This window comes from Oryctolagus cuniculus (assembly GCF_964237555.1).
Source record: "Oryctolagus cuniculus chromosome 16 unlocalized genomic scaffold, mOryCun1.1 SUPER_16_unloc_1, whole genome shotgun sequence".
Lineage (NCBI taxonomy): Eukaryota > Metazoa > Chordata > Mammalia > Lagomorpha > Leporidae > Oryctolagus > Oryctolagus cuniculus.
The window spans coordinates 122,522-193,086 of NW_027208201.1; the positions used below are offsets into that span (position 1 = coordinate 122,522).

Sequence of the window (70,565 nt, forward strand, 5' to 3'; positions counted from 1 at the left end):
GGCTAAGGCCAATAGAGTGAGTGACCACAAATGTTTCGCTTGCGGCCAACCCAGGCATGTAAAAAAGGAATGTAGACAACATAAACCCAACAAACGACAGCCAGGATTATGCCCTAAATGTGGGAAAGGTAATCATTGGGCCAGTGATTGTTATTCTAAGACTGATAGAGCAGGAAACCCCATTCCCCAAGAGTCAAAAAACGGGAGAGGGGCCCCAGCACACCGGGGCCTGAAGCAAAATTGGGTGCGCCAGCAATCAAAAAAGGGGGATCAGGAACAGTAAGCTGTTTCGAATTGCAGCCAACGGAGTCTCAAATATTAACTCCAGCTATGGGTCCTCAAATCATTGATGTAGTCCCTACTAAAAATTCTCTTCCCAATACTGGCTTTGGACTAGTGATTGGACGAGCCACCAGTTTTCAGCACGGACTCCAAATTCAGGCAGCAATAGTAACTTTCCTCACATGCAAACCTAAAGTTATCGTTCAAGCCACCTTAGGTGCAGCTATCGTAGATAATGACAGACCCCTAGCACAACTACTATGCTGGGAAAAAATTAGAGATCAGAGAGCTAAACAAGGAAGTAATTTTGCAACACTCTCCTTATCATTGGAAAACAGACCACTTTGGCCTCTTGTCATTCAGGGAAAAACAATACAAGGCTTGTTAGATACTGGGGCTGATGTAAGTATTATAGCCGCAGATGACTGGCCTCCCTCCTGGCCAACACAAGAGTCAGAGAATACACTGGTAGGGTTGGGTACTACCAATGCTCCACCTAGGAGTGCCAGCATCCTCACTTGGACCGACAATGAAGGCCATTCTGGACAGTTCCAACCATATATCTGTAAGCTGCCAGTTACCCTGTGGGGATGAGACACCCTACAGGAACTAAGACTTACCTTGACTAATGAAAAGGGAAAACAACAAGGATCACAGGCTGCATGGAACATCATGACGCGAATGGGATATAAAGGTGGAGGCCTGGGAGCTAGGGAACAGGGTATTACAACGCCCATTAATCCAAAAGGAGAAAAGGACAGGCATGGACTGGGTTTCCAGGAGGGGCCACCGCACTGCAGCCAATCCCTATAACTTGGCTCTCCTCTAAGCCAGTGTGGATTTTGCAGTGGCCCCTTACAGAAGAAAAATTGGCTGCTGTGAAAACCTTAGTAGAGGAACAATTAGGGGCAGGACATCTTCAGCCATCTACTTCTCCTTGGAATACTCCTATCTTTGTGATTAAAAAGAAATCAGGTAAATATTGCCTACTTCATGATTTAAGAGCTATAAATAAACAAATGCAACCTATGGGGGCCACTCAACCCAGCCTCCCCGTTTTAACCATGCTACCTAGAGAATGGAAACTAATAGTAGTTGATATAAAGGATTGTTTTTTCTCTATCCCCCTAGCCAAGGAAGATAGACAACGTTTTGCCTTTACAATTCCCTCTATAAATCATATAGGACCCAATGCTCGTTTTGAATGGACGGTATTGCCACAAGGAATGACTAATAGTCCCACATTATGTCAAATATATGTTGCTAAGGCTATTGCACCTGTAAGAAAATTATTTCCACAAATGACAATAGTACACTACATGGATGATATTCTATTGGCTGCTCTTAACCAGGAAGAATTAGATAAATCCTTCTTTGCATTAGAGCAATCCCTAAACAATTATAATCTTATCTTATCCCCTGAAAAGATTCAACGAGTTCCTGCAGTACAATATTTAGGACTACGGATTACCCCTACCACAGTAAAGCCTCTTGATTTTAATATCTCCACTCATCATGTTAAAACCTTAAATGACTTACAAAAATTGTGTGGAAATTTAAACTGGATTTGGCCTTATTGTAAAATGACTACTGAAGAAATGCACCCTTTGTTCTGACTTCTGGAAGGCGATGCATGCCTAAATTCACCCAGACAACTTACAAAGGAGGCAAAAGCAGTATTAAAAAATTTTGAACAGCACCTTAAGAGCACCGCTATGCAGCAGTGTGACCCCACTATGCCCCTAAGTATTTTGGTGTTCATACAAAGTCATTATCCTTATGCTTTACTCTGGCAAGAAGGACCATTGTTGTTTATATACCCACATAACCATATGCCCAGATCTATTACCTCCTATGCGGAGGCTATGGGAAATTTAGTTTTACAAGCCATCCACCGAGTGGTAGAAATTGCAGGGAGAAGACCACAGTCCTGCATTCTTCCATTAGAGTCTGTAGTCATTCAGGAGTGGGCTAAGGAAACTTGGCAATGGTCCCACATCACCATCACCCTTGACATAAGTGTAGATAACCATTATCCCAATCATCCCTTTATTAGATTTTGTGACATGGTACCCTTACACTATTTTAAAAGAGTTTATTCTAATCCCATTCCCAAAGCACCCATAGCTTTTACTGATGGAGCAAAAGGAGGTACCGGGGTGGCTATTTTACAAGGTCAGGTGCATCATGCAGTTACTGTATCTCCCTCACCTCAACATGCAGAGCTAGCTGTAGTGGCTAAGTTATTAAATATGGTTGAGGGTCCTCTTAATATCATTTCTGATAGCTTATATGTTGTTAATGTTGTTAAGAGGCTAGGCTCCCCTTCGTTAATATCCAAAAGTTCTACAGTGTTTCCTTATTTTGAGCTTGTTCAGCACTCTTTATTTAGGAGATCAGATTCCATTTTTATCATCCATATTAGAGCACATACCTCCCTGCCAGGTCCTCTCACCGTGGGAAACGCCCTTGCGGATCAACATTCCCGCTTCCTTTTAGCTTGCACTGCCATGGAACAGGCAACAGAATATCACAAACTTTGGCATGTTAATAGTAAGACTTTAAGTATGAGGTTTAATATCCCTATTCGTAAAGCTAAATCTATTGTCCAAAATTGCGAAAAATGTGCTATTCATCAGCCTGTTACTATGCCCACTGGAGCTAATCCCTGGGGCCTTTATCCATGTCACATTTGGCAAATGGATGTAACGCATATCCCTGCCTTTGGCAAGCTATCCTGTGTCCATGTTATGGTGGATACTTACTCAGGAGTAGTTATGGCTACCGCCGCCACCAAAGAGTCCACCTCCCATGTAATGCAACATATGTTACAATGTTTTGCTTCTTGGGGAATTCCTAATATAATAAAAACTGATAATGGACCTGCTTATACTTCTAAGGCTTTTGCTGAGTTTTTAGCAACTTTTCATATCTCTCATTTAACCGGCATCCCATATAACCCTACTGGACAAGCTGTTGTGGAACGCACTAATCTGTATCTGAAAAACTTTGTATTAAAACAAAAAGGGGGAATAGGGGCACTATCCCGTTCCCCTAAAGACATTCTCAACCTCGCCTTACTTACCATAAATTTTTTAAATAAAAAAGCTGATGGTCTCACCCGGCAGAACGTCATGTAATCTTGGAACAGACCCCCAATAGTAATAAACCCCATGAACCGACAGAAGCTCAGCCACACGTTAGAAAAATGATTATGTGGAAAGACCCACAAGATAACAAATGGAAAGGCCCATACCCATTAATAAGAAGGGTACGAGGCGCTGTTTGTTTTCTCCCACAGGAAGAAAAAAATCCAATCTGGACTCCAGAAAGACGGACAAGAACAATAGAGTGGCAAGATGATCATGATCCTACTCCTACTAATAATGATACCACTGTCACCGATGATGGCCAAACTGGATGAGTATTGGGGTCTCTTGAGAGCCCTACCTCTCCCTCTCCCTGTTTCTAACTCTTCTAACCTTCTGCCAGTTGTGTATTTGCATAACTCTACCATAGGTGAAAGATTCGGAGTGCCTTACAACAGTCTTGTCAATTCTTCCCATCAGGGCCAGGTTAACTTATCCATCCACCTTTCGGGAGCACTATGCTTCCATAAGCCTAAGTTTGGTGCAGATCTTTGTGGTTATAATTATACCGGCTTTCCTATGCCATGTATTAATGTGGCCACTTATTCCATGGGAGATGTTATCAACTGGAATGAGTCAGGTAGTTCTTACAGAGCCAATATTACCGGGAAACTTATAGCCTTTTGATCTGAGTCGCTACCTCTCAGGTGCCAGGAGTGTCACAGGCCATTTGCTCCTTACCCTCCTACCAATCCACTTCCTTCTTGCACTCCCCAGGCACCCCCAATTCTCCAGCTGTCTTGATTTGCCTTTTCGTCACCCAACGATCATCCCCTGTTTTTCTTCAGCCTCCCTTCTTTTGGTATCGCTGTAATGCTACTAATAATACTTGCACTACAGGAGTTATTTCCTCATGTGTTAAAGGAAAATTAAGTGAAGCGGAAACACTGGTGGTTGTGTGGATTCCTATTTGGGTTCCTGTACCAGTTGTGGTGTCTGAGAAGGACTTCTCTATGGCTGTTCGACACAGGAGAGACTTTGGAGTCACCGTGGTCGTCGTTGCAATAATTGCAGCGTTATCAGCTGGTTAGGCCGCTATTGGCATGGCCATGAGCCAAACCTCCACACTGTCCACACTTGATAGCATCACAAGATCTACCGCCCAGGCACTTGATGATATACTGCTATTCAGCTGTTAATGAACAGATTTATTGTAAGATTAGGCCTGGTTGGCATACCCTGTGTTATTCGATCTACTGCAGTTTGTGTTACCACCTACCCCTACAACCACTTTTCATTTGCCGCTAATCAGTCCTGTCTTTTGGGTAGCATGTTAAATGGTAGTTGGAATGCAATTAAACAATGGGCCGTTATTATAGGGTTGGCTCTTATTGTGCTTACAACAGGATCAATTATTGTTCAGATCTTGCAAGGGCTGTTAATACACAAATGGTGGTTAAACAAGCCAGCTAGCATTCAATAACCAGTACCCCATGCAAAATGGACAGATTCAGGTGTGGCTGAATCTGCTGGAATGGTAGTCAAAGATGGGTAAGTTCTGAGAGGTCTTCAAGGCAACCTAAGACAGGGCATGAACGCTCCCTCCACACCTCATGTTCATGTGCCAATGATGGGTAAGCCCGATAGATGCTCTTGGTCACCTAAGACAGGCACAGTACCACTCCATTTTGCAAAGAAATAAGGGGGAGATGTCAGGGAATGCGACAGCCTGGCCAGCTGTGCCCCTCCCGAAAAGAAGTTTAGTGCTGGTTTTTTTCCACCATGCCCTTTGCTAATTGCAAGATCCTGTTTTGACTTTAAGCATCCTGTTATTGCATGTTTCCCACACTTACTCTTGCTGAGTTGGTAACATGTTTTCCATGAATCATATATAAAGAGGTGGACAGTGGGCGGGAGATATAAGAGGGTTGGAGGAGGCGAAGACGGCGGGCTTTCGCGACATGTAACGCGAGTCTGCTGAAAAATAAAGTGGAAGCTGAAAAGCCGATAAACGCGTCTGGTGTCTCCGAGGTCTCACCGGCGTTAACCTATCCGGAAGGTGTACGCCTGCATTGTCCAACAAAAACAAAGCTGGAGGCATCACAATACCAGACTTCAGGACATACTACAGGGCAGTTGTAATCAAAACAGCATGGTACTGGTACAGAAACAGATGGATAGACCAATGGAACAGAATTGAAACACCAGAAATCAATCCAAACATCTACAGCCAACTCATATTTGATCAAGGATCCAAAACCAATCCCTGGAGTAAGGACAGTCTATTCAATAAATGGTTCTGGGAAAATTGGATTTCCACGTGCAGAATCATGAATCAAGACCCCTACCTTTCACCATACACAAAAATTCAACCAACATGGATTAAAGATCTAAATCTATGACCCGACACCATCAAATTATTAGAGAGCATTGGAAAAACCCTGCAAGATATAGGTACCGGCAAAGACTTCTTGGAAAATACCCCAGAACCACAGGCAGTAAAAGCCAAAATCGACATTTGGGACTGCATCAAATTGAGAAGTTTCTGTACTTGAAAAGAAACAGGAAAGTGAAGAGGCAACCAACAGAATGGGAAAAAATATTTGCAAACTATGCAACAGATAAAGGGTTGATAACCAGAATCTACAAAGAAATCAAGAAACTCCACAAGATCAAAACAAACAACCCACTTAAGAGATGGGCCAAGGACCTCAATAGACATTTTTCAAAAGAGGAAATCCAAATGGCCAACAGACACATGAAAAAATGTTCAAGGCCACTAGCAATCAGGGAAATGCAAATCAAAACCACAGTGAGGTTTCACCTCACCCCAGTTAGAATGGCTCACATACAGAAATCTACCAACAACAGATGCTGGCGAGGATGTGGGGAAAAAGGGACACTAACCCACTATTGGTGGGAATGCAAACTGGTGAAGCCACTATGGAAGTCAGTCTGGAGATTCCTCAGAAACCTGAAGATAACCCTACCATTCAACCCAGCCATCCCACTCCTTGGAATTTAACCAAAGGAAATGAAATTGGCAAACAAAAACATTGTCTGCACCTTAATGTTTATTGCAGCTCAATTCACAATAGCTAAGACCTGGAACCAACAGAAATGCCCATCAACAGTAGACTGGATAAAGAAATTATGGGACATGTACTCTATAGAATACTATACAGCCCTCAAAAACAAGAAACCCGGTCATTTGCAACAAGATGGAGTAATCTGGAAAACATCATGCTGAGTTAACTAAGCCAGTCCCAAAGGACAAATATCATATGTTCTCCCTGATCGGCCACAACTAACTGAGCACCAAAGGGGAAACTTGTTGAAGTGAAAAGGACACTATGAGAAACAGTGACTTGATCAGCTCTTGTCCTGATGGTTGATGTACAATGTAATACTTTATACCTTTTAGTAAATTTTTTGTCCTAGTACCATTGGTTGAACTCTGTAATTAACACACAATTATTCTTAGGTGTTTAAATTTTAACTGAAAAGTGATCCCTATTAAGAATTTGGAAAACATTATGCTGAGTGAAGAAAGCAAGTCCAAAAGGGACAAATATAATATGTTCTCCCTGATAGGTGAAAACTAACTGAGCACCAAAAAGAAAACCTGTTAAAGTGAAATGAACACTATGAGAAATGGTGGCTTGACCAGCCCTTACCCTTACTGTTGATGAACAACTTAATATGTTATCCTTCTTAGTATTTTGTTTGTTCTACTTAATACTTTTGGTTGGATACTGTAATCAATACACAAGTCTTCTTAAGTGTTGAAACTTAACTGAAAAGTGATCGCTGTTAAATATAAGAGTGTGAATAAGAGAGGGAAGAGATGTGCAATTTGGGACATGCTCAAGCTGACTTGCCCCAAATGGTAGAGTTAGAAACATACCAGGGGATTCCAATTCAATCCCATCAAGGTGGCATGTTCCAATGCCATCTCACTAGTCCCAGTGATCAATTTCTATTCACAGTTGATCATAATGATAGGACTAAGAGTCAAAGGGATCACATAAACAAGACTAGTGTCTGCAAATACTAGCTGATAGAATCAAAAAGGGAGAGAATGATTCAACATGGGAAGTGAGATACACAGCAGAACCATAGAATGGCAGATGTCCTAAACAGCACTCTGGCCTCAGAATCAGCCCTTAAGGCATGCGGATCTGGCTGAAGAGCCCATGAGAGTATTTCAGGCATGGAAAGCCAAGACACTCTGGGGGGAAAAAAAAGTAAATGAAAGATCTCCGCGAGTGAGATTCCAGTGGAAAGAACGGGTCATCAAAGAAGGAGGTAACTTTATCTGAAGGGAGGAGAGAACCTCCACTCTGACTATGACCTTGTCTAAATATGATCAGAGTCGGTGAACTCAAAAGCCTTCCATAGCCTTGGCAACTCATGACAAGAACCTAGGGTGATTACTTAGGTCATAAACAAGAGTGTCAATTTGTAAAGTCAACAACAGGAGTAACTTACTCCTCATGTAGGATCTCTGTCTTTAATGTGCTATACATTGTGATTTAATGCTATAACTAGTACTCAATAGTATTTTTCACTTTATGTTTCTGTGTGGGAGCAAACTCTTGTAATCTTTACTTAATGTATTCTAAAGTGATCTTCTGTATATAAAGAGAATTGAAAATGAACCTTGATGTGAATGGAAGGGGAGAGGGAGCGTGAAAGGGGAGGGTTGCGGGTGGGAGGGAAGTTATGGAGGGGGAAGCCACTGTAATCCATAAGCTGTACTTTGGAAATTTATATTCATTAAATAAAAGTTAAAGAAAAAGAAATTTGTGCAAAACCCTATAACTCATTTGTTTTGGAACCTTCACTGTCAGGCAGCTACATACTCATACTGTGTTTCTCTTCATGTGTGTATGCAAATCTGTGTGAGTTTCTGCTGGACTGAAGTGAATATTCTACTGGTCTTCCTTCTGACTCCTTTCTGTCAAGCCTCCTATCCTTCCCTGGAGTTTGGAAGCTTTTCTTCCCTAGGGCTCTGCAGCTGAGGTCTTATGTCCAGGTGAAAAATACAAGATGGAGAACATTTTTATCCCATCCTTTCCATACCCAGGTGCCTTGATGTCATCAAAGTTTATGGTTAGCAAGAACCCAGAGGAACTTCTGTTAGATTTGATCCAAAAACTTTGCCATTTGGGATGATGCAATTGGATTGCATCACAGTGTGCAATGGGTGAGAATCTGGAAGGGCCATTCTCAGTCAGGAGTTAGCCAAGAGCCTTCAAGCATCAGACTCCCAAAAGGACAAAAGAGGAAGGGGTAGCCCCACACACCCAGTATCCAGGGCAGCCATCGGACTTTTCCTTGTTTCCCACAAAGATCTCATAGCAATCCTGTGCACACAGACACCCACAGATACATGTTCCCCAAGTACTGTGGAACCAGTCATCACTTTCAATTCAGAGATTACTAATCAATACATGAACTTCAATGTATCTTGATGTACATGTATCTATGTGACACCTTTCCCCAATGTTCTAATATCCACACTAATTCCATGAAGATTTACACCTACAACCATGGGTATTTCTCATTTATGCCCTTATGAGGACATGGGACCTAAGTGAGCAAGTCCCCATTTTCACCTGAAAGCAGAGGAATTAGCTGGAAATCATCTCTATTCTCACCACTACAACTACCAAGGGCAGGAGAACCCCCTACAGATATCCATGTCTCTGGAGTGCAAGTGACTTTCAGGACTCCTCTGTAGGATACCATCATGGAGAATACATATCATTACTTCACTGTCAAAACCTGTGGATTGTGCAACAAAAAAAGCAACCCCAAGGTAAACTCAGAACTTTAGGCAAAGTGATGCGTCCCAAGTGGCTCATCAATTCTTCATTTTATCCTACTATCCTATTATCATGAGTTGTTATCAATGGAGGGTAGCTAAAGGAGTTGGAAACATATAAGACAGTTCTAGTATTCTGCTCATATATTTTGTAAATTTCACCTGTTGTAAAACAGAAAGTCTAATAATTTGAGATTTTTCATCCAGTCACCACTGGTGCTTTGTCTTTATTAAGCATCTGAATTGAGACAGTTCAATTGCCTTTATTAAGCATCTGAATTAAAACAGTTCAATTGTCTAAGTTCCTTCAATTTTCTATGAATGTACTCTGGATATGTTGCATACATAGACTAAAATATCACAGTACTAGTAAGTGTTAGTCATAACTATAAAATAACTTAAGAACCTGGAAACATGTGAATTGATTTTCATCTACTGATATCATGGAGGAAATGATTATTCTGTATCTCCATAATGTAATCAAAATGATAATATACATTTACACACACACATACACACATGCACACAATTTTAAAATGCAAGCAATCTTAGACATCAACTGACTTGTATATTAGAAGATGCACACCTGCTAATGGCTACTCATACACAATTGAGTGTGACTCAGCAAGTGTTCCTATGTTCTGAGACAACCACATAAAGTTATGATATCTCCCACCCAAATGCCTCTTAGGCTATAGGAGATGAAGACTCTGTTGGAGGCTTTGGGGAGAAAGCATTAATTCTGTTAGGAACTGTCTACTGTATTGGAGTCAATGGGGACTTGCAAGGCCAAGGCAACTTCAGCTGGCTAAAGAGGTCACAGCAGAAGGTCTGTCTCAGCAAGGCATGAGAATGACAGCTGTGGTCCTCTTGATAGTTTTAGGTTTGTTGGGAATTACACTCTGCATGAGAAAGCTGGAGCTTCCTGGTGTTCCTGCTAATCATTACTGTATTCCTAATTTTAGGGAATAATGCTTAGTCTCATAATCCCCAAAATGTCCTTTGCTTTGTAGAATTTTTTTTTTTTTTGACAGGCAGAGTGGACAGTGAGAGAGAGAGACAGAGAGAGAAAGGTCTTCCTTTGCCGTTGGTTCACCCTCCAATGGCCGCCGCTGCAGCCGGCGCACCGCGCTGATCCTGGCAGGAGCCAGGAGCCAGGTGCTTTTCCTGGTCTCCCATGGGGTGCAGGGCCCAAGCACCTGGGCCATCCTCCACTGCACTCCCTGGCCATAGCAGAGAGCTGGCCTGGAAGAGGGGCAACCGGGACAGAATCCGGCGCCCCAACCGGGACTAGAACCCGGTGTGCCGGCGCCGCAAGGTGGAGGATTAGCCTATTGAGCCACGGCGCCGGCTTGCTTTGTAGAATTTTAATCAAGCAGAATTAGTTAGTGTAGGAGAAGGGGTTAATGCTTTATGCAAAGTTGGTGTGTTTGTGGAAAAGAATTAAAAGGCAATAGGCTCCCCGGTATATACATCCCACTAAATAAAGATAAATGTTATTAAAGCTTTAATTCAATATGTTCTACAAATACAACAATGGTTAGGATGTCAAAACTGTGGAATAGGTCTAAGTGAACCTTTAGGTAAGTACAGTAAAGAATTAAAGTGTTATAGAAAGAACTGCAAAAGAGGGAATACATTTTAAAAAAGGGCCTGCTTTGAACATTTGGAATTCTAGTAAAGATTAGATTAGGAAGGTAATACTCTAGCTTCTGTAATTAATTTCTGCATAGCTTGAAGCACTCAGGCCTTGGCTTCTGTGGGCAGCCCATTTTCTCACATCAGTTTGTAACCTGTGCTCTGAATATGCCCTAGAAAGTCAAAGAAATTGTAACTAGATGTAGACATAGAATCTAGAGGCAGCACAATATGAAAGGTCAATGAACAGACTTTTTATTGTAAAAGAAAGAATCATTATGTGACATGATATGAAAATGAAGTCTGGTGCTTGAGAACAAGAGCCATGCCATCAGCCTTGCTGTGAGTGTGTCTCTCATTTCTCCCTAGGCTGACAACTTCCACTCCTTCAGGAACCCCTGGACCTTCTAGACCTAGAGTCAGGCAGGGAACATTGGCAATTTGTGGGTGGGAGGGAAGTTATGTTGGGGGGGAGACATTGTAATCCATAAGCTGTACTTTGGAAATTTATATTCAGTAAATACAAGTTAAAAAAAGATGCTTCAATTGGGGAAATGGCTTTCAAAAAGTGGTTGAAATTAGCCTAATCTTGTGCTTCTCCACTTATCTTTTAAGAATAACAGAAACTGGGGACCATCACTGTGGCACATTGGATTAAAGCTGTGGCCTGAAGTGCCGGCATCCCATATGGGCACCGGTTCTAGCCCTGGCTGCTCCTCTTCCATTCTAGCTCTTTGCTGTGGCCTGAGATAGCAGTAGAAGATGGCTCAAGTCCTAGGGCCCCTGCACCCATGTGGGAGACCCTGGAGAAGCTCCTGGCTCCTGGATTTGGATTGGCACAGCTCTAGCCATTGCAGCCATCTGGGGAGTGAACCAATGGATGGAAGAGCTCTCTCTCTGGCTCTACCTCTCTCTGTAACTCTGTCTTTCAAATAAATAAAATAAATCTTTAAAAAAAAAGAATAATGGAAACTGGAGCTGTGTTGTGGTGTAGTATGTTAAGTTTCCACCTTGAGTGCTGGCAACCCATAAATCAATGGATCTAGTCCAGGCTGCTTCACATCTGATCCAGTTCCCTGTAAGAGTGAAAGGAACTCAACAACAAAAATCCAAACATCCAGTTAATTTATGGGAAAGGACTTTGACATGCATTTATTAAAAAGAAACTGAAGTGGCCAAAGACACTTGAAAAAATGCTCAGGACCACTAGCCATCAGGGAAATGAAACCATAATCAGGTCCACCTCATCCGTCAGAATGGCTCTCATACAGAAATCTGCAAACAACCTATGTTGGAGAGGATTTGGGGAAGAAGGTACCCTAATCCACAGATGCTGAGAATGTAAACTGATGCAGCACTGTGGAATACAGTATAGAAATCACCAAGAGCTGCAAGTAGATCTGCCATAAGACCCATTCAACTGACTCCTAGGAATTTACCCAAAAAATGAAGTCAGCATGAAAAAGGGTCACCTTTTTCATGTTCATTGAAGCTCAATTCAAAATAGCTACAATATGGAATCAACCCAGACATCCATCTACTGATGACTGGATAAAGAAACCATGCTATATACACTCTAAAAATATTAAGCAGAGGTTTAAAAACAAGAAATCCTTTCTTTAGCAACAACATTGATGCAACTAGAAATCATGATACTTAAAGAAATAAGCCAGTATCAGAAAAGACATGTACCATATGTGTCCCCTTACCTAACAAGTGCTTACAATGTAATGTATTGGAGTGAAATTGACACTTTGAGAATCCATGTTTTAGTCTTTGTCTCTATTTCTGAGGAATAGTGTTGGTTTCTTCCTACAGTTTGTCGAACACTTTACATACGGTAGGGTTAATCTCATGAGCATAAAGTAAACTAGATAAGAGTTCTTTAAAAAATTAAGCATGGGAATAGGAGAGGGAGGATGAAAATGCCTGACAGTGTGGACAGGAGGGAGGGTTAGGAGGGGAGTATCACTATCTTCCTAAATCTGTATATATGAAATTTATGAGACTTGTATACCTCAACTAAAATTGGAAATATAAACACATTGACCAACTTACAAACAACAAAATATATGTTTTAAAAAGCAGATTTAACAACAAAATATAAATAATTCATGAAAAACGGGAATAGGATATGATGAACATTTCTTCACAGGTAAATATATGACTAAGGGCATTACAAAGGATCCTAATCAGCAATAAGTATGGAGAAAACATTACACACCAGAAGGAGACTCCACATCACATCCACTCCATGGCTACAATAAATTATGAAATTTTTCAAGTGATGGAGATGCCATAGGTAACTTGGAACCTTAAAACCATGATAGTGAGAAAGCTACAACACATAATGTATGGAAGACAGTTGTCACCTCCTTAACTAATTCAACATAAAATTCACTTATGACCAAAACATTCCACACCTAATAGTACACACAAAGATCAGAAAATATCAAAAATCTCTTGTACATCAGTGTTTGTCTCCAAACAGCCAAAGATGGAAACAACACACAAGTCAGTATATGGTTAACTGGAGACACAATTATCAGTTTGTCATGAAAAATGTAGACCCTTGCAATAATGTAGATGACCCGTGAAAATGCCATTTAAAATGAAAGGTCACCTAAATCCATGAGTCCAATATTTGATTTATATAAACATTCAGGACCGTTAAATCCATGGAAACAGAAACAGATTGGTGCTTGTGTGACCAGCAAGAGAAGGAACTGAGAGTGACCATTAATGGATAAGGAACTTGATTTCAAGTGATTAAAATATTTTAAAATATATAGAGATAATTGTTGCACAATGGTGTGAATGGCCCAAATACCATTACTGCACTTTAAAATTGTTAATTTTGTTGAATTGTTTTCTGCTCAAGATATAAAAATCACTTTCTAATGTCTGGAACAAGCAAAAGAAAATCTAAAGTCATATTGATAATAAAGAGAAATGAACAGACGGAAAAGAAGTTTGCAGAATCACTTCTATGTATAATGAAAGCTTGGATATGATTATACCTTTATGAAATGATATATAATTAAGGAGCTTCTGAAAATTGCATTATACAGGTTAAGATGATTTAACATGTCTAATGAGTGCACTGAAAATATTCCTACTATATTATAAAGCTGAAATTAATATAGACTTAATGATGTCCTAAACAGCACTCTGGCCTCAGAATCAGTCCTTAAGGCATTCGGATCTGCCTAAAAAGCTCATGAGAGTATTTCAGGCATGGAAAGCCAAGACACTGTGCTAAAAAATGACCTAAATGAAAGATCTCTGTGAGTGAGATCCCAGCGGAAAGAACAAGCCATCCAAAAGGAGGTACCTTTCTCTGAAGGGAGGAGAGAACTTCCACATTGACTATGGCCTTGTCTAAATAAAATCGGAGTTGGCGAATGCAAAAGGCTTCCATAGCTTTAGCAACTCATGACAAGAGCCTAGGGTGATTACTGATGCCATAAACAAGAGTGTCAAATTGTTAAGTCAACAACAGGAGTCACTTACTCCTCATGTAGGATCTCTGTCTTTAATGTGCTGTACATTGTGATTTAATGCTATAACTAATACTCAAATAGTATTTTTCACTTTATGTTTCTGTGTAGGAGCATACTGTTGAAATCTTTACTTAATGTATTCTAAAGTGATCTTCTGTATGTAAAGAGAATTGAAAATGAATCTTGATGTGAATGGAAGGGGAGAGGGAGCGGGAAATGGGAGGGTTGCGAGTTGGAGGGAAGTTATGGGGGGGAAGCCATTGTAATCCAAAAGCTGTACTTTGGAAATTTATATTTATTAAATAAAAGTTAAAAATGAATGAAAAAAGTCAACAAATGTGTAACTCTTTTATTAAAATATGAATATTACAAGGTTGATGAGTTGAAAATGAAAATATAGAAATGAAAAATTTAAGGAGAGCATTTATCTTAGATGGATTTGTGTTTGTGAGCATAAAACCCAGGCTAAGCAATTTGTACACAGTATTATTTTGAAAAGAGGACTCTTGGGGCCAGTGTGGGGGTACAGTGGATATAACCACCACCTGAAACCCCAACATCCCATGTGGGTGCCATTTCCTGTTATGGTTTCTCTATTTGCAGATCACCTCCAGGTTACTGACCCAGAAAAAGCAGGGGAAGATGGCCTATTCTTTCCATCCCTGACACTGACATGGACACTTGAGTTAAGCTCCTTGCATTGGCATGAAACAGTGCTGGAACACTGCAGATATCCTCAGAGTCTCTCACCAGATGGAAGGTTTCTCTGATTATCCCTTCCTTTTCTGTGAATTGGTTCTCCAGAAAAACAACATTTTAAGGGAAGTATAAATTGTTCATGAGGAGGTTACATTGTGCAAGTTGTTTTATAACATCAGAATGCAAAATCGGTTTCATAAATCTTACTCTCCATTGAAAACTGTGAGAGCCTTAAGAGCTACTCTTTAGAACGTCTGTTTCCTTGGAAACTATTCTATCCCTTAATCATCTCAAAGCATTCTTCTCAGGTCTGAAGAGAATAATGTAGCACTTGGGGACAAAGATGCAGCCCAGGAGCCCCACGCTGGAGGCCAAGATGGAGAAGACCTCCACAGCCACCATGACCTTCCCCTTGGTGCTGTGGTAGACAGGCAGGAAGGTCACCCAGACACTGTAAAACACCAGCTTGCTGAACATCAGGAACTTGGCTTCATTGAACGTGTCAGGCAGATTCCTGGCTGGGAAAGCCACAGTGAAACTCAGCAGGCCAAGGAGCCCAGGAAGCCCAGGACACAGTAGAAGGCAGTGCTCCACTTCTTATCCAGCTCTCTGCTATGCCTGGGAAAGCAGAAGAAGATGCCCCTGCAACCACGTGAGAGACTGGCAAGAAGCTCCTGGCTTCTGGCTTCAGATCAGTGCAGATCCTGGGCATTGCAGCCAATTGGGGAGTGAACTATTGGATGAAAGAACTCTTCCACTCTCATTGCATCTCCAGTCTATGTGTAACTCTGATTTGAAATAAACAAATAAACCTTTTTTAAGAATCTTCATTATCCAGAATTCATAAGCAAAACAACTGTTCTGTGTGTTTAATTTTTTTTTTAATTTTTATCACACATTTTCTGCAGAACCTTTAATGTCTCACCACTCTAGTGAAAATCAACAATAGCAGAAGTTATATCTTTTGTTTTTCATTTTTGATTCACTTTATATACAGAAGATCAGTTTAGCATACATTAAGTAAAGATTTCAACAGTTTGCTCCCACACAAATATAAAGTTAAAAATAATAGATGATTTTTTAAATGATGATGAAATTAGATCAGACCTATTGTCATGTTTAATCCCAGTGAGAGTCAAGTTGGGAATTCATAATTTCTATTTCTTCTTCTTCTTCTTCTTCTTCTTCTTCTTCTTCTTCTTCTTCTTTTTTTTTACAGAAGATCAGTTTAGTATACATTAAGTAAAGATTTCAACAGTTTGCACCCACATAGAAACACAAAGTGAAATATACTGTTTGAGTACTCATTATAGCATTAAGTCTCAATGTACAGCACATTAAGGACAGAGATCCTACATGAGGAGTAAGTGCACAGTGACTCCTGTTGTTGACTTTACAAATTGACACTCCTGTTTATGGCATCAGTAATTTCCCTATGCACCAGTCATGAGTTTCCAAGGCTATGGAAGCCTTTTGAGTTCACCAACTCTTATCTTGTTGAGACAAGGTCATATTCAAAGTGGAGGTTCTCTCCTCCCTTCAGAGAAAGGTACCTCCTTCTTTGAAGACCTGTTCTTTCCACTGGGATCTCACTCACAGAGATCTTTCATTTAGGTTTTTTTTTTTTTTTGCCAGTGTGTCTTGGCTTTCCATGCCTGAAATACTCTCATAGGCTTTTCAGCCAGATCCAAATGCCTTTAGGGCTGATTCTGAGGCCAGAGTTCTGTTTAGGACATCTGCCATTCTATGAGTCTGCTGAGTATCTCCCTTCCCATGTTGGATCACTCTCCCCTTTATTTATTCTATCAGTTAGTATTAGCAGGTACTAGACTTGTTTATGTGCTTCCTTTGACTCTTAGTCCTTTCATTATGATCAATTGTGAATAGAAATTGATCACTGGGACTAGTGAGATTGCATTGGTACATGCCACCTTGATGGGATTGAATTGGAATCCCCTGGTATGTTTCTAACTCTACCATTTGGGGCAAGTCAGCTTGAGCATGTCCCAAATTGCACATCTCTTCCCTCTCTTATTCACACTCTTATATTTAACAGTGATCATTTTTCAGTTAAGTTTCAACACTTAAGAATAACTGTGTATTGATTACAGTATTCAACCAAAAGTATTAAGTAGAACAAACAAAAAAAAATACTATGAGGGATAACATATTAAGTTGTTCATCAACAGTAAGGGAAAGGGCTGAACAAGCCACTGTTTCTCATAGTGTTCATTTCACTTTAACAGATTTCCTTTTTGGTGCTCAGTTAGTTTTCACCGATCAGGGAGAACATATAATATTTGTCCCTTTTGGACTTGCTTATTTCACTCAGCATAATGTTTTCCAAATTCCTAACAGGGATCACTTTTCAGTTAAAATTTAAACACCTAAGAATAATTGTGTGTTAATTACAGAGTTCAACAAATAGTACTAGAACAAAAAAATACTTAAAGGTATAAAGTATTACATTGTACATCAACAGTCAGGACAAGAGCTGATCAAGTCACTGTTTCTCACAGTGTCCATTTCACTTCAACAAGTTTCCCCTTTGGTGCTCAGTTAGTTGTCACTGATCAGGGAGAACATATGATATTTGTCCCTTTGGCACTGGCTTAGTTCACTCAGCATGATGTTTTCCAGATTCCTCCATCCGTTGAAAATGACAGGGTTTCATTGTTTTTGACTGCTCTATAGTATTCTATAGAGTACATGTCCTATAATTTCTTTATCCAGTCTACTGTTGATGGGCATTTGGGTTGGTTCCAGGTCTTAGCTATTGTGAATTGAGCTGCAGTAAACATTAATGTGCAGACAGCTTTTTTGTTTGCCAATTTCATTTCCTTTGGGTAAATTCCAAGGAGTGTGGTGGCTGGGTTGTATAGTAGGGTTATCTTCAGGTTTCTGAGGAATCTCCAGGCTGACTTCCATAGTGGCTTAACCAGTTTGCATTACAACTTATATTTTAAAAATATGATGCCATACATGGAAAGACAAGACACTCTGGCAAAATAAAAAAACCTAAATGAAAGATCTCTGTGAGTGAGATCCCTGTGGAAAGAACAGGTCTTCAAAGAAGGAGGTACATTTCTCTGAAGGGAGGAGAGAACTTCCACTTTGACTATGACCTTGTCTAAATAAGAAAAGAGTCAGTGAACTCAAAAGGCTTCCATAGCCTTGGAAATTCATGATGGGAGCATAGGGAGATTACTGATGCCATATACAAGAGTGTCAATTTGTAAAGTCAACAACAGGGGTCACTGTGCACTTACTCCACATGTAGGACCTCTGTCCTTAATGTGCTGTACATTGTGATTTAATGCTATAACTAGTACTCAAATAGTATTTTTCACTTTGTTTCTATGTGGGTGCAAACTGTTGAAATCTTTACTTAATATATACTAATCAGATTTTCTGTATATAAAGAGAATAGAAAATGAATCCTGATGTGAATGGAAGGGGAGAGGGAGTGGGAAAAGGGGAGGGTTGTGGGTGGGAGGGAAGTTATGGGGAGGGCCATTGTAATCTATAAGCTGTACTTTGGGAATTTATATTCATTAAATAAAAGTTAAAATTTACTGATGGAACACTGAAAGCAAATCGGGGACAATCTTCTGGATGTAAAGGTATAGTATAAAAATAATCTTTTAAATCTATCATTGCAGTATAAGAGTCCTTTGGAATTGCAGTAGGCAATGGTAAACCTGGTTGTTAAGCCCCCATAATTTCCACAGTAGCATTAACAGCCTAAGGTCTTGAAGCAATTGCTATCTCCCAGATTTCTTTCTGATAACAAAAATAGGACTATTCCAACGAGAATCAGAAGGAACTGTATGTTCCGTTGTTAATTGTTCTTCCACCTATATCTGTGCAGCATTTATCTTTTCCTGCAGTAAAGGCCACCGATCCAACCCACACGCGATTTTCTGATTTTTATTTTATTTTATTTTATTTTGCATGGGGCACAGGCTGACCAGTAGCCATCAAGGGAAACCCAAGCCTCTCTGGTCATGATTGACAGTTAAAGTAACTGGAGATGTGATGCTTTGTTGTTGTTTGCCTAAACCCTTACCTGGCAAATGACCTTATTGAAGCATGTTAATGGTAACAATCTTTTTTGGACTATGCATTAAGGCCCCCATTTGAGTTAGAATATTATGTCTCCATAGATTAACAAGTAATGCAGCCAAAATATAGGAGCAAGAGGCTCCAGTATTACCTGCTTCATCCTCCCATTGCAGCAATTTGGAACTTTGTGCTAATCTGACTCTGACAAATACTTCGCAATTGAGTCATGGTAATTTCCTTTCTCCAATTTGTGGGCCAGCTTGCTACTGAAATAACAGAGACATCAGCTCCAGTATCTAAAAGACCACTGAATAACTTTTTATTTAATTTTAAGAAAAATTTGGGTCAGTCCTTAGTTATGGGTTGTATGCAATAAGCATCAGAAGATCCAAAACCTTTATTTCCTCTTTTATTTAAAAAGGACTTAGCAATTGAAGAGAAGGGGAGCAGAATCAGTTGAGCAATGCATTGTGCTGTAGTTAAAGTTACATTATTGGCTTGAGCCATAACTTTTATTTCACCAGTAAAGTCAGTGTCTATAACTCCAGGAAAACCCTGTAACCCTTTCATAGTTGTACTACTTCTGCCCAGTAGGAGACCAAAAAACCCAGTTGGCAAAGGACCAAAAATCCCAGTAGGGAGGGCTTGTGGGCCCATCTCAGGGGTCAATACCATATAGGACCTGGCACTGAGGTCCAGTCCTGCACTACCCTCTGTGGCTCTGTGGAGGGAATTGATGGATTTAGGGTGTTCTGTTGAGGAACAAATGTCATGGCCCCAAAAGTTTGTTGGTTTTCTTGGAATGGGGCCAAGAGCCAGCCCCGCTTCTAGTTTTTTGAACTTTATTCTTTTAATGAATTATCTTTTTTTTAATCAGTTTTGGAGTGACATTCATTGGCCCAATGCCTTCCTCTTTTGCACTGGGGGCAAATTCCAGGAGGAGACTTATTTTGATCTTTAACTTTTGGACAATTTTTTCGCAAAGGTACATGCTGCCCACATTTATAGCACCCTCATTTATTGGGCATAGCCCTCCTTGTTGATTTTTGTAATGACATACCAAGCAGAGTGGCAGGTCCTGAATATCTTGTTTTTAAATTAATCCATTTTGTTAATCGCTCATCAAAGGGACTGTCACAGAACACCTCAGCCACAATAGCCAATAGATCCATATCTGCGTTGTACTTATGTTTTGTAGAATTTACAGTACTGTGGGCATTACTAGGCAGTCATCACACAGCACCAGAAAGGGATCCATACTGAGAATCAAACATCAACAGTAATCATTACGGGCACATTTAAAGTTCAGCTTGACTGTGTGTTCTCCTGGGATGAAATAGCAGCAGCAGAGGCTTGCTCCAGCTCCCTCTTAAAGCCCCCAAAGACAAGGGTGGCTCATTGCCAAGATTTTAGGTGAGCAGTGCGTCCCATCCTGGATCTTGGCCAGAGAGCTGAGACACGAAGCATGCCTACCTGTTTATCAGAAACATTCTTTTATCCTCCTCCCTGGGAACTGGCCAGGCTCCCAAGGAGCAGGAGAAGGTCATCTGGCAGACAAGTTACTTGTTTATCAGAGCCAAGCCTAGATAAAAGCCTCTCCATCCCAAAAATCTGTCCTTACATTTGGCCCTAGAGTTGCACCAAGGTATAGGAATAATTAACACATTGTAAGAACACAATAAAAATTTCTCATATAAGTATACATTCAGCAATCAAACACAATAATATTCAATGTGTTTTAAGGATAAATTGAAACATATCTGAGGGGGAATTAGCCTCTTATTATCTGTAATTGTTATATTTTTGCAGGTTTGTGGAATCTTAACTATTTGTGGCATATTTTGATTTACATTTTTTGTGAAGCAAACCAAGCCTAATCTGTCCAAGCATCCCTATCAATAATAGGGGTAGAGTTAATACATAATACAAAAACAGAATGGGTAGTGCGGACACTTTGTCACCACAATTCCTCATTTCACATAATAATATTAACTTCACAACAGGTAACGTTTACTTCAAATGAAATATTTAAATGCAGGGTGAGGGCTGTCCAGTGTACACTGATCTATATTTTTTACTCCCAGTGTTTCTTATCCACAACACCCTCTTCAGCAAACCAGGGACTAATTTTTTCAACAGCACTGATAAATCGCTCTATGGTTTGTTTCTTTAACCCTATTCTCTGCATCTGCAATAAAACTTTCACAGCCTTTGTCACAGCTTGCTTTGCTTCTTTAAATGCACATTTAAATCTTTTCCAAGCAAATCCCAATGTTGTTCATTCACGACTCCTTCTGCGAACCAAGGACTGACTATTCCTATAGCATTAATGAACTGTTCTATGGCTCACCTTTTTAAACCCTTGCTCCTCGTGCCGTGAGTGAGGCTTTTAGCCCTTCTACAAACATTTCTTGCTTAGTGAGTGTTTGTCCCATAATTGTGTTGCTCTTCTTACCTTTGTGGCCTGTGTCGTGGACGGGTCAGGACACGGTGGCCACTATGCAAGTCTTCACTTGCCTTCTTCGGGCCTGTATCACAGATGAATTGTCCATGGTGGCTGTTATGAGACACGGCTGTGACCTAAATGAAATGGCCATCTCTTCCAGCAACCTTCAGCTCAATTCCCATTCCTTGAGCCCCACATTGTGTGCCACTTGCCCCGGCCCGCAGGGTAATCAACTAGGACATGAGGAGGGCAGACCTGAATGGAGAGACAAACCAGACACAAGAAGGGAGACCAAGACAATATTCTGATCAAGGTCTCACTTTATTGGAGAAAGAGGTAGCTTATATAGTACAAGGCAAGGATTGTAACAGTCAAGGGTAAGCAGGGGTCATCTTACAACATAGTTCAAAGGAATAATTTCACAGGAATCAGTATCAATTTGACAAAGGGAGTTACAGCAAGGTTTTACAGCTACCAGACGTGCTTATCAAGGTACAAGAAAGAGCACTGAAGCCAGGTGGCCAAGCACTAACCATATCAGCGAGCTGTACAAATGGAATTTTCTAGTGAATCCTTATGGGAATACAGTTGAAGGTTAATCTAAACAAAGGCCTATACAGGGAAACCAGCACAGTGGCTCCCAAGAGTTTACCATGGCTGTTTCCACTGTCCTGGCCAAAACGATCACTGTGGTTCTGGCCTTCAAGGTCACTGCCCCAGGGAGAAGGATGAGACAGTGGCTGCTATCAGGGGTACTTAACTCCATTATTCCCATCTGCTCCCTGATCCAACTGGCTCTCTGTGCCATCTGGCTTGGGACTTCTCCTCCCTTTATTGACACAGATGCACACTCTGAGCATAGCCACATCATCCTGGTATGCAACAAGGGCTCAGTGACTGCTTTCTACTGTGTCCTGGGCTACCTGGTCTCTTTGGCCCTGCTGAGCTTCACTGTGGCTTTCCTAGCCAGGAATCTGCCTTGCACATTCAGTGAAGCCAAGTTACTGATGTTCAGCATGCTGGTTTTCTGCAGTGTCTGGGTGACCTTCCTGCCTGTCTACCACAGCACCAAAGGGAAGGTCATGGTGGCTGTGGAGGTCTTCTCCATCTTGGCCTCCAGCGTGGGGCTCCTGGGCTGCATCTTTGTCCCCAAGTGCTACATTATACTTTTCAGACCTGAGAAGAATGCTTTGAAAGGATTAAGGGATAGGATAGTTTCCAAGGAAACAGATGTTCTCAGTTGTAAGTCTTAAGGCAATCTCAGTTTTCAATGGTTAAAAACTAAGATTGAAAAACTGAATTTGCACAACCATCAATATGTTTATGTTTCTGTGGATTTCATGGTACTCAGTGTTTTGCATAAATTAAATATTGGACTCTGTGGATTAATTGACCTTTCATTTTTCATGGTGCTTTCAAGGGGCATCCACATTATTGCAAGTGTCTACATTTTAGATGACAAACTGATAAATCCTTGCTGTAATTTTTTGAGTTTTGTGTCTCCAATTAACTATAGACTGATTTGTGTGCTATTTTCAACTTTGGCTGTTTGGATACAAACACGGATTAGAAGATATTTTTGCATATTTTCTAATTTTTGAGTGTATTCTCAGGTGTGGAATGTTTTGGTTATAAATTAATTTTGTGTTGAATTTGCTAAGGAGATGACAACTGCCTTCCATACCATATATGCTGTTACTTTCTATCACATTCGAAGATTCCAAATTCCCTATGTTATCTACATCACTTGAAAAAATTCTCAATTTATTGTACCCATGTAGTGGATGTGAGGTGGAGGCTCCTTCTGGTATAGAATGGTTTCTCCATACTTATTGCTGATTAGGATCCTTTGTAATGACCTCTGGTCATATATTTAACTGTGCAGAAATGTCCATCATATCCTATTCCCATTGTTCATGAATTACTTGTATTTTGTTGTTACTTCTGCCTTTTTTAATTTTTTTATTGTTTGTAAGTTACTCAATGTGCTTATATTTCAAATTTTAGTTCAGGTATACAAATTTCATGAATTTCATATATACAGATTAGGAATGTGGTGATACTTCCCACCTAATCCTCCCTCCTGTCAACATTGTTATGCTTCTTCCCCTCCCTCTCCTATTCCAATTCTTTATTTTTGCAAAGAACTATTTTCTAGTTTACTTTGTACCCATGAGATTAACCCTACCATATGTAAAGTGTTAAACAATGGTAGGAAGAAACCAACAGTATTCCTCAAAAATAGAGACAAAGGCTATAAACAAACATGGAATCTCCAATTGTCAATTTCACTCCAATACATTACTTTTTAGGCACTTGTTATGACAGATAGGAGAACACATACAGTACATGTCTTTTCTGATACTGGCTTATTTCTCTAAGTATCACGGTTTCCAGTTGTATCAATGTTATTGCAAAAGACAGTATTCCTTTTTTTTTTACTGCTGATGAATATTCTTAGAGTATAAACCATGGTTTCTTTATCCAGTCATCAGTTGATGGGTATCTGGGTTGATTCCATACTTAGCTATTTTGAATTGATCTTCAATGAACATGGGGGTACAGATGACCCCTTTTCATGCTGATTTCATTTTGTTCGGGTAAATTCCTAGGAGTTAGCTGACTGGGTCATATGGCAGATACGTTTTCTTTCACAGACATTTCCATACTGTATCCCACAGCGCTGCATCATTTGACATTCCCACCAACTGTGGATTAGGGTACCTTTCTCCCTAGTGCTCTCCAGCAGAGGTTATAAAGTGTGTGCACTCAAGGTGGGAACTTAACATACTGCACCACTGCCCAGCTCCAGGTTCCATTATTCTCAAAGATAAGTGGTGAAGCACCAGATCATGCAGATTCCAACTACCTTTTGAGAGCCTTTTCCCTAACTGAGCCATCTTAAATTAAATGTCCCCATCATCTCCAGCAGAGTCATCAGTTCCTCATAGAATTACTTCTTTCTCCCCAAACCCTCCAACGGTGTCTTTAGCAGCTATAGCCTGAGAAGCACTTGGGTGGGAGGTATCATAACTTTGTGTGGCTGTCTCAGAACATAGCAATACTTCCTGATTCATACTCAATTGTGTATGAATAGCCATTAGCATGTGTGTCTTCAAATATCCAAGTCAATTGGTATCTGAGTCCTTGAGTTTCAAAACAATTTTGTTGTGTATGTATGTGTGTTTGTAAAGGCAAGATCACTGGAACTGAAATTCTATATTTTTGCATGCAAAAACTAAGTCCTGAGTTAATGTGCCAATAATATATCTGATTATAATTTCTATCAATCATAGTTAGATCATATGTTTATGTATTATCTGAATAGTATATTCTATGATGACTTACTTTTCATGACTTGTCTGTTTTATTATAGGCTTGTTTATTTCATTAAAAAGGAAACACATTGGCATTCATTTTTAAATTCAATGTGAAATTGGCCAGTTATCATTTATTGTTCAATAGTATCCTTATGCAAATGAATCTAAGTATTTATAAAGAGAAAAGGAAACCAACTACAATCCCATTGCTCACAGGCAGCTCCTATCTAAATAGTCTTTCAGATTTCCTGTACACATACATGTTTATTTCTGCACAGCCATCTGATGTTCCCATGGAGATCCTTTCCATTATACTTGGATGTTTCAGTTGACCCAGTCTTGATTTGGAGCTGTCTACTGCTCTTATGCCCATGTCTCCCTTCCTTTCAGTCAGGGTCAATACCGCCCTCAGGCACTAGAGGGTGCCTGAGGCAGCATGGATTTGACCTTGCCTGCAAGACTGCAGTAAATGCACCTAAGGGGTAGGGGATGGTTTTATGGGCTCCTGCTTATGGAATCTCTCAGGTCAGCTCCTCAAGAGCGACACCTGAAGTTTGCAGAGATCCACACATCTGCCACAATGAATGCCCCCAAATTGATCTTCAGCCAAAGTCTGGAGCCTCAGCTCTGTGCACACAGTTTTCTCATCAGAAGACAGAGGCAGGAATCCTGTGGTAAGTAGGAGACTCTGCCCAATTCTACTCCCTTGTGTTTTTAGATTTCCCTTCTTCATTTAACAGAAATCAAGGTCTTTCAAAGAGTATGATTTGGATTATTTCCCTAAATTTGCTAGATGAGAAAACCCCAGGAAGAAAGAAATGGATTGCAAACAGTTGAATGTTTTTGCAGACAAAACAACAGACAAAGGCTAAGAGCCATCCTAAAAGGAAAAGATTTATGTGTATTTCACTATGCATCTGGGGCAAATTAATGTGGGAATCCCAGATAAACTCTGAGACAAGAGAGGAAAATGAATTCACTCAACATGGGATTATCGCATGACCAGGAGAAACTCTCATGGTTCTTTTTTTTTAATTTTTTCACGGGCAGAGTGGACAGTGAGAGAGAGATAAACAGAGAGAAAGATCTTCCTTTTGCCATTGTTTTAGCCTCCAATGGTCTCCGCGGCGAGCATGCTGCAGCCGGCGCATCGAGCTGATCCAAAGGCAGGAGCCAGGTGCTTCTCCTGGTCTCCCATGGGGGTGCAGGGCCCAAGCACTTGGGCCATCCTCCACTGCACTCCTGGGCAAAGCGGAGAGTAGGATTGGAAGAGAGGCAACCAGGACATAATCCGGCACCCAGACCAGGACTGGAACCTGGTGTGCCAGCACTGCAAGGCAGAAGATTAGCCTATTGAGCCACGGTACCAGCCTCTCATGGTTCCTAAGTGGAGGAAAAGATTGTCATAAGGACACAGGTATCTCACAAGTGAAAAGTCATGCAAGAAGCACCTTATAAAGTAACCTCATTAGACACGTGAAGGAAAAATAGATGTTTGTTGATGACAGCAGAATAAAAGAATATTAAATTTACAATAAATGCTTTAGCCACTAAATCCCCAACTGTTAGATTTCCCAGTGTCAGAATCTCTTCTTACCACTGATGACCTGTTTGAAGAGATAAAGGATGGAATGATATAGCGTATCCACTTGCAAACTCCCATAAAGCCTCTTTGGCAGTCATCATATACAGCTTTATAGAGAAGAGGAGGAGGAGGAAATGAAAGGGACAGAGCAATTACAGGTAACCTGGAAGAATGACAAAGAAGAGAAGAGAAAGACTAAATACAGATCAGAAAATATATTTTTGCTTAGAATGGCAATTTTCCACTTATCTCACCCAGAAAGCAACATAGATAATAAAGAGATACTTGAAAAGTCAAGTTTACAATTTGTCATGTTGGAAACATATAAAATCCTATGCCCAACAATTGAAAGATACCTCTTCTGGTCAGAACATACGAGCATGTATAAGCCGTCAACATGAAATACACTGTTCATCATGACTGAATACTCAGGACACTTGAAACACAAAGGGCACCTGTGTTCTAACCTTGGGGAAGTTTTGTGTCAGTGGCTGTAGAAATGCACGATGTGTTTCTTTACCTGCAAGTCAAACTGCATGCATGTCTGGAGTTAAGATTCAGAGAATAAGACCTATTTGCAGTTAGAACTGCTACCAATAGTCATTATGTATATGAACATACTTTTCAGATTTCCATAGAAAACTAGATGGCAGCCATTCAGCTTCACTAGGTGCAGTGCCTTTTGATCTACAGTACTTGAAGTACCTCAGTAAGTGATTCTGACATCTTCTAAATGTTCTGCATTTAAGAATCTCCTTCATTCAGGCTTTGAATCTGAATTAGTTTCCTGATTTGGGGTGGGAGCTGATGCCCAGTTTTGAAAAGGAGGAGGCTTAACAGTTATAAATGCCAAGCCTTGTACTCCACCATTCTCCACACTTAGATATCCTGCCTCTGCTAGCCACATAGCCCTCAGATGAGTTATTCTTTCCCAAGACCTTGCACAAATTCATGTTCATGATGATGCTGTTCGAGGAGTCATTTAATGATGTGCTAATATAAATAACCATTTTTGGTCCATGATGGCACATGTGCAAAATTCAGCAAGACTGATTTTTATTTAATTCATTTTGCTTTCCTTTGAAAATCAGTTTCTCTTCCTTGTGGAACATGTAATTTAGATAGAACATTCCAGAGCCTGTTCTGGCATTTGCTACAAATACAAAATCCAAGGACTTGGGAGAGCTGTCTGTTGACACAAATGAGAGTAACTAGTGTTCATCCCAATTTACTTGTTTTGTTAGTCATAACATACCATGACTTTTTGACCTAAGAACAGAAATTTATTTTTCAGAATTGCTGAGGCTGGTAAGACTAGGATCAATATACATGAGGTTGGTGTTTGTCCAGGACACGTTTCCTGCCTCCACTAAAGATAGTTTTCCTTTCCTCTTCTTACAGTCTTCACCTGTTAGAGAGATGTAACAAACTCTCTCTGTAGTCTCATATTGAAAATTGCAAGAAAGCAACTAGGTAAGCCATAAAAAATTGCTATTACCACCCAAAGACCTCACCAACTATAATCATGCTACAGAGCAGTATTTCAACCTCCCCATATTTGCACAAAACATTCATTCTCTAGTAGTTCTAAGTTTGGAGTTGATAATAATCATGGTTGGAGACATTTACCAAAGATCCCTAAGGATCCAAGTCCCTTTCATGGCCAGGGAAAGCAGTGGAAGATGGCCCAAGTCTTTGGTCCTTTGCAGCTATTTGGAAGACCTGAAGAAGCCCCTGGCTCCTATCTTTGGATCAGCTCAGCTCCAGCTGTTGTGATCATTTGGAGAGTGAACCATGGGATGGAAGATATTTTCTCTCTCTCTCTCTTTCTGACTATATCACTCACATTCACTCTCTCAATCTTCCATTCAAACAAAATCTTTAAAACAAAAGTTATTGTAGCCAATCGAGCAGATGTGAGGTGATATCTCAGTGTGATTTTGAATAGTATTACAAGTTTACTAATGTTTAGCACCCTTGGTAAGGCCTTTGGCTCTTCTATTTGTGCAGCAATGTATGTTCAATTCCTCTATGCAGTTTCGATGATATTTGTACTGTCCCTTCTGTTTTTTTTTAATTTGTATGTTGGAAACATGTATCTGGAAGGATATGTAGCCATATTCTCCAATTTTCTCTCAGGCGGTTGATTCTTGAAATCTCTCCCTCCAATTACATAACCAGTGGCTCAGGCACTGCAGTCTGATCTCCCCTCCCTCTCCAACACTGTTGCTTTCTCTGGCTCTTGGCTGCTGGGATTGTCTGTTGTGTCCTTGAACATATTCCATGTCTGCACCTTCCACACTGATCCACAGCATTCTTCTTCCTTCCATAGAATTCCCACTGTGGTTTTCTCTCTAACTATCCCAGGAGAATGTATTTCTTCCACTTTTACTTTTATATCTCCTCCTAGATTATAACAGTATGTCCTTCTCATTCAGCCATCTTGGTCTCTCTTCAGTAATCAGCAGTATTATTCCTAGGTTAGATGGATGATGGTAGAAACAGATTCCTGATGGATTACCAGAAATGGCAAAACTAGCAAAGTGTCATGTTCTGTTATATGCAGAGGAGCTACATCAGATTAAGTATGGCTGGAAGTTGGAGGAATTGGGGATTTTTGTCTGGGACATAATTCAGAATGGTTAAAAATGCCATGTTGTAGACTTTGCATACCAGCATAGCTAATTTGGAGTTACTGAGAATTGATACAGTGAGTTCTTACATGCCAGCTCACCTCTGCATTCCGAATTTTCTTAGTTTCCTTTACTGCTTGCTATGACATTAATGTTACCATGTACTTATAGCAATTTCTACTTTTTTTTCAACACTTAAGAATAACTGTGTATTAATTACAGAATTAAACCAGTCATATTAAGTAGAACAGACAAAAAAAAAAAAACCTACATAATGTATTAAGTTGTTCATTAACAGTCAGGGCTATGCTGATCAAGTCACCGTTTCTCATAGTGTCCACTTCACTTCAACAGGTTTCCTTTTTGGTGTTCAGTCAGTTGTCACCGATCAGGGAGAACATATGGTATTTGTCCCTTTGGGGACAAATGACTGGATTTCGTTGTTTCTTACTGCGGTATAGTATTCTAAAGAGTACATATCCCATAATTTCTTTATCCAGTCTACCGTTGATGGGCATGTAGGTTGGTTCCAGGTCTTGGCTATTGTGAACTGTGCTGCGATAAACATTAGGGTGCCAATTTAAATTCCTTTGGATAAATTCCAAGGAGTGGATGGCTGGGTCGAATGGTAGGGTTATATTCAGGTTTCTGAGGAATCTCCAGACTGACTTCCATAGTGGCTTGACCAGTTTGCATTCCCACCAACAGAAACCCTTCAAGATATTGGCACAGGCAAATAATTTCTGGAAAAGACCCGGGAGGCACAGGCAGTCAAAGCCAAAATCAACTATTGGGATTGCATCAAATTGAGAAGTTTCTGTACTGCAAAAGAAACAGTCAGGAGAGTGAAGAGACAACCGACAGAATGGGAAAAAATATTTGCAAACTATGCAACAGATAAAGGGTTAATAACCAGAATCTACAAAGAGATCAAGAAACTCCACAAAAACAAAACCAACAACCCACTTAAGAGATGGGCCAAGGACCTCAATAGATATTTTTCAAAAGAGGAAATTCAAATGGCCAACAGGCACATGAAAAAATGTTCAAGGTCACTATCAATCAGGGAAATGCAAATCAAAACCACAATGAGGTTTCACCTCACCCTGGTTAGAATGGCTCACATACAGAAATCTACCAACAACAGATGCTGGCGAGGATGTGGGGAAAAAGGGACAATTTCTACTTTTGATTTGAAGTGTATTGAGCCTGAGAAGATAGTCCAGGATAGTCCATTGGAGACAGTGTTCTCGATGTAGAATGAGTGCAAGTTCATGTGTGTGTTCCCTGTACACACAGAGAACTCTGTACCTACCCATTCAAATGTCCACGTATTTTTATTTTTGGAAATTGCTTTGCAATAACCTACATGATATTGGACTTCAATATAAATTATAAAAAGTCTCAAATAGAAAAAATATTATCAACTTTTATGATGTTGTTGCTAAAGTTCAACTTGACATAAATGTATGATTTCAGATTCCATATAAATTTATGCAATTAGAATATATATTTCCCTGAATTAAGTCTGAAGTTCTATAATTGAAGCATTCATCACAAACTATAAAAAATGTCAAATGCAGCATTAAGGATATAGAAGATGAAAATGTTAAATATGAAAAAACACTTAAGCAAAAATATTGAATAAATCTGGGTGCTAATTTTTAAAAAAAATCGTCCATAACTGTTTCATAACACACATTTTCCATGAATTTTCTGAAGCCTCCTCATTGCATGGAATTCATCCTCTCCATTCCCAATTTATTTTCAGTGAATGGAGTGCATTAAGATTGACTCTATTTTTAGTTCCTACACATTAGAGAGAACAATGGATGCTTGCTCTCTGATTTAGATTTATGTTTCTTGTTTAACTGAATAGAAAACAAGCTTCATCAATGTACCAGTAATAAGATTAAATCATCAAGAAATTATATTTTCAATTTTAGACAAGTCACTGAATTCTGTTCGGTATTTTGTTCCTATACTGCATCTCACTTTGCGTGTACCCCTAATCAAAATCTCCCTAATGGCATCAGAGAAGTGGCTAAGCAATGAAAAATGTGTTTTACTTAAAATATTAGCCACCACATTTACAGTAATTTCAGTTTAAAAAACTTTTGAGTGGAAAAATAGAGTTCGCATATATGCCCTTCTTACCCCCCTTATTAGATTTATTCTATTGGCAATACCTCACACAGGTATACAAGCACAAATGATTAGTCAGTGTTGATCCTCATTATTGCCTCATAGGACATGATATCCATTTTGTTCACTCTCGTCTTGTACAGTCTGTGGTTTGGCAAAGGTTTAATGGTACCTAGCTGCCCTGATGGTGTCCTACATAAGCATCCTGAAAGTCACTTGCATTCAAGAAGTACAGGTGTCTGCAGGCATGATCCTGACCTTGGTGTTTGTGGTGGTGGGAATAAAGAGGTGACTTCCAGCTGGTATTGTCTGCTTAGAGTAAAAAAGGTATAAGTACTCAAATAGTCCCAGGTTCTCATGTGAGCACCAACCAAGGTTGTAGGTGCAAAAGCAGATCATCATGGGATTACCATGGTTAACAGCAACATGGAAGTTTTTAATGTTTTACAACTAAAGATGAAGTGATTAGAAATGCAGAATGGACATATCTGAATTCAGGCTGATTACTGGTTTCACAGTGATTGAAAACCACATGTCCTAGTGGGTATCTCTGTAAACAGGATTGGTTTGGGGTCTATGTGCTATCAAAGTGATGTGTGGCTGCCCAGAACACTGGTTGAGGGAGGCTGCCCTGTTGCACTTTGAGTTATTGTAGTGTGTGATACTGGAGATTTCTGGTCTGAAAGCTTACTGAAAGCCTCACCTGATGCCTCCCTTCATGCCCTCTGATGCAATCCTGGTACATAATTTTCAAAAGTTCATGGAGTGGTTTATTGACAAACCCTTGCAACAAATGTAACTATCAGGGGTTTCTTCCTTGAATCTTTGTCTCCATGGACTTGGAGGAAATCCTGGCCCCTAGGTGAAGAGGATGATTCACAAACATGTTTTTCTACTTGTGTTTTTCACCAGGACAGAAGACCTGAACTACAGAGCCTCGGGGCAGAAAAGTATCAGATTCCCCCATGGACGAGTGGACAGCTGGTGGAAAGAGGTCAGATGGAGCAGTATTAAAGTGACTTGTTTCAAGCAGTCACACACACACACACACACACACACACACACACACACTATGTATCCACCTGCATGACCCTGCATGTTCCAGTGCTCTTGTCTCATAGGGTTTTTCACAGATGTTTTCTTTGATTTTTCTCTTGGTCTTTCTGCAGCTGTATCTCCTTGTGACATGTCAGGATGGTCACGACTGCTATTCCCAGATGGAACAGAGTTTTTACAAGGATGAAAATATTGAGATCGCTGCTTTTTTGCACATTTACACATATGATGTTCCCAGAATCGAGAGAAGTTTCATCAAATATCGCAGATTCAGATGGTAAGTTCTCCTTGCCATAACCTTTTTCCATTTATTTACATATTAGCTACTTGTTATTGGGTCTGCAATTCTATAGGCAGATATGTTCTGTATCCCTGCCAGGTCCATCTTCTGTCCCTCCTAAAAACTGCTGGTAATTGATTTGGGGCATGAGGAAGACACTTCTTTCTGCCTGGCACCGTGGATGGCTCAGGGAAATGTTGTCTTATCAGAGGGGGAACCAGAGTCTGGTCGGTATCCTCCTATCCTTCCCTGTCCACTTTCATCAGCTCAGGGGCCTATTGTGCCTCAGTAGTAGATTCTTACAGAACCCATGCACTGAAATGAATGAACTGAATTACATGAGCTCTTCCACATGTGCTCACACTCTTTTCTGCTACGTACTAGATTTGGGGCCATGAGAACACTTCATTTCTTCTACAGTTGTAAAGGAGAAAAGATTCAAAATTTTTTTCTATGTAAAAGTAATCTCAGGGTAACAGCTTTGCACAAATATAATAATTATATTTTACTGATGAATATACCCATAAGAATTTCAATGGTTGTAATTTACTACATTTATAGTGTTTCCCTGATTCTGCCTTTTCTGGGCAAAATAGATTTCTTAAGGGGGATTATTCTGTTTTTGCCCCTCTTGAAGATCCTTTATTTATTACTAAATATAAATATTTCATATACATATATAGCATATATAAATTTCATGCACGCAGAATATAGTATCTTGTAGGACAGCGGAATTGTTTTCTTCAAACCTGTTTATGAGGGTGCCAATTTTCTAATTGTTTTCTACTGTAAGGCTGCAGGAAGTAGGTTGCCTCTGCATAGAACTTTGGTAGAAGGTAGCTATTAGGACATAGATCATTTCAGTATCATTAAAGCCAATGGATTTGAGAAGTATAATTGTTGCCACCAAGGTGATGAAACTGATTCAGTATTTTAGGCATTTGTCCAAATATCTCTGCTGAAAAAAATCTAATGGATACTAGCTTGGTGTAGCAATATTACTCACTTCACATTGATTTTTATAAATTTACCTAACTTAATATGTGTCCATGGGGTCCAATTCATGAAATATTTATTCATTAGTAGTAGAATTCCCCCTGGTTATGCATGCAGCACATCATTTAAGTGTACCCTTAATGATGGAGATGAGGAAATAGTGACTTTCCAGTAGTAGGAAAAGAGGCTATGAATAGAGCCCAAGTTCCTCCAAGATGTATGCCATGCAAACTGGAGATCATAATCAAATCTTAATAAACCCAGGGAAAATATCTGTGTTGATGATACTTGGAAAAACAAGAAATACTTAACTGTCAATAGATTTAGGTGCTATACCTTCCAATGTTAGCTTCACTAACTTTAGAATATACAACAGTTACTGATAAACTGTTTTTAGAGATAAAGAACACAGCATAAAAGAGATAAACTCTTACAAATTCCAGTGTGTCAAAGGGCCATCTAGACATTTTGGTACAAGGCAGCAGCTGGAGAAAGAAATGAGAGGATGCGGAACAATGGAAGTGTCATAGTAATGAGGAGAGAAACAGATATATGAAATACAAAACTGAATTTTATTTGATTCATAGTAATGATTTTCAAATTTCCTCATTCTACAAAGTATGAATGACATATTTGGATAGCAAATATGTATGCAAATTATATATACATAAAAACTATATATATAGCTACTGTGTGCATGGTTATAGTATACCTATGTATAGATATATAGAGAGAATACATATATAATATGCGTACATATATCCATATTATGTTACAGCAAGGACCAAGAACTGAAAAACTGTCACTTCCTCTGGAGCACACAGTAACCCTTAACAAGCAGTGTTCGTGACCTGGTCTATTCCTAAGGAATTAACACACAGGACATCAGAAATAAATACAAGGGGCTCCTCATTTGCATTTTTTGTGAAATGTCAGATCCTAGAAAGTAGAAATGCATCATTTTCTTTGCATGAAAGGCTATTTATATTCAATATTGTAGGAAAAGTTGAGTGAAGAAGGCCTGTTTGCAGTAAATACTGATATCACTCATAATGAAAAGTAGAAATGCATCATTTCCTTCACATGTAAGGCTATTTATATTCAACATTGTAGGAAAACGTGAGTGAAGAAGGCCGGTTTGTAGTAAATACTGGTACTACTCATAATGATTTACTTTCACATATGTTTAGTGTTCTAAATGCATGACTGGCTTAATTGTAAAGCATCAGGTGCCTCATAGCCCAGTGATTCATGTTCAGCCAGGGAGTGTTTCCAGCTTCTCTAAAGTGCTCCTCCCTTTTCACTATTTTCCTTCTTTCAAGCTTTGAATTCGATTTTATTTTCTTGGCTTGTGATGCTTGTTGATGTGTAAGTGTGATGGGGAAGAGATTTTTCAGGATTAATTACAGACTCCCATCTACCATTATCAGTACTGTGACATCATCCCTCTTTTTGAACACATAGCCTTCAATTGAGTTACTCTCTTTTCCCTTTACAACCTGCAGCCTTATGATCGTATGACTGCTATTTCAAGAAGCACTTAATGATGTGGTAAGATGAAGAATCATTGTAGTTTGTGGATGTAGGAAACATTTAGAGGCAGTGCTAAAGATGATGTGACTTTCCTTGTCATGCTTTCTTTGACAACTGGAGTGTACTCCTAGGTGTGCATGAACTTTAGAGAGGGCATTCCAGAGCCTGTTGTAATATTTACTTTAGATATGAAATATAAAAACTTAGAAGAGGTAGCTGTTGCCATAGATGATTAAAATTGATGAGGTTTGCATCCAAAAATAAGATCATGCTCTTTGGCTACATGGAGAACCATGGGATAACATGCCCAAGACATTATGATGTAAAAGCAGATCTAATTTTTCAGAATCATTTAGGCTTGGAAACCAGAAAAAGCTGGTAGCAGCTTTGGTTCTGGTGAGGACATGTGTCCTGCAAATACAACAGTTCACACTCTGTACTCAGCAAATCTACACATATGGATTAGAACATATGAATGTTTGGCCATGACCATTCCACCTCTCACAGTAATCACAGAATTGATGATAATCTGGATTGGAGGCTTTTCCCTTAAAGATCCTTGTGCATTTCATGCAGGTTTCAGTCCAAAAACTACCAGTATGTTCTGGCCTTGGTTTTCGCTATTGAAGAGATCAACAAAAACCCCTATCTTTTACCCAACATGACCTTGGGATTTGGTCTCTATAATGTCATGCACAGTCATATGACTGTGATGGAGAACCCCTTCATCTGGCTTGTGGGACTGGAAAAGCACGTTCCTAATTACACATGTAAGAAACAGAGCAAGTCTGTTGCTGTAATATCAGAAAGCAGCATTGCTGTCCAAATGGGGACACTGCTGGAACTCTACAAAATTCCACAGGTGAGTGTGTAGTGAAAAAGTGGGATAAAGTACATCATCTTAGGTGCCTTACTTAGATCCAAAAATTAAAATGACAGAGACCTTATACATTTGACACAGTATGTGATCTAAAGAGAAGACGTGCAGAGATTTTGTGGATTAGCCACATTTGTTCTGAAGAAGAAGTGTGGGTGAGTAAAAAGGAGAAATGTTTTTGCAACCTGTGAGTCTAATGATTCATGAACTAGGAAGCTTTTATGTACTGGGAAATGATAAAAATTAAATATTCTAAAATCTGACACTTCCGTTATCTGCTTAATTTTTTCAGGAATAATGTTTTACACTATGACAATAACCTTACACAGATTTCTTGCCTTTTCCCTTAGCTGACCCTTGGGCCTTTTGAACCTCTTCTGAGTGACAGTGGTCAGTTTCCTTCCCTCTATCAGTTGGCACCCAAAGACACTTCTCTGGCCCATGGTATGGCCTCCTTGATGCTCCATTTTGGGTGGACCTGGGTGGGTTTGGCCATCTCAGACCTCCCAAAAGGTATTCAGTTTATGTCTGATTTGAAAGTAGAGTTACAGAAGAATGGCATCTGTGTAGACTTTGTGGAATTGATCCCAGCCACTGTAGAGTCACTTTCTTCATTCCAAAGTACGTTTCATATCCAGATCCTAAAATCATCAGCAAATGTGGTGATTCTTTTCTGTGTCACTGAGTCACTCATAGGCACCAGCTTTCAATCATGGGGGCAGTTAATGACATGGAAAGTCTGGGTCACCACTTCACAATGGGATTTTGCCAGTTCTGAGAAACCTTTCCTGCTCAACTCATTCCATGGGACTCTCATTTTTTCACACCAGCATAGTGAGATCTCTGGTTTCAAAAACTTTCTTCAGAGAGCTAACCCTTCCAAGTACCCCGAAGACTCTTACCTCTCCAGATTCTGGTCACTGGCTTTTAATTGCTCAGTTACTGGGACATCCTGTAAAACTTTGCAGAACTGTCCACTGAATGCCTCCTTGGAATCCTTGCCTCCGCATCATTTTGAAATGAGCATGAGTGATGGGAGTTACAACATATACAATGCTGTGTATGCTGTGGCCCACAGCATACATGAGATGCTTCTACAAGAGGTAGAAATGCAGCCAGTGAACAAGGGGGCAAAGGTGGCATTTTCTCCCTGGCAGGTAACTTGGTTTCCATTATTGACATGTACTCCTGAAGTGATCCCCTTAAGAGTTTCTGCAGGTGTTCAATCCAAGTAGCTTGGGAACCTTTCTGCAAAACACAAGATAAAAATGAGCCTCTGCCTGTAATTTGTCATTCGCGAAAGGGCTCCAATGAAAAGTGGGCAGGTCTCTTGGATAAGCATCAGTGCTGTGACTTAAAAATACTCTCCAATTCTGTCAATTTAATTTTGACATGTGAAATACCTAGACTGTGTTATTCCATTTTCAACTTCAGCAGTACAGTAATTATTTCCAGGTCCAAATGTTACTGAGGATGTTCATCTACAATGAACATAAGGGATCTCATATAATTTGCACAGTTCTTTATTCTAGTAACGTTATTACAGATAGTTGTCCAAGGTACACTGAGAAAATGAGTGTTGGTAGCTTGGACTGCACTGTTGGAAATGGTCTGAATCTCACAGCTAGATATTTTTGATTCCACTTGTTTTTGTAGAAAAATGAGTGAAATCATACTTACCTTGATGTAGTTCTCATCAGGTTCATTTTTTTTACTTCAATTCATTGGGTGGTTCTAAACAGGTTCTATCGTTCATTTGTGATTACAGACAAAGAGAGGTTTTCTCTAACCTGGGTTTCATGTGTTATTGCTTGGGCAGTCTTCATGAGAATATGATGCATTTTTTCAGTTGCACCCGTTTCTGAAGAATCTCCAGTTTACCAATCCAGCTGGTGACCTAGTGAATTTGAATCACAGGAAAAATTGGGAAGCTGAATACGACATTCTCAACTTTTGGAATTTTCCATATGGTTTTGGACGTAAGGTTAAAGTAGGATGGTTTTCCCCATACGTTTCACAGAGTGAACAGTTGTCTCTCTCTGAGAATTTGATAGAGTGGGCCACAGGAATTACAGAGGTAAGTTGGACTGATCATAAGGTTCACATGACACATTGTTACCCCCCAACTGCTAAGGGAGTATGTGCAGTATGGCTTATTCAAAAGACACTTAGAGACATTAAACCACTCCCCTTCCAATCCAAATACTTTCTTATGTTTTTAGTGTCTGAGGATGGACAGTACACACACATTTTCCACCACATCTTCTGAATCTATTTAAGAAAATCAAATTGAATGTAGTCATTTTGTCAGAAAGAGATGTTTACAGTTTCAGTGAATAAGTTTGCAGGACTTGAAAACCCTCTACTTGGAACTTAAGTAATAGTCTGAACTATGACCAACACTCATCTGATTTTTCTCAGACTCCACACTCGGTATGCAGTGTGAGTTGCAGCCCTGGATTCAGGAAAACCCCTCTTGAGGGAAAGCCTGTCTGTTGTTTTGTTTGCACACCTTGTCCTGAGAATGAGATTTCCAATCAGACAGGTAAGTCAGTGACTGCCTCTTGGAGAAGTTACCACCTGTTTCTTAAATTATCAACTTATCCATGGAAAGAAAGTATGTGGAATATGACTGCTGAGAACAGTCTTCCCCCCTTCAGGTAGAAATTATTCCTTATAATCAATAATAATCCACAAAAGGATAAAACTTTCCACAATACACTCCCTATATTATTTTTGAAAGCATATAAAAGACTGAATGTCTCTGGAATGCTGACCATGTTGGAGTTCAGGCTGATATACATATGGTAAAAAATGAATAGAAACCAAGATTGGAGAATATTCACCCCATAAAACAGTGTGGCATTTCTAAGATTTATTTCATGAATCAGAACTATGCATCACATGCATCATAAAGATTTTCCAGTTTTTCCTTGTGTTGTATGAGTAGTTATTTGTACCATATATTTAGTATAATTCTAATTTTTTGAAACTTATTGTTGATAATGAAAGGTTTTGGAAACAGAGTACAGTCCATGGGAGTAGTGTGGTGTATGTGCTAATTCAGTATAGGAAAACTCATGTCTGGGTTCCTTGTGCTTATACAGGTAAAACTCCTTTCACCAAATTCAAGTGTAGCATGCTTGGAGTGAGAAAGTGCAACTCTACACAAACTGTGTGTTATGTGAAAAACTATCTTAGAAATCATGCAGTATATCATCCTGAGGATAATACTCATCAAATATCATAAATGGGGCTAATCTTAGCCTTTGACAAAAGTCATTGCTGCTCAAAATATAAATCTTCAAGAACATTCTTATGCTTACATATGTACACACATTTATAAAATTCATATCAAAAGAACTCAACCTGACATACATGGTAATAAGTATGCATAGTGGACCTGGCACTGTGGCGCAGTGGGCTTAAGCCCTGGCCTGAAGCACCAGCATCCCATATGGGTACCAGTTCTAGTCCCAACTGCTCCTCTTCTGATCCAGCTCTCTGCTGTGGCCTGGGATAGCAGTAGAAGATGGTCCAAGTCCTTGGGCCTCTGCACACACATAAGAGGCTCTGAAGAATCTCCTGTCTTCAGATCAGCACAGCCCTGGTTGCTGCAGCCATCTGGGGAGTGAACCAGCAGATGGAAGGCCTCACTCTGTCTCTACCTCCCTTGGTAACTCTGTCTTTAAAAAAAAATAAGTATGCATACCAAGGTAGGTCAATGACTGCAAATTCAGCACAAGCCCTTGAAGGTAAAATGTGGACATTATAAGGAAATTGAAGTAAGTAAAAATTGGAAGAATTTAAAATTGGTGATCATAAACAAGAAAGATTTATGAACCTCAGCAAGATGGAACAGTGCGAACAATAAGATTACTCTGTGTGTGTGTGTGTGTATACACAAAGAGAGCTGAAGAGGTCTATTTAGATATAAAAATACTAATAATAGAGCTTATTAATCATTTAATTCTGATACATTGAAAAATATAGAAGAAATTCAGATATTCTCAGATAGAAATATTATGAAATATGTTGAGCAATATTTGAAAAATCCAAATATCCTCACAGTTATTAAAATAATTCCCAATACTTGAATTGTGATAAACAATTTTCAGATATTTTCTCAACTCCTATGGAGAACAGGAAAAATGTAAAAATTCTGTTTCTTCTATGGGGACATCTCAAGTTGATGGATCAAATACTGCTAGATATTTCAGCAAAATGAAATTGTAAGACGCTGTTATTGAAATAAATTCATACATTTGAAATCTCAAGCAATGTAAATCCAACAGTATTTTTTAAATAAGCTACATCATGCCCAAAGAGTTTCATAAAATCTAATTCAGTTTATAGTACATGAAAAATGCAATATTAATTAGCATAACTGAAGAAAAATAGTTAATAAAATCTAAGTGATCTATGAATTGTAAACAAAGAACAAAACCACTCAAACATGACAAAAAGAAGGATTAGCTTTCAATCCTAAAGAGTATTTTAGAATGCTACAAAACATGGAAATTACAACTGAAGATTGGATACAAAGTTGACAAAAGAATGCAACTTCTACAGAAAATTACACAGGAGGTTTGGCTCCATGCATATTGTCAAAAAAGAATGACATTCAACTTACTAAAAAGGAAGATTTAAAAGTGGCATCATTTAAAGTGATATTGGGATGGTGTATTGAAATCAGTGAATCGGTAATTGAATTAAGTAGTGCTGGTATACCAAATTATACAAAGCAGTTACTTTTCCTTACCAATTCTGGAAAACAAACCTATGAAAGATGGCACTTGTAATGTCTAAAAAGTATGAAATATCCAAAGGAAAGACTAACTAAATATTGGAAGAAATCTGCAAGTTGAGACATGAGTCATCGATGGAACAATATATTGAACATAAGAGGATACAGACAGGGCTGGAGAGAAAATTCATGTTCAAGGATAAAAAGACAGGAAAGTGGAAATATGCAAGTAAGTTTCAAGGTGATCTACAGACTGACTTTGATTATAGGCAGCATCCTAGTGTGTTCTTTGATGAAAACGTTCAAGGGTGGAAACTAATCCAGCTGGTATCAAGTGTACAGCTGTTCTGTGTTTCTCTAGAACCTGACCATTTGCCTTCTAATGGTGGTTTGTCAATCAGTGCTTTCCCCTATCATGACATAATCCAGATTCTACCTTAAAGAGATATGTTTTAGGGAGATTGCTAGGCGATTTCTGTGCAACCAAAATTCACAAAGCATATCTCCCAGTCCATGATTTTAAGAGTGGGAACCTGGGGCAGGTGCTGTGGTATAGTAGGTTAAGCCTCTGGCTGGGATGCTAGCATCCCAGTTGGTCAGCAGTTTCAGTCCCAGCTGCTTCACTTCCAATGCAGCTCTCTCCTGATGCTTGGGAAAGCAGCTGAAGATGGCCCAAGTTTCAGAGATCACACCAATGCAGGAAGCCCAGAAGAAGCTCCCAGTTACTGGCTTCAAAACACCCCAGTTCCAGCTATTAATGTCTTTTGGGGTGTGAATCACTGAGGGAAGATCTCTCCCCTCCTGTTTTTCCCTCTTTCCCTTTCTCCCTGTCCTCCTCTCCTTCTTTCTTTCTCTCTCTCGATTCTGCTTCTCCTCTTCCTTCTGAAACTCTGACTTTCATGTAAATTATAAATAAATGAACACTCATTAAAACAAAGACTGCAACAATTGGGTGGTCGAATAGGCCATGAGAGTACAGAGGGAATAGCACCATTAAAAGAAGGGCTCATTTCAGGCATGGAAAGCCACAACTCTGCAGCAAAAAATAGACTACATGGAGGATCTCTGTGAAACCTCTGTTGAAAGAAAGGGTCATCAAAAAGGGATGTACTCTTGTCTGAAGAGAGGAGAGAGCAATCACTTTGTGTATGACCCTGTCCAAATACCGATGGAGTCTCTGGTCACAAAAGGCTTCCATAGGCTTGGCAGACCATGGCAAGAGCCTCAGGTGATCACTGACATCATACATACATAAACATGTTAATTGTTCAAGTAACAACAGAGGGCACTGTGTACTTAGTCCCATGTAGGACCTCTGTCCCTAATGAGTTGTACTATGAGAATCGACTGCAAATTTTGTTCCTAAACAGTGCTCTATATGTGGTCTGTGTGTGTGGATACCAACTGTTGAAATCTATGCTTAACATGGAGTTGGTCCTCTGTATATAAAATCAAACTAAAAATGAACCATAATGAAGAAGGAGATGGTATAGGAAGAGGGAGAAGGAGATGTGATGGGAGTGGGAGTGGGAGGCTGGGTATAGGGAAAAGAACCCCTATATTCCTAAAGGTGAATGTATGAAAAATGCAATCATTAAATAAAAACTTAAAAACTGAGGGCTGCTGCTTGCTCTTGTTCCAAGTGAGCGTGCAGCAGAATATGCCCTGTATAAGGGCAGAGTAGCCCTCACCACACATGGAACCCTCTGGCACCTTGATCATCAGTTCCCAATCCAAAGAAACAATGAAGAAGGAATTTGTGGTGTTAAAATAACACAGGCTAAGGTATGTTTTTAAAGCACCATGAATAGGTTCAGAGAGTAGCCCTTAGGGCTTTGTTAGGAGAAAAAGAGCATGTACTCATCATTATGTAAGGTACTTAGGAAGATGAAGTATTAACTCTGGCTAACATGAGGAAGATGGACATAAATAATTGCCAATAATTTTATATGCCATTTTATATGCTCTCTTTCACATCAAATAAGGACCATTTGCCTAAACTAGCTACGTTGGGTATTCTAGAAGGTACTTGTGAATCAGGAATAACTGAACTTGAGATGATGTTAATTACGTTTCTCACCAGATATGGACCAGTGTGTGAAGTGTCCAGATCTTCAGTATGCCAACACAGAGCGAGACCAGTGCTTCTACAAAAAAGTGACCTTTCTGTCTTTTGAAGATCCCCTGGGGATGACCCTCGTCTGCACAGCTCTGTGCTTCTCTGTCCTCACTGCTGTTGTTCTTGGGGTCTTTTTGAAGCACCGAGACACTCCCATAGTCAAGGCCAACAATCGTTGTCTCAGCTACATCCTTCTCATCACCCTCATCTTCTGCTTCCTTTGCTCCTTACTGTTCATTGGTCATCCCAACACAACCACCTGTGTCCTCCAGCAGACCACGTTTGGAGTGGTGTTCACCATGGCTGTTTCCACTGTCCTGGCCAAAACTATCACTGTGCTTCTGGCCTTCAATTTCACTGCCCCAGGGAGAAGGATGAGACACTGGCTGATATCAGGGGTCCCTAACTCCATTATTCCCATCTGCTCCCTGATCCAACTGGCTCTCTGTGCCATCTGGCTTGGGACTTCTCCTCCCTTTGTTGACACAGATGCACACTCTGAGCATGGCCACATCATCCTGGTGTGCAACAAGGGCTCAGTCACTGCCTTCTACTGTGTCCTAGGCTACCTGGGTTCCTTGGCCTTGGCAAGCTTCACTGTGGCTTTCCTAGCCAGGAATCTGCCTGACAAGTTCAATGAAGCCAAGTTCCTGACATTCAGCATGCTGGTGTTCTGCAGTGTCTGGGTGACCTTCCTGCCTGTCTACCACAGCACCAAGGGGAAGGTCATGGTGGCTGTGGAGGTCTTCTCCATCTTGGCCTCCAGTGCAGGGCTCCTGGGCTGCATCTTTGTCCCCAAGTGCTACATTATTCTTTTCAGACCTGAGAAGAATGCTTTCAAAGGATTCAGGGATAGAACAGTTTCCAAGAATACAGATGTTCTGAAGTGTAGCTCTTAAGGGTCTCCCAGTTTTCAGTTGTTAGAGATTAAGATTTTAAAACCGGGTGGGAGGGACGGTATGGGGGGGAAGCCATTGTAATCCATAAATCGTACTTTGGAAATTTATATTCATTAAATAAATAAAAGTTAAAAAAAAGATTAAAAAAAAGATTTTAAAACCGATTTTACATTCTGATGTTATAAAATAACTTGCAGAATGTAACCTTCTTATGAACAGTTTATGTTTCTCTTAAAATGGTTTTGTTCTGAAGCACCAATTACAGAAAAGGAAGGGATAATCAGAGAAACCTTCCATCTGGTGATAGACTCTGAAGATATCTGCTGTGGCCCAGTGCTGATTCATGTCAAAGCAAGATCATTTCAGTTGTCCATTTGAGTGTCAGCATCTTAGGCCATCTTCTACTGCTTTTTTTGAATCATTGACAGGGAGTAGGATTCCAAGTGGAACAGCCAGGATATGAACTGGCACCCACATGGGATGTCATAGTTAGAAGTGGTGGTTATATCCACTACACACTCACACTTGTCCTAATCCTCCTCTCCTCAAAAATAATACTATGTATAAATTTCTTAGCCTGTGTTTCATGTTCACAAACACAAACTGATCTCAGATAAAAGCTCTCCTTGAAACTTTTCATTTCTGTGTTTTCATTGTCACCTGGTGGACATTGTAATATTCATATTTTAATAAAATGAGTTACACATTTGCTGTTTTCTAAGATTTATTCATTTATTTGGAAGAGTTTACACAGAGAGAGGAGAGGCAGAAGGAGAGAGGTCTCCCATCTGTTCAGTTCACTTCCTATTAGCCACATTGGACAGAGCTGCACTGATCTGAAGCCAGGAGCCAGGGGTTCCTGGTGCAGAGTCCTAGAGACTTGGTCTATTTTCTGCTGCTTTCCCAGGGCATAGCAGAGATCTGGATGATAAATGGAGCACCGGGTCTCAAACCGGCCCCCATATGGAATGCTGGAGCTTCTGGCAAGGACGCTAACCTACTGTGCTACAGCGTCTTCCCCTGTTTGCAGATTTTATACATTCAATAGTGTATTTATTCATTCATTTCTCATTTAATATTAAAGTCAGCTTTATAATATAGTTGGAATATTTCAGTGCAAATATTAGACATGCAAACCCAGGAGAAAATACCTGTGTTGATGATAATAGGAAAACAAGCCATATTGAACTATCAATAATTTTAGACACTATACCATCCAATGTTAGATTCACCAATATTAGAATATACAATAATTCCTGATAAACTCTTCTTAGAGATAAGGAATACAGCATAAAACAGATCAAAATGGCATAAAACAGATCACAAATTCCCAGTGTATCAAATAGCCTTCTAGACCATTTGGCACCAGGCAGAAGATGGTGAAAGAAATGAGAGGATGAGCAATTGACAGACAGGTAGAAGAATGAGGAGAGAAACAGAAAAATATGAAATAAAAAACTAAATATTATTTGATACATTCAGCTAGGGTTTCCAAATTACCTCATTCTATGTACAAAGTATGAATGACCAATGTGGATAGCAAATATTTATGAACACTATATATCAAACAATATATAGAAACTCTATACATGGTTATACAACACCTATATATAAAATATAGAGATAATATCTATATAATATACATACATACATACATATGATGTTGCAACATGAACCAAGAACTGAAAGACTGTCACTTCCTCTGGAAAAAACTGTATATAAAATAATATATAGCAACTGTGCATTCGGTCGGAGGCAAGATGGTGGAATAGGAAGGGAGGACACTGATAGTCCAGGGAGAGACAGTTTAATAAAAGTGGAGATACTGCAGATTCAAGGAAGAGTAGGGGAGGAAACAGCAGAAGAAACTCTTCCGGAACGCGTGATTCACAGTGGACCTGCGTGGAGAGCGTGGGAGCCCAAAGTTCGGGACACCAGCGGCACACTCAACACACCAGCGCTGGAACGCGAGGTGAGCCGAACCTCAATAGCCCGAGACACCGGAAGGCAAGCGGAGAGAGGAGACTAGAGGGAACGACCCCGGAGGGAAAAGTTCACCAGGCTAACTAGAAGAGAGAGAGAGATAAAAAAAAAAAAGGTGACTGGTACGGACACGGGTTTCTCTCTCTCTGCTCACCTCTCAAGGGCGAGCAAGACAAAGAGCAGGTGCCATCTTAGACATACGTCATAAGCAGAGCGACCTCAGGTCTGCACCGGCCCTGAGCCTAGCAGAAAAACCTGACTCTTGGTGGGGCGAATTAACAGGAGATTAGGACCTAGTAAATTTGTGGTGCTACTGAACTGAGACTGTGAAAAAAGACACGGTGGGGGAGAGAACTCACGGAATTCACGTGAGTACTCTCCAGAGATGCTACAATTCTGTAACTTTGGCAACCCAGTGGGAGAGTGAAGGAGAATCTGAGCCCACCCTGAGGGCCGAACAGATTCCCTGTGTGGTCCTTGGGAAAGAGCTTCCCATCTCTGGCTCCTGTGGGTATATCATTTGCCTGCTAACTACCTCCAACTTCGTTCAGCTGTGTGGAATTACTTCCCTTTTGAATCAAAAAAAGAAAGAAAGAGAGAGAGAGAGAGATCTACCATGCCTAACCTGGAAGTGTCACCTTTGGCACACCAAACAGAGCTCTCAGGCCACACCCATCTCAAGCCCTAAGGCTCCATCAAAAACAGATAGTCCACTTAATCTAGAGTCATAGTATAACAAGAAAAAGCACCACAGTGAAGAAACCAAATATCTCCAATATGGCAAATAACGAACGCAGAAACCGAGGCAATAAAAACAAGGAAGTCACCATGACGCCCCCAAACGAAAAAGACACCCCCAATTCAAGATTATGAAGATGATGAGTTAGAAGAAATGCAAGAAGAAGATCTCAAAAAATTGATAAGAGCATTAAAAAGTTCTCAAAAACAAATTCTTGAACTACAGAAATCCTTAATGGACAAGATAGAAAATCTCTCTCGTGAAAATGAAATATTAAGGAGGAATCAAAATGAAATGAAACAATTAGTACAACAGGAAACTGTGATAGTGACTGAAGTGAAGAATTCAATAGATCAAATGAAAAACACAATAGAGAGCCTTACAAACAGAATGGGTGAAGCAGAAGAGAGAATATCGGACCTAGAAGACAGAGAACAGGAAAGGATACAGTCAGATCAAAGAAAAGAAGAGGAAATTAGAAATATAAAACATATTGTCAGAAATCTTCAGGATACTGGCTGATTGGGTTAAGGAACAAAACCCATCTATTTGCTGCTTATAAGAAACACATCTTTCCAACAAAGATCCATACAGACTGAAAGTGAAAGGCTGGAAAAAGATATACTATGCCAACAGAAATGAAAAAAGAGCAGGCGTAGCCATCTTAATATCAGTCAACATAAACTTTACCACAAAAACTGTTAAGAGAGACAAAGAGGGACACTATATAATGATTAAGGGATCAATACAACAGGAAGATATAAGGATTATCAATGTATATGCACCTAACTACAGGGCACCAGTTTATCTAAAAGATTTGTTAAGGGACTTAAAGGGAGATTTACACCCCAATACAATAGTCCAGGGGGACTTCAATACTCCACTCTCAGAAATAGACAGATCAACAGGACAGAAGATCAACAAGGATACAGTAGATTTAAACAAAACTATAACCCAAATGGATCTAACAGATATATACAGAACTTTCAATCCTACAGCTAAAGATTTTACATTCTTCTCAGCAGTACATGGAACCTTCTCTAGGACTGACCACATACTAGGCCATAAAGCAAGTCTCAGCAAATTTAAAAGAATTAGAATCATACCATGCAGCTTCTCAGACCATAAAGTAATGAAGTTGGAAATTAGCAACTCAGGAATCCCTAGAGCATACGCAAACACATGGAGATTGAACAACATGCTCCTGAATGAACAATAGGTCATAGAAAAAATCAAAAGAGAAATCAAAAACTTTCTGGAAGTAAATGAGGATAACAGCACAACATACCAAAACTTATGGGACACAGCAAAAGCAGTGTTAAGAGGAAAGTTTATATCAATAGGTGCCTACATCAAGAAATTGGAAAGGCACCAAATAGATGAGCTTTCAACACATCTCAAGGATCTAGAAAAACTACAGCAAACCAGACCCAAATCTAGTAGGAGAAGAGAAATAATGAAAATCAGAGAAGAAATCAACAGGATTGAATCCAAAAAAACATTACAAAAAATCAGCCAAACGAGGAGCTGGTTTTTTGAAAAAATAAACAAAATTGAGACCCCATTGGCCCAACTAACTAAAAAAAGAAGAGAAAAGACCCAAATCAATAAAATCAGAGATGAAAAAGTAAACATAACAAAAGACACCACAGAAATAAAAAGAATCATCAGAAATTACTACAAGGACTTGTATGCCAGCAAACAGGAAAATCTATCAGAAATGGATAGATTCCTGGACACATGCAACCTACCTTAATTGAACCAGGAAGACACAGAAAACCTAAATAGACCCATAACTGAAACAGAAATTGAAACAGTAATAAAGGCCCTCCCAACAAAGATAAGCCCAGGACCAGATGGATTCACTGCTGAATTCTACCAGACATTTAAAGAAGAACTAACTCCAATTCTTCTCAAACTATTCAGAACAATCGAAGAAGAGGGAATCCTCCCAAATTCTTTCTATGAAGCCAGCATCACCTTAATCCCTAAGCCGGAAAAAGATGCAGCATTGAAAGAAAATTATAGACCCATATCCTTGATGAATGTAGATGCAAAAATCCTCAATAAAATTATGGCCAATAGAATGCAAGAACACCTAGAACAAGTGCGATTTGTCCCTGGTATGCATGGATGGTTCAATGTTCGCAAATCAATCAATGTGATACTACACATTAAAAATTTGCAGAAGAAAAACCATATAATTTTCTCAATTGATGCAGAGAAAGCATTCAATATTATGCAACACCCTTTTATGATGAAAACTCTTAGCAAATTGGGTATAGAGGAACATTCCTCAATACAATAAAAGCAATTTATGAAAAACCAATGACCAGCATCCTATTGAATGGCAGAAGTTGGAAGCATTTCCACTGAGATCTGGCACCAGACAGGTACCATTGCTCTTCAATATAGTTCTGGAAGTTTCAGCCACAGCCATTAGGCAAGAAAAAACAATTAAAGGGATACAAATTGGGAAGGAAGAACTCAAACTATCCCTCTTTGCAGATGATAGGATTCTGTATTTAGGGGATCCAAAAAACTCTACTAAGAGATGATTAGAACTCAAGTAAGATTTTGGGAAAGTAGCAGAATATAAAATCAATGCACAAGGCCAGTGCCATGGCTCAATAGGCTAATCCTCAGCCTTGCAGTGCTGGCACACTGGGTTCTAGTCCCAGTGAGGGCACCGGATTCTGTCCCAGTTGCCCCTCTTCCAGGCCAGCTCTCTGCTATGGCCTGGGAGTGCAGTGGAGGATGGACCAAGTGCTTGGGCCCTGCACCCAAATGGGAGAGCAGGATAAGCACCTGGCTCCGGCCTTTGGATCAGTGTGGTGCACCAGCTGCAGCGCGCCAGCCACGGTGGCCGTTGGAGGGCGAACCAATGGCAAAGGAAGACCTTTCTCTCTGTCTCTCTCTTACTGTCCACTCTGCCTGTAAAAAAAAACAATGCACAAAAATCAACAGTCTTTGTATACCCAGGAAATGCCACAGCTGAAAAGCTTTTAAGATCAACCCCATTCACAATACCTACAAAAACAAGTAAATATCTTGGAATAAAATTAACCAAGAATGTTAAAAAACCTCTACGATGAGAAATACAAAATCTTAAAGAAGGAAATAGAAGAGGATACCAAAATATGGAAAAATCTTCCATGCTCATGGATTGGAAGAATCAATATCATCAAAATGTCCATTTTCCCAAAAGCCATTTATAGATTCAATTTGATACCAATCAAAATACCAAATACATTCTTTGCAGATGTGGAAAAATGATGCTGAAAATCATATGGAGGCACAGGACATCTCAAACAGCTAAAGCAACCTTGTACAACTAAAACAAAGCCTGAAGCATCACAATGCTTGATTTTAGTACATTCTACAGGGCAGTTGTAATCAAAATAGCATGGTGTTTGTACAGAAAGAGATGGATAGACCAATGGAACAGAATAGAAACACCAAAAATCAATCCAAACGTCTACAGCCAACTTATATTTGATTAAGGAGCTAAAACCAATTCCTGGAACAAGGACAGTCTAGTCAATAAATGGTGCTGGGAAAACTGGATTTCCATGTGCAGAAGCATGAAGCAAGACCCCTCCCTACCTTACACCTTACACAAAAATCCACTCAGCATGGATTAAAGATCTCAATCTATGAACCGACACCATCAAAATATTAGAAACATTGGAGAAACCCTGCAAGATATAGGTACTGGCAAAGACTTCTTGGAAAATATCCCAGAGGCACTGGCATTCAAAGCCAAATTTAACAATTTGGATTACATTAAATTGAGAAGCTACCGTACTGCAAAAGAAATACCCAGGAAAGTGAAGAGGAAACCAACAGAATGGGAAAAATACTTGCAAACTATGCAACAGATAAAGGATTAATAACCAGAATCCACAAAGAGATAAAGAAAACCCACAACAACAAACAACCCAATTAGGAGATGGGCCAAGGACCTCAATAGATATTTTTCAAAAGAGAAAATCCAAATGGCCAACAGGCACATGAAAAAATGTTCAGGATCACTAGCAATCAGGGAAATGCAAATCAAAACCACAATGAGGTTTCACCTCACCCTGGTTAGAATGGCTCACATACAGAAATCTACCAACAACAGATGCTGTTGGGGATGTGTGGAAAGAGGGGACACTACCCCACTGTTGGTGGGAATGCAAACTGGTCAAGCCACTATGGAAGTCAGTCTGGAAATTCCTCAGAAACCTAAATATAACCCTACCATACAGCCCAGCCACCCCACTCCTTGGAATTTACCCAAAGGAAATTAAATGGGCAAACAAAAAAAAAAGCTGTCTGCACCTTAATGTTTATTGCAGCTCAATTCACAATAGCTAAGACCTGGAATCAACCTAACTGCCTATCAACAGTAGACTGGATAAAGAAATTATGGGACATGTACTCTTTAGAATACTATACAGCAGTAAAAAACAATGGAATTCGCTCATTTGCAACAAAATGGAGGAATCTGGAAAACATCATGCTGAATGAAATAAGCCAGTCCCAAAGGGACAAATATCATATGTTCTCCCTGATCAGTGACAACAAACCAAGCACCAAAAAGAAACCTGTTGAAGTAAAATGGACACTATAAGAAACAGTGACTTGATCAGCCCTTGTTCTGACAGAAGATGAACAACTTAATACTTTATCCCTTTTAGTATTTTTTTTTGTTCTACTTAATACTATTGGTTGAATTCTGCAATTAACACACAATTATTCTTAGGTGTTTAAATTTAACTGAAAAGTGATCCCTGTTAAAATATAAGAGAGGGAATAAGAGAGGGAGGAGATATACAGTTTGGCACATGCTCTATCGGACTTGCCCCAAATGGTAAAGATAGAAACGTGCCAGGGGATTCCAATTCAGTCCCATCAAGGTGGCATGTACCAATGCCATCTCACTTTCAGCATGATTAGTTTCAGTTCATAATTGATCATAATGATAGGATTAAGTGTCAAAGGAATCACACAAACAAGACTAGTGTTTGACAATACTAACTGATAGAATTAAAAAGGAGAGAACAATCAAACATGGGAAGTGGGATACACAGCAGACTCATAGAATGGCAGATGTCCTAAACAGCACTCTGGCCTCAGAATCAGCCCTTAAGGCATTCAGATCTGGATGAAGAGCCCATGAGAGTATTTTAGGCATGGAAAGTCAAGACCCTCTGGCAAAAAAAGACCTAAATGAAAGATCTTTCCAAGGGGGATCCCAGTGGAAAGAACGGGCCATCAAAGAAGGAGGTACCTTTCTCTGAAAGGAGGAAAGAATTTCCACTTTGACCATGACCTTGTCTAAATAAGATCAGAGTTGGCAAACTCAAAAGGCTTCTATAGCCTTGGCAACTCATGACAAGAGCCTAAGGTGATTACTGACGCCATAAACAAGAATATCAATTGTTAAATCAACAACGGGAGTCACTGTTCCCTAAATCCCCATGTAGGATCTCTTTCCTTAATGTGCTGCACATTGTGAATTAATGCTATAACTAGTACTCAAACAGTACTTTGTACTTTGTGTTTCTGTTTGGGTGCAAACTGTTGAAATTTTTACTTAATATATACTAAATCGATCTTCTGTATATAAAGAAAATTGAAAATGAATCTTGATGTGAATGGAATAGGAGAGGGAGCAGGATGTGTGGGTTGCGGGTGGGAGGGAAGTTATGGGGGAAAAAGCCACTGTAATCCAAAAGGTGTACTTTGGAAATTTATATTTATTAAATAATTAAAAATGATATCAAATATAAAAACTTAGAAGAGGTAGTTGGTGCTAGAGATGATTTAATTTGATGAAGTGTGCATCCAAAAGTAAGATCAAGTTCTTTGGCTGCATGGACAGCCAAGTGATAACAATTGCAAGACATTTGGTGTAAAGCAGATCTTATTTTTCAGAACTGTTTAGCCTTGTAGACCAGGAAATGTTAGTAGGAGCTTTGGTTCTGGTGAGGACATGTGTCCTGCAAATATGAAAATCTTCACACTCTGTTCTCAGTAAATGTACAAATAATGATTAGAACATACGAATTTTTTGGCCATGACCAATCCATCTGTAAGAGTAATTACAGTAGAATTGAGGATAACCTGGATTGGCGGCTTTTTCCTGTAGATCCTTGTGCCTTTCATGCAGGTTTCTGTTCAAGTACTACCAGTATGTTTTTGCCTTTGTTTTTGCTATTGAGGAGATCAACAAGAATCCCCATATTTTAGCCAACATGCCCTTGGGATTTGATTTTTCTAATGTCATGCACAGTGAAGTGACAGTGATGGAGAATCTTTTCATCTGATTTTCACACATTTGTATGTGGGTAACTTTATTTAACTGTTTGTTGCCATAGATTAATGGAGAAAATAATAGAGTGTGTGTAGGCTTTGAATCTCACACCTAGTGATTTTTGGTTGTCCTTGTTTGTGGTTGAAAATGACTGAAATCTGACTTACGATGATATAGTTCTCTATCAGGTTTTCTTTGTCTGGCTTCATTGGCTCACTACTAAAATGTTTCTTTATGTAGCTGTGATAATTGACAAAGAGATACTTTCTCTAACTTGAATTTGTTGTACAAATTTTTGAGCAGTCTTATGCGAGGATGACACATTTCTTTTAGCTGCACCTGTTTTCAAGGACCTCCCATTTGCCAATCCTGCTGGTGACCTAGTGAATTTGAATCAAAAGAGAAAATTGGATGCTGAGTATGACATTCTCAACATCTGGAATTTTCCAAAAGGTGTTGGCCATAAGGTGAAAATAGGAGAGTTTTCTCCATATAACCAACAGTTGTCTCTCTCTGAGGATGTAATAGAGTGTGCCACAGGAATTACAAAGGTAAGTTGCTCCTAATTTAAAGTTCACACTACATACACATTGTTATCCACAGTTGCTGTGGGGTTTTGTGTCACATGACTTGAAAAAAGACATGTACAGGGCTTTGAGCTGGATGCAGTCTTTCTAAAGGCAGCTGAAATGGCTGGTTCAATTAAAATGAGGTTTCTGCTGCTTCTCCTGGTGGTGGCATTGGTGGTGGCCTGGGGCGAGACCTTGGCTAACCTGGGCAGCATGCCCAGCAAAAGATTAAGAGGCAGTATGCTATGGGGCCACCACTTAGGTTTCAGATTTGTGTTTCCTGAGGTTATAGGTGTGTGTTTGAGGGGTATATGTGGGTTATTAGCCAGTGGTCCCCAGACATCCAATTGAAGAAGACAATTATTTCTCTTAACAAACATATAGACATAAAGCATCTTTTCTGTCAGTTTTCAAGCTAGTATTAATAGGCTTAATAATTGTTGGAAAAGATCCTTTTGCTTTCTATGACATGCCAGCTATTAGTATCTGGCAGTGGGCCCAGGAAAATAAGGTCTATCCATGTATCATGGTTTTCTTCTTAATGCTAACAACATGAGCAACATGATTGAGAACCAGTGTATGTCAACAGGTGCATTCGAGATAACTTTAAATGATGTACCTGTGTGGTCTAAACTGGAATCTGGTCACCTTCCATCCATGCAACAACTTGTTCAAATTTTTGACAATGAAATGAAACTCATTGTGCATATGGATTCAATCCCACACCATCAGTCATAGCCCCACGTATCAGCACTGAAAACTTTTTTACATTAATGGATTTTGAAAGAGCAGCATGACTGACATTATGAAGGCCTGTACTGAAAACAGCAAGCTGTTAATACAGACCAGATGCTTTTTTGGCAAGCTCATTGTACCTCTTGGAATACTGAATGCAAAAAGGTTTTTCAGTGCTAGCACATTTTGGAATTGTGCACATTTCATGGAGTGCAATAATACTGTATGATTTTCCTTCCTTTCCCAAATTCACACAGTTAATAGTTTTTTTTTTTTAAATGTAGACATTACATGCAACTTTCATAGACATATTTGAAAAAGTTACAATTTGATTTATTTTAAAGATGTCTGTTAAATCTGTTGTGCTTTTATATGAATTTTCACTTTTTATGGTTTAAAAACCAGTCTTTTTGGGAATGTAGCCAAAGTTTCCAAATGGCTTATAAGAGTTCAGTCAGACCTCTCTAATTTGGCCATGTCCAATTTATGTAGTTTTCAAAACACTGCAAATTGTGAACAGTGCACTATACAAGATTATAAGGGGAAATATAATATCAAGAGTACTCTACCAATCTATGTGTATGTGTGTGTGCACATATGTGTGTGTGATTAGCAAGGAACTACTATAACACCAACTGTTTTTTAAGTCCCATTATGTAGTTCAAGTGTCTTGCCTTGACCAATTTAATGAATTGATTTAACTGGGCCTTTATACTTAAATAAATAAAAAAACTATGCAGATGTCAGTTAAATAAAAAAATTCATTTTATTGTTCAGTATATCAGTTAACATTGTATTTAACAATTGTCTCTTTAAATTTTTGTATTTTGCTCTCAGATAACTTGATAAGGCATACACTTTAGAATCACTTACATTTTTAGGATAATTGAAACTTACTTAATTGAATCTCTTTGCAATGTTATTAGTTGCCTAATAGTTTGTCTAATACATCAGAAGTGTATTTGAGGAACAGAATTGGAAAAAAATTAAATTTAATATCATGTCAATGTTCTAAAAAGACAGTTAAAACAACCTAAACTTTTAAAGACTGTAAGAATGACTTATCAGAAATACAACCATAATTTGGAAAAATAGTCATATTGCATCAGTGATAACATGCTTCAGCTTCTAAATAGGAATTCAGTGGTAGAGCCAGTGGTAGGCCTAGATTTGTTAGTGGAAACAAATGAATTTAAGGAAAACATTGAAGAAGATTATTTCAAAGAAATAAACCCCTTAAGGGATGTTGCACACTATGGCACATTTCTACCAAATCTTTTAAAATGTCTTTTCTGGATTGAGGAAATGACTTGACATATACAACTCCAACTGTGATCGACAGATAAAGCCTTGGGATAATGTTTCCAGCATACTGTACAAGTCCATAGAGATCTGACACTTTTCTTCCTTTGGCAAACTCATCTGTAAGGTAGACCTCTAAGTAGTGCAGTTCATCAGAAACAGCCACATAAAGTTCATAGTAGCTCTTTGGTGATAACATAGAAGTCCGCAGTTCACCAAGCATATTAGAAGCGCGTTTCAGAGCATCCATGAGCTGGTTTTTATCCAGGCATCTCTTCATTTGGAATGACTGCACTTTCACAGCCTGTATGGCTTCATCCAAGAGCTTTTCCTGCTCATCCTGAGGTGACTGCTGTGTTGTAGGCATGGCGACTCCCCGGAGCCTGCTGCAAGCAGCACGTACCCCGCGCAGAACCTCCCGTGGTCAGGTGACTTTGCGGCCTCTTCAAGCCCTTCAAACCCGCCCTCTCTAGTCCCGCCTTCCAGCCTGGGAGACAGCTCCTCCATTGGCCCGCTTCTAATAACCCAAGTCTCCCGTGTTTATTGGCCCATGCCACTTAACGCTGGACTGACAGGCTTGTGTGCCAGCCGGTCTGTTCACAAGATGGGACAATAGGCCATGTGTTTCAAGACAGGAGCTATTTCTCCAGGGCACATAGGATACAGAAGGAGGGAAAGGCACTGTTAAATGAGTTTCTCAAGAAAGAAGGAATTCAAGGAGGGGGAGCCACCACGGCTCTACTTTAATGTTTTATTAGATTATATTCATTTATATAATTAAAAGGCAAAGAGAGAGGTTGGGAGAAAGAGGGAGAGAGATCTTGCATCCACTGGTTCACTTCATAAATGGCCAATAAGTCTGGAGTGGGGCTGATACAAGGTCAGGAGCCAGGAGATTCCTCTGTGTCTCCCACTGGAGTGTAGGGGTCCAAGCACATGGCCATGCTGCACTGCTTTCCCAGGTGATGTAGCAGGGAGCTGAATCAGAAGAGGAGCAGCTGGACATGAATGGACACTCAGTTAGGATGCTGGTGCCTCAGGTGCAGGCTTACATTACTGCAATACAGTGCCACCCCCAGGGAACTTTATTGTGCAGCCCTGGGGCTGCAGCATCACTGGGAGTTAGTGAAGGCCTTCAAATGACCACTGCTAGCAGTCCTAGTGATTGAGAATTCAGCCAAGTCAACAGCCTGTGTGCCACAGGCTCAGCTGAGGCTTCTCAGGCAACAGCAGAGGCTGGAGGTTCATCCTCCACAGGAGCCCTCAGTGGTTGGAAATGCCCTTGACCTTGCCTCTTCACATCCAGAGCATGGGGTGCTTGAGACATGTTGCCTTCTCATGTAGCAGCACAGCCCCAGACCCCTGGGAGAGAGCTGCTTTCTTCTCACCACCTCCTCTCAGCTCCTCACAGATCTGCCACCCAGGGACAGCCCCAGAGAATTCCCCCAGTCCTGTGGAAAGTTGTGGGAAAGACCATGATGAATCCTCATGGGATTTCTAGGGGCCAGTGTCAGTGTGGCTTTATGGTTTCGTCAGATGCAGTGTCTCTATGAAGTAAACAGATTTTTCTTAACTTTTCACCACTAAGTGGGAAAGTTCCACTTATTTATAATCCATGTTAGATAATTTGTAATTTTTCAAATATCCAAAATTCAGAATAGCAAGTCTTGTTCACTCACTCCCCAACGTTAGATGACAAACTTAACTCACTTTCCCCTCTGTCTTTATTCTGCCTCTTCAGTTTATCTGATTATAATTTGATAATTTGATTCTTGCTGGCACTAAAATATCATTTGCAGCCTATGGTGGTTTGTATTTTGCATTTTGTGAGTGGGGCATAAACAAAATATTTCGACAATGACTGTACTCTGCTTTTACAATGATTACTTTCATAGCCTTAATATTTCTTTATACATTGCTTTCAGATCTTACCTGGTATCAGAATTAGCCAGGCAGGTATATTGAAACAGTAGGAATGCTGGTGGATACACTCTCTGCCTTCACATTCAGTAGATCTTTTTGGAGGTCAGAGGATGTGCACCTGCACCTGGCAGTGATATGATATGACAGTGGTAGGGGTGGGTTCCCTGATTAATCATGATAAGGGAGCATCCTCCTGGCTTCTTCCCCACAATTTTGGTGAAACTAGTAATCCTGAAATGTAAAATAATTCTGATGTACCTTGTCTCCCATGGGCTAGAAATTTACATCTTACTTGAACAGTATATTGTAGAACTTTTTTTATTTTGGAACAGAAAGTCTTGCCTCACACAGACTTCAGCATTTGATGAGGAAGTTAATTTGTTTGCTCTCCTTGTTCTGGCAATCCAGTTGATCGAGTATGGTGTGATCTTCCTAATCCCAATAATTTGAGACTGAGTTTAACTTTTAGGTAGTTTGCATGTTATATTTTTTGAAGGACTCATGAAGAGAAATTATTTAGACAATGCCTGAACTCTCTGTGTATGTTAATATGCTGGGTTTTTCCTAAATCAATATCTTCAAATAAATCTTGCCTCATAATCATGTTGAGAACTTACTGTAACAGGGAGGTTGTTGCGATGTACTCTGATGTCTTACCTGATAGATCTGGAGATGGCCAATGGTGTTCAGCTCCACACAGGGTAAATAGGAGCCTCTGCCTAATTCTGCCTCCCTGTGTTTTATGATTTCCCTTCTTCTTCATTTAACACAAGAGCAAGTTCACTGATTTGAAATTTCCTTCTTTTCTGAAAGAAAGCATGAGTTTTCTATCACAAAACATCAAGGTCTTTCAAACAGTGTGGTGTGGTTTACTTTGCTGCATTTGCTTGAGGAGAAAACCCCAGGAAAAAGGCAATGGATTGGCCAACTCCATGGCTCACTAGGCTAATCCTCCGCCTGTGGCACCTGCACCCCGGGTTCTAGTCCCGGTCGGGGCTGGATTCTGTCCCAGTTGCTCCTCTTCCAGTCCAGCTCTCTGCTGTGGCCTGGGAGTGCAGTGGAGGATGGCCCAGGTCCTTGTGTCCTGCACCTGCATGGGAGACCAGGAGGAAGCACCTGGCTCCTGGATTCAGATCAGTGCAGCACACGCGCCTGCCATAGCAGCCATTTGTGGGGTGAACCAATGGAAAAGCAAGACCTTTCTCTCTGTCTCTCACTGTATAAATCTGCCTGTCAAAAAAAAAAAAAAAAGAAAAGGAAAAAGGCAGTGGATTGCAAACACTTGAATATTTTTGCATAAACCAAAAACAGACAAAGGCAAAGAGCCATCCTAAAAGGAGATTTGTCTGTATGTCCCCATCAAATGGGCAAATTAATCTGGGAATCCCAGATAAACTCTGAGTCAAGGACAAGAATATGAAATTATTCAACATGAGATCATCCCATGACCAGGAGAAATCAATATGGACTCTAGTGGAATAAAAGATTATATTAAGAACACAGAAACCTCACAGATGGAAATTCACACAGTAAGGCCTTATAAAGCAGCCTCATTGGACACATGAAAGAGAAATAGACCATTGTTGATGACAGCAGAATAAAACAATATTAAATTTAAAATAACTGCATTAGACTGTAAACCTCCAACTGTTAGTTTTCCCAGTGTCATAATATCTTCTTATTACTGATTACCTGTTCAAAGAGAAAGGATGGATTTATATGTCATACCCACTTGCAAGCTGTCTGCAAAAGCCTGTTTGGCAGAAATCATATACAGCTTTCTAGAGAAGAGGAGGAGGAGGAGATGAAGAGGGCAGAGGAATTAGATGGAAACAGGAAGAATGATGGGTAGAGAGAAGAGAAAGAATAGATATAGGTCAGAAAGTAATTTTTGCTTAGAACGAGCATTTTCAACTTATCTTACCAAAGTAACATAGATAATCTATCTGGGTGCTAAAATGTTTGAAGTTTATGCATAAATGTTTCATAACACTCGTTTTCCATGAATTTTCTGAAGCCTTCTCATTGTATGAAGTTCATTCTCTCCATTCCAAACCTTTGCTCAGTGAACTGTGTGCATTCAGATTGACTCTTCTCTTAGTTTCTACACATTAGAGAGACAGGAGATACTTGCTCTCTGATTCAGATTTACTTTTCTTCTTTAACTGAATAGACAATAAGTTTCTCCATTGTACTTATAATAAATATAGCTTGGCAAGGCATTCTATTTTCATTGCACGCAAGTCACTGAATTCTCATTTTATTTTGTGCCTATTCAGCATCTCACTTTGCATGTGCTACTATTGAAAATCTCCCTAATGGCATCAGAGCAGTGGCTAGGCAATGGAAAATTTGTTTTGCTTAAAATTTTAGGCACCGCACTTAGAGCAACTTGAATTTAGAAACTTTTGAATGGAATAATAGAGTTCTCTTAAATGCCCTCTTGTCTCCTTCCTTATTAGATTTACTCAGTTAGCAATACCTCACACTGATATACAAGCACAAATGATGAGTCAGTGTTGTTCATCATCATTCCCTACATGACATGGTATCCATTGTGTTTACTTTCATGTTGTTCAGTCTGTGCATTTGGCAAAGGTTTAACAGTACGTAGCTTCCCTGAGGGTGTCCTACATAATAGTCCTGAAAGTCACTTGAATTCAAAAAGTACAGATGTCTGCAGACATCATCCTGCCCTTGGTGTATGTGGAGGTGAGAATAAATACATGGCTTCTGGCTGGTATTTTCTGCTTTATAGTAAAAAGTGAGAAGTATTCAAATAATCCCTAATTCTCATGAGAGCATCGACCAGGGTTGTAGGGTCAAAAACAGTCATCATAGGATTAGTGTGGTTGACAGTAATGTGGAAAGGTTTCCTGTTTTACAACTGAATATGTGGTGATCTGACATACAGAATGGGAACTTCCAAATTCAGGGTGATTACAAGTTCCACAGTGATTGAAAATCACATGTCCTAGTGGATATCTCTGTAAACAGGATTGGTTTGGGGTCTCTGTGGCATCAAGGCAATGTGTGCTACCCAGGACACTGTTTGTGGGAAGCTGCCCATTTGCTCTCTGGGTCTTTGGAATGTGTGATCCTAGAGTGTTCTTGTTTGAAACCTGAATGAGTTGGGCCATCTCAGAAACTTGCCTAATGCCTCCCTTTGAGGCCCCTGATGCAATCAAAGTATATAATTGCAAAAAGTTCATGGAGAGGTTTTTTTGACAAAGCCCATACAACAAATTTTACTAACAGGAATTTCTCCCTTGAGTCTTTGTATCCATGGACAAGGAGAAAATCCTGGCACCTGGGGTGGAGAAGATCATCCACAAACATGTTTTTCTTTTTGTATTATTCATCAGAACAGAAAACCTCAGCTGCAGAGCCTCAGGGCAGATAAGTTTCAGGTTCCCCCATGGATTGCTGGACAGCTGGTGGAAAGAAGTCAAATGGAGCAGTAATAAAATGGCTTGATTCAGGCAAATATATAATAATAATTATATTTTAATAGTGAATTACACTTGTGAACTTTAATGCTTCTAATCTTCAAAATGTAGGATGTGTCCCGGATTCTATCTTTTTCTGAACAAAAGTACAGACATCCCAGAAGGGGGATCATTCTGCTTCTGCCCCTCTTTAGTATATTTTCTTTTAGAGATAAGTGTAAATGTTACACATATAAATATATAATAATTTCATGCTACAGAATATTGTAACTTGTAGGACAGAATAATTGTTTCCTTCACACCTGTTTATGAAGGTGCTAACTTTCTGGTTTCTACTGTAATGCTACAAGAAGTAGGATTCCATTGCATAGATCTTCAATAGAAGTAGATATTATGTCATAGATCATTGCATTATCATTAAAGCCAAATGATTTGAAAAGTATAGTTTGTGCCACCAAGATGATGCTACTGATTATGTATTTTAGGCATTTGCCCAAAGATCTCTCCAAGAAATAATCTAATGGATACTAGCTTGGTATTGTAATATTATTCTCTTCACATATAAAGTGTCCTAATTTGATATGTGCACATGACATCCCATTTATGAAATATTTACTTATTATTAGTAGTACAATTCCCCATTGTTATGCATGCAGCACATCATTTAAGTGTACCCTGAAATGATGGAGACCAGGAGATAGCAAATTTCCAGTTTCAAGAGTAGATTCTATGAATAGTACCCAGGTTCCCCCATGATGAATGCCATGCGAACTGGAGATCATAATCAAATATCAGCAAATCCAGGAGAAAATACCTATGTTGATGACACTTGGAAAATAATTCATATTGAACTAAAAATAGATTTAGACACTATATCCTCCAATGTTATACTGACCAAATCTAGAATATATAATAACTGCTGAAAAATTGTTCTTAGCAATAAGGAACACAGCATAAAACAGATCAAAAGGGCAACTCTCAGAATTGCCTAGAGTGACAATGAGCTTTCTAGATCTTTTGATTCCAGTGGGGGAGCAGGAGGAAGAAATTAGAGGAGAAATAGATGGAGGTGTAGAAGAATGAGGAGAAGACCAGCAACATATGTAGTAGAAAACTGAGTATAATTTGATACTTTTCACGAGGATCAAATTTCCTCATTCTACAAAGCATGAATGAGGAATTTGGATAATAAATATTAATACAAGCTATATATTTATATATAAAAACAGTATAGAGAGGTAGAACAACTGTATATATGGTATAGAACACTTATATATAAATATAGAAAGAGGCAATATTTATATCATATACACACATACATATTATACAATAACAGGAATGAAGAAATGAAAAACTGTCACTTCCTCTGGAGCACACAGTGACCATTAACAAGCAGTGAACATGACGTGGTATACTCATCAATACTCAACACCCAGTGCATCTAATATAAATACAAAGGGCTCCTCATTTTCATTCTTTGTGAAATATCAGATCCCAGAAAATAGAAATCCATTGTGTTCTTTGCATGGAAGGCTATTTATGCTGAATTCTGTAACAAAAATTGAATGAATAAGGCCTGTTTGGAGTAAATACTGATACCAATGCTGATGATTTACTTTAACATATGCTTAGTGTTCCAAGTAAAGGATTATCTGTCTTAATTTTAGGCACCGTGGGTCTCATAGCCCAGTGTTTCAAGTCCACCCTGTGAGTGTTTCAGGCTTCTCTAAAGTGTTCTTCCCTTTTCACTGTTCTTCTTCTTTCGAGTTCTGAATCTGATTTCATTTTCCTGGTTTGTGATGGTGGTTGATGGGCAAGTTTTATGGGGAAGAGGTTTTTCTGGATGAAGTCCAGACTTCCATCTACCATTCTCAATAGTCTGACATCTTCTCTCTTTCTGATCACATAGCCTTCAGTTGAGTTACTCTCTCTTCCCATTACAAACTGCACCCTTAGAAGTATATGATTACTGTTTCAAGAAGCATTTGATGATGTAATAATGTAAAGAATCATTGTGGTTTGTGAATATAAGAAACATCTATAGAGGTAGTGCTAAAGAGATGTGCCATTCCTTTGTTCATGTGTTCATTAACAAGTTGAATCCATTTCCTATATTTGCAAGAAATGTAGAGAGGGCATTCCAGAGCATATTGTAATATTTACTTTAGGGACGGTATGGGGGGGAAGCCATTGTAATCCATAAGTCGTACTTTGGAAAATTATATGCATTAAATAAAAGTTTTAAAAAAATATTTACTTTAGATATCAAATATCATAACTTAGAAGATGTTGCCAGAAATGAATTAAATTGATGAGGTAGGCATACAAAAAGATCATGTTCTTTGGCTGCATGGACAGCCATGTGATAACATGCCCAAGACTTTATGATGTAATAGCAGAGCATATTTTCAGAATCATTTAGACGAGAAGCCAGGATTAAGGTAGTAGCAGCTTTGATTCTTGTGAGGGTGTGTCCTGCAGCAAATACGACCGTCTTCACACTCTATCCTTAGGAGGTGTAAAAAGAATGATTGGAACTCAGGAATTTTGGCCAGAACAGTGCAATTGTAACAGTTATGGGAGTAGAATTGATGATAATCTGGATTGGAGGCTTTTCCTTTTAAGATCCGTGTGCCTTTCCTGCAGGTTTCAGTCCAAAAACTACCAGTATGTTCTGGCCTTGGTTTTTGCTATTGAGGGAATCAAGAACTCCCACCTTTTACCCAAAGTGACCTTGGGATTTGATCTCTATAATGTCATGCACAGTGGTGTGATGGTGATGGATAATCCCTTCATCTGGCTTGTGGGCCAGAAAGGGGCGTTCCTAATTACATGTGTAGGAAACAGCAAATCTGTAGCAGTAATTTCAGGAATGAATATTGGTGTCCAAATAGTGGCACTGCTGGAATACTACAAAATTTCACAGATGAGTGTGTATGGGAAATAGAAGGAAAAAGCACATTACCTTAAGTACCTTACTAAGTGCCCAAAACTGAAATGACTGACACCTTAAGCTTTAGTCATAGTGTGTAATCTAAAGAGCAGGCATGCAGAGATTTGGAGGAGTCACCACATTTGCTCTGATGCTGAGGTATCACAGGTGAAGTGAAAATGGAAACATTTTCCTCAACCTCTGAGCTAAACTCATGATTGAGGAAGTTCTTATGTAGTGGGAGGTGATAAAAATGAAATATTCAATTTTCTGTGACACTTTCACCATTTGCTTAATTCCCTTCAGGAATAATACTGTACACTATGTCATTAACCGTACACAGATTTCTTGCATTTTCCCTTAGCTGACTCTTGGGTCTTTTAAACCTCTTCTGAGTGACAGTGGTCAGTTTCCATCCCTCTATCAGATTGCCCCCATGGGATGCCAGTTATTGCCCACATGGGATGCCAGCACTGGCCCCAGTATCTTTTACTTGGGGAGTTTAGGCCATTTGCATTCAAGGTTACTATTGATAAGTTAGGACTTGCCTCTTCACTGGAGACACTCCTGTTGTAAACATTCCTGTTGTTTGCCTTAGATTTCCTTTGTAGTTTTATTGGGGGATTTTCTGCCTTCATATTCCTGCATAATGATGGCTATCTTTCTGTGTTTCTGTGTATCGCATCTATAAGCATTTTTGTAAGGCTTGGTGAGTGGTGACAAATTCTTTCAATTTCTCTTGTTGTGGAAGGTCTTTATTTCACCTTCATTCATAAATTAGAGGTTTGCACAGTACAGTATTCAGGGTTGACAGTTTTGTTTTAAGATATGGACTATGTCTCACCATTCTCTCTGAGCCTATATTGTTTCTGATGAGAAGTCAGATGTGAACGTAACTGGATATCCCCTGAAAGTAATCTGATGTTTCTTTCTTGCAGGATTTAGAATTTTTTTAATGTTTTACATTGAAAATTTGACTACAGTGTGTTGTGGTGAATATCTTTTCTGGTCATGTCTATAAGGAGTTCTATGTTCCTAGTGTACATGAATGTCCCTTTCTCCTAATTGGGGAAAGTTTCTGTAATTATTTCAGTGAATCAACTTTCTAATCCATTTTCTCTTTGCATACCTTCAGGAATCTCTAAGACCCAACATGGGGTCATTTGATAGTATCCCATACATCTCCAACACTTTTTTTATTTTAAAGCTTTTATTCAATGGATGCAATTTTCATAGGTACAACTTTAAGATTATAGTGGTTCCTCTCCCATACCCACTCTCCCTTTCCAACTCCCATCCTACCTCCTAGTCCCTCTCCCATCCCATTCCTTAAGATTCATTTTTAATAAGAGCAAGTCTATACTAAGTAAAGATTTCAACAGTTTGCACACATACACACATACAGTGTAAAAGTACTGTTTGAAAACAACAATTTTGCAGTTCATTCTTACAGTACAACTCATTGAGGACAGAGGTCCTACATGGGGAATAAGTACACAGTGACTCCTGTTGTTGATTTAACAATTGACACTCTTATTTATGATATCAGTGATCACCCAAGGCTCTTGTCATGAGCTGCCAAGGCTATGGAAGACTTTTGTGACCACAAACTCCATCAGTTTTAGACAAGGCCATAATCAAAGTGGAAGTTCTCTGGTTACAGTGTGTGTGTACAAAGAAAGTTGAATGGTTTCTGCACAGATGTAAGAAATACTAATAGCAGAATATAATCACAAAATGGTGCTACATTGAAGAATACAGAAGGCCGGCGCTGTGGCTCAATAGGCTAATCCTCCACCTAGCGGCACCGGCAAACCGGGTTCTAGTCCCGGTCGGGATGCCGGATTCTTTCTCGGTTGCCCCTCTTCATGCCAGCTTTCTGCTGTGGCCAGGGAGTACAGTAGAGGATGGCCCAAGTGCTTGGGCCCTGCACCCCATGGGAGACCAGGAGAAGCACCTGTCTCCTGCCTTCAGATCAGAGCAGTGCACTGGCTGCAGTGCACCAGCCGTGGTGGCCATTGGAGGGTGAACCAACGGCAAAAGGAAGACCTTTCTCTCTGTCTCTCTCTCTCACTATCCACAATGCCTGTCCAAAAAAAATACAAAAGAAATTCAAAGATTTAGAGAGAAATATTATGAAGCATATTAAGAAATATATTAAAAATCCAAATATACTCATGGTTATTAAAATAATTCCAAACAGTTTTATTGTGGTGAACAATTTTCAGATTTGCATATTATCCAAAATGAAGGACATTGAACTTATTGGAAATGAAGATATAAAAGTGGAATTGTTTTAAAATGATAATGGGATTGTGTAATTAAGTCAGTGTATCAGTAATTGATTAATTAGTGCTTGAATACAAGATTAAACACAGAGAAAAGTTATTTTCACTTCGCAGTTCTGGAAAATGAAGCTTGCCTTTAGAATGACTTAATCCAGATCCTACCATAGAGAGTTATGCTTCACAGAGATAGCTGGATGCTTTCTCTGCACCTAAAATTCGCAAACTTCCAATCCATGATATTAAGAGTGGCATAGCAGGTTAAGCCTCTGCCTGATGCAGGCATCCCAGATGGCACCAGTTCTGTCCCAGCTGCTTCACTTCAAGTCCTGTTATCTGCAGATGCTTGGGCTTTTGGGCCCACACCCACTTGGGAAATCAAGAAGAAACTCCTGGTTACTGGTTTCAGATCAGCCCAGCTCCAGCCATTGCAGTCTTTTGGGGTATGAACCACCAGGTGAAAGATTTTCTCTCCCTTTCTCTTCCCCTCTCTCTTTTTCCTTTCCTCTCCTCCTCCCCCTGTCACTCTCCCTCTTCTTTCCTCCTTCTACTTCTCCTATTTCTGTAACTCTGCCTTTCAAGTAATTGAAAATAAATAAGCCGGTGCCACAGCTCACTAGGCTAATCCTCTGTCTTGCGGTGCCGGCACACCAGGTTCTAGTCCCGGTCGGGGTGCTGGATTCTGTCCCAGTTGCCCCTCTTCCAGGCCAGCTCTCTGCTGTGGCCAGGGAGTGCAGTGGAGGATGGCCCAAGTGCTTGGGCCCTGCACCCCATGGGAGACCAGGAGAAACACCTGGCACCTGCCATCGGATCAGCGTGGTGCGCCGGCAGTAGCACGCCAGCCGTGGTGGCCATTGGAGGGTGAACCAACGGCAAAGGAAGACTTTTCTCTCTGTCTCTCTCTCTCACTGTCCACTCTGCCTGTCAAAAAATTAAAAATAAATAAATAAATAAACAACTAACTTTCATTAAAAACCAACACGAGGAACCTTGACTGGTTGAGTAGGTCATATTATTGAATGAATAGCACCCTTAAAACAAGGGCTGCTGCTTGCTCTTGTTCAAAGTGAGGACACAGCAAGTATGCGCCATGTATAAAGGCAGAGTAGTCTTCACCACACATGGAATCCTCTGGTACCTTGACCATCACTTCCCAATCCTAAGAAATCTTGAAGAATGAGTTTGTGGTGTTAAAATGACACAGATTAAGATATACTTTTAAAGCAACATGAAGAGGTTCAGAGAGTAGATCTTAGGACTCTTTTATTAGAAAAAGAGAATGTACTCATTAGTATGTAAGGTACTTAGGGAGAGTAAGTAATAACTGACTAATATGAGGTAGATGGACATGAATTTTTATTTATTTTTTATTTTTAATTTTTAATAATTTTTTTTATTTGAGAACAGAGTAACAGACAGTAGAGGGGGAGACAGATAGAAAGGTTTCCGTCTGTTGGTTTACTCCCCAAATGGCTGCAATTATCAGAGCAGTGCTTATTCAAAGCCAGGGGCTAGGCATTTTTTCCCATCTCCACAGGGGTTCAGGGGCTCAAGGACTGGGGCCATACTCTCCTGCATTCCCAGGCCATAGCAGAGAGCTAGGTTGGAAGAGCAGTCAGGGCTAGAATTGGCACCCACAAGGGATTAACCTACTGAGCCAGTAGCCTGCCCCTGAAAAGCATAAATAATGCCTAAAAATTTCATAGATGTCATTTTTATATGTTGTCATCAACAACAAATAATGAGTATTTGTCTAAACTAGCTCAGTTGGGTATTTTAGAAGGTCCTTGTGAATCAGAAATAACTGAACGGGGGATGATGTTACTGTAAGTTTCTCACCAGATATGGATCAGTGTGTGAAGTGTCTGGATCATCAGTATGCCAGCACAGAGCATGAGCACTGCCTGCACAAAGCTGTGGCCTTCTTGGCTTATGAAGACCCATTAGGAATGACCCTGGTCTGCACAGCTCTATGTTTTTCTGTCCTCACCACTGGGGTTCTTGGTGTCTTTGTGAAGCACCGAGACACTCCCATAGTCAAGGCTAACAATCGTTGTCTCAGCTACACCCTGCTCATTGCCCTCATCTTCTGCTACCTCTGTTCCTTACTCTTCATTGGTCATCCCAATACAGCCACCTGTGTCCTCCAGCAAACCACATTTGGAGTGGTGTTCACCGTGGCTATTTCCACTGTCCTGGCCAAAACTACCACTGTGGTTCTGGCCTTCAAGGTCACTGCCCCAGGGAGAAGGATGAGGCAGTGGCTGATATCAGGGTTACCTAACTCCATTATTCCCATCTGCTCCCTGATCCAACTGGCTCTCTGTGGCATCTGGCTTGGGACTTCTCCTCCCTTTATTGACACAGATGCACACTCTGATCACGACCACATCATCCTGGCGTGCAACAAGGGCTCTTCTACTGTGTCCTGGGCTACCTGGGCTCCTTGGCCATGGCAATCTTCACTGTGGCTTTCCTAGCCAGGAATCTGCCTGACACATTCAATGAAGCCAAGTTCCTGACATTCAGCATGCTGGTGTTCTGCAGTGTCTGGGTGACCTTCCTGCCTGTCTACCACAGCACCAAGGGGAAGGTCATGGTGGCTGTGGAGGTCTTCTCCATCTTGGCCTCCAGTGCAGGGCTCCTGGGCTGCATCTTTGTTCCCAAGTGCTACATTATTCTCCTAAGACCTGAGAAGGATGCTTTGAAAGGATTAATGGATAGGATAATTTCCAAGGAAATGGATGTTCTGAAGAGTAGCTCTTAAGGCTCTCGCAGTTTTCCATGGTTAGAAACAAAAATTCAAAAAACTGGTTTTGCATTCTGATGTTATAAAATAACTTGCAGAATGTAACGGCCTTATGAACAATTTATACTTGTCTTAAAATATTTTCGCTCCGAAGGACCAATTCACAGAAAAGAAAGGGATAATGGGACAAACCTGCCATCTGCTGATAGACGCTGAAGATGTCTAAGTGCCCAGCGTTGGTTCTGAAGAGAAGCCTTTGAGGCTCTCTCAGTTTCAAGGATTTGAAACTAGTATTTACAAAACTGATTTTGCATTCTGATGCTATAAAATAACTTGAACATTTTAATCACCTTATGAACAACTTACATTTCTCTTAGAAACTTTTTAATTCTCATACACTGAATAACAAAACAGAGCTATAGTGGGAAAAACCATCTGGTGATATACTCTGAAGATATCCACAGTGGTACAGTGCTGGTTCAGGCCAAAGAAAGGAGCTCAGTTAGGTTTCCATGTGGGTGTCAGGGACTGCAAGAGGCCATCTTCCACCGCTTTTTCAGGATCATCAGCAGGGAGCTGGATTGCAAGTGGACAACCGGGACATGGCCTGGCACCCACATAGGATGTCGGGGTTACAGGTGAAGGTTATATCCATTACACCCCAACACAGGCTGCAATCATCCTCTCTTCTTCAAAATAATACTGTGTACAAATTTCTTAGCCTGGGTTTTAAGTTCACAAATAAAACCCATCTCAGATAAAGGCTCTCCTTGAATCTTTTCATTTCTGCATTTTCATTGTCAACTGGTCAATTTCGTAATATTCATATTTTAATAAAATGAGTTACATGTTTATTTTCTGTTTTCATTCATTCAGGGTCTATATTAACTTCAGATTTATAATATACTTGGAATATTTTCATGTAATCATTGGACATGTTAAATTATTTTAATATGTATATGCATTATCCAGGAAATTCTTAATTATGTTATCATTTCATATAGATTTGAAATGATGTGATAATCACACACCAAGTTTTCACTATATGTAGAACTGATTCTGCAAAATTCTTTTCCATCTGCTAATTTCTGCTTATTATCAATTTGGCTTTAGATTTACTTTTGCCAATACCAGACATAAGAAAGTGATTTTTATATCTCCTTCAGCAGAAAATAATTCAACAAAAAGTAACAATTTTAAAGTGAAGTAATGGCATTTGGACCATTCACTCTCTTGTGCAACTGTTATCTCTGTCATATTTTAAAAATATTTTCTTTGCTACAAATCAGGTTCCTTATCCATTAATGGTCACTCTCAGTTCCTTCTCTTGTAAGTCACACAACCACCAGTTTGTTTCTGTTTCCATGGATTTAATGTCCTGAGTGTTTTGTATAAATTAAATATTAGACTCTGTGGATTTAGGTGACCTTTGATTTTGCATGGTGTTTTCAAGGAGCATTCACATCATTGCGGGTATCTACATTTTTCATGACAAACTGATAATTTCTTGTAGTAATTCATTGAGTTTTGTGTGTCCAGTTAACCATACACTGACTTGTGTGTTATTTTTCACTTTGGCTGTTTGGAGACACACACTGATGTACAAGAGATTTTTGCATATTTTCTAATTTTGGAGTGTACCATTAGGTGTGGGATGTTTTGATCATCAATGAATTTTATGTTGAATTTGCTAAGGAGGTGACAACTGTCTTCCATACCATATGTGTTGTAACTTTCTAGCATGGTTTCAAGATTCCAAATTCCCTATGGCATCTCTGACACCTGACAACTTTGAAAGTTTTTATAGCCAGTTAGTGTTTGTGAAGTAGAGGCTCCTTCTGGTGTGGAACGGC

At 39.7% G+C, this 70,565-nt stretch overlaps 1 protein-coding gene and 1 pseudogene across 1 annotated transcript; both read left to right on the forward strand.

Annotated features, from left to right (window-relative positions):
- Nucleotides 1-31,419: 31,419 nt before the first annotated feature.
- Nucleotides 31,420-43,742, forward strand: LOC100353392 (vomeronasal type-2 receptor 116-like). Its single transcript, XM_070067578.1, has 8 exons — nucleotides 31,420-31,523; nucleotides 32,148-32,229; nucleotides 32,405-32,568; nucleotides 35,677-35,962; nucleotides 36,328-37,134; nucleotides 37,827-38,054; nucleotides 38,399-38,522; nucleotides 42,808-43,742. The coding sequence occupies exons 1-8, from the start codon at nucleotides 31,420-31,422 to the stop codon at nucleotides 43,740-43,742; spliced, it is 2,730 nt and encodes a 909-aa protein (XP_069923679.1).
- A 9,733-nt stretch (nucleotides 43,743-53,475) lies between these two features.
- On the forward strand, nucleotides 53,476-54,229 carry LOC127489627 (thioredoxin reductase-like selenoprotein T pseudogene; annotated as a pseudogene).
- The last annotated feature ends 16,336 nt before the right edge of the window (nucleotides 54,230-70,565 follow it).

Coding starts and splice junctions, on each gene's coding strand:
- LOC100353392 (XM_070067578.1), top strand. CDS start 31,420: ATGGTGTCCTACATAAGCATCCTGAAAGTCACTTGCATTCAAGAAGTA. Junction 37,135..37,826: donor TGGCATTTTCTCCCTGGCAG/GTAACTTGGTTT, acceptor GCATTTTTTCAG/TTGCACCCGTTTCTGAAGAA. Junction 38,055..38,398: donor GGGCCACAGGAATTACAGAG/GTAAGTTGGACT, acceptor GATTTTTCTCAG/ACTCCACACTCGGTATGCAG.